This window comes from Paroedura picta, chromosome 9 (assembly GCF_049243985.1).
Source record: "Paroedura picta isolate Pp20150507F chromosome 9, Ppicta_v3.0, whole genome shotgun sequence".
NCBI classification, from domain to species: Eukaryota; Metazoa; Chordata; class Lepidosauria; order Squamata; family Gekkonidae; genus Paroedura; species Paroedura picta.
Window position 1 is genome coordinate 27,788,086 of NC_135377.1, and position 72,089 is coordinate 27,860,174.

Below are 72,089 nucleotides of genomic sequence, written 5' to 3' on the forward strand. Positions count from 1 at the left end.
GGGCCCATAACATATGTTATATGTGCTACATGAATAAATCAGCCCTGATTGGGCCCAAATTTTTGTTATTGACAACAGCTTGCTGTCTTATTGTATACTGGGTTACCCATTGTATTTGATGACATAAACAGCAATAGTTTGATTCCGCATACACTTTGGTCCTTACCAAAGTTTATTTAAAAACAGGATTTAGATGGAAAGATGGGAAGCAGTAATAAGGGCTTATGGCTCTCTTGGACACTGCTCCTTTCCTTTTGCAGGCCTTGGGGGTGTTCTTGAATCTGAAGCCCTCTCTCCTTGAATCTGAAGCATTCAGCAGCAACAACAGACCACCAAACAGGTATACACAACTTGGGGCTGGTCTCTGCAACACACCCTGGTGCAAACACTTCTTGCTGTACCTACTCTACCATGGGACCCAATACTACCAACCGTATTGTCAAGAATAACGTAACCAACCTCCTGGGGGGGGGGGGGGGGCTAGAATTTTTCCAGAGTTAGAACTGATCTCTGGAGTACAGCAATTAGTTCTCTTGGAGAAAGTGGCTGCTTCAGAGGGCCGTCTTTATAGAATGACATCTGTGTTTGAGATCCCTTCCCATGCTCTGTCCTTCCTGGTTTCTGTCTACAAATCTGTAAGAACTTCCTAACCCAGAGCTGGCAATCCCAGTTAAGGACTTGTTTGCCTGCATGTTTTTCTGTGAAATAGGCTATCATGTGCCGGTAATGCTGCCTTCCTTTTACATTGACAATTTCAAGCCGGGCTGCCTGCATGCCAGAGAAGAAATGGAAATAAATTAGACATTAAAATGGAATCATTCAGGAAGCAGCAGGGAAGCAATTCAAGCTCCTTTGACATTCACCAACAGCTTCAAAGCTGCCATATTTCAACAACGTACTTAAAAAAGGATATTTAAATGTGCTACTGCAGAGTTTAAATTCATTATGCACATTTGACACTATCAAACTGAGCCTCAACAGGGACAAGGAGTGGTTACCTAAGGACCGAAAGTAATTTTCCCCCCTTACAAGTTTATGGACATGACCCATCTTAATTTGTCAGTTTTATGTGCTGTTGGGAGTAGGGTTGGCAGGAAACCAGCAGGAGGGTCCTATCTGGAGACATACCAGGGGTATAATCATTAGTATGATGATGTCACTTCTTGGGAAAACTTGGAGGTTACAGTGGTAGCTCTAGGGAATTGCTGGAAGCACTACGTTTATAAACATCAAGCATGTTTTTCATAAGGAGTCTCTTTTCTAAACTGAAAAGTCCCTGACTCTTCAGCCTTTTCTCATATAGTAGGCATGCCAAGCCCCCTAATTATCCTGATTGTTCCTTTCTGTACTATTTCCAGCTCTACAATTTTCTTTTAGAGACACAATAGCCAGAGCTGTACACAGTATTCCAAACCCTGGGGTTTCTTGATGACTATGGAAGGGTATCCCAAATGGATGGGAATTAGTGTGTGTATGTATGTATTTAAGGATGTATGTTAAACATTTATCAGGTGATATAATCATATATGGTCATGTCAACCCCCCCCCCCCATTGGCCAATGATGGGCCTGGAGTGGATGGGAAGGGGAAGGGTCCCAGTTGGGCGTGTACACAGCTATGTTTTCCAACCATATTCTGCATAATCATGCCACTTGTGGGGGTTTTTGAAGCCAGTGGTTTCTTAATGGTAAAAAAGTTGAGAGAGGCTGCCATAGATCTATACAGAGGTATTCTAATATTGGCTGTTTTATTATCAATCCCTTTTCTTAAGAATCCATAACATTGAGTTGACCTTTGTCACTTGCAACATACTGTGTTGACACTTTCATTGAGCTATCTTCTATGACCCCCAAGATTCCCCTCTTAGTCTCAGCAAATTTAGATCCATTAGTCTATTATTTTGTCCCAATGTGTATCACCTTATATCACCTCAGAAGCTAAGTAAAGTTGGCTGTAGTTAATCCTTGGACCACCATGGAAGTCCAGCGTCACAACACAGAGGCTGGCAATGGCATGCCATCTCTGAACTTTCTTGTCTTGAAACCCCGATGACCTGTCCGTGTCTTGACTGCATTTTCTACTATTACAGCTGTTATAATTGGTACTATAGCACTTCAGAAGAGTTGGTTTTTTTAATACTCTACTTTTCACTACCTGAAAGCAGCTTACAAATACTTTCCCCTTTCCCTCTGCATAACAAACACCCTGTAAGGTAGGTAGAGCTGAAAGAGCTCTAAGCAAACTGCTCTGCAAGAACAGCTCTAAGAGAAATGTGACTGGTCCACTGTCACCCAGCTGGCTGCATGTGGAGGAGTGGGGAATCAGATTCAGTTTTCCAGATCAGAGTCCATCACTCTTTAACCACAGCACCATGCTGGCTATAAAGTTTATGGTCCTTAAAGTGAGATTAACGTTCTTTAGTTTATGTAAATTATTTTATACATTGATGGTGCTGCCATGTAAATGAAATCCAGGGCCATGCTGCTTACTGATTCCCTGTTTGCTGTTCACCGTTTACCATTTTGGTATCAAAAGACGATGAGAATGCAGAGAATTGCCAGACATGCAGCTCAGCCATTCCGAGATAGCCACAGGGTGCTCATTCATCAAGTGCTTTTAGGGCACCCTTGTTCTTCCATCGAGGCACATGCCAGTCCTATGTTTACTTGGAAGTAAATTCTACTATGTGGAATTTACTCCTTTGTGAATACAGAACTGTATTGCAGGTCATCGTTTCCTAGATCATGCTCATACGCAGTGTGACGGAGGGGTGGGAGAGGGTAGCATACTAAGAACTCAGTGACATGTTAAAAATAGCTTTTCTCTGTATTACTTTGTAAGGAAAACATCAATTAAATTGAACAATGTCCCCTGCTTGGTATTGATGCCTTGCTGTCTGTGTTTCCCCTTTTGAATTTTCCTCAGGCATTATTGCCTCGTCTTTTTAGAGGAAACTATCAACAACAAGAGGAAATCCCGTACTCGTTCTGAATAGTCCTTATTCAGAAGGCACTTCCCTTCTGGTGGGATGTGTATGTAGTTAGCATAACACTCCATGAAACGGATGAATCACTTTACCAACAAGATGGTTAGACTTTGATTTAGAAAGAGAGAGAGAGAAAAAAAATTGATCTCATTGTACATGAGAAATAAACAATCCTTCAGCTATGAGTTGTTCTTCCCACATAGGCTTCTACTTCACAAATGTGGGACAAAATTTAAGGATTTGGAACAGGAAGTTGCTGAGTTCCATGAGGATGTTTGTTGATTCTTTTGAGACTACATAATCAATCAATGTTACCCTTGTATTAAAAAGATCAGAATCTTGTTAAGATGGAGCCTCACTACAGTTGTATCCTACTAGTACTTCCAGTGTCCCACTTTGTTCCGAGGGAGGACACGGATTAATGCTAAAATGGGCTCATAGTAATGCCAAACAGGTGCAGGGGCTGAAAGGCCACCCAGTTAGTGAGCTTGCTATCATTATGAGAATGCATGCTTGGTTGTCTGCAAGCTGTCAAGATGATGGTGGCATACAGGTTTTGCAATGGATTTTGGCACCTCGGTAATGTTCAGCAGTCACCTCCTGGGCTATGCAGCCACTGAGCATGGTCAGAGATGGTACAGACCCAGGAGGGGATGACAGTCACTTTCCATGCTCTTGCAGCCAGGGGCAAGTGAAACCTCTGTGGTGTGTCATCAGCATCCTTTGAGAAATCCCTTGAGTGGTATAGTTAGAGAACCAGCCCTGCGTGCATGGAGCATTCCAACAAGAAGCAAAAGTAGAATCGGTCAACTGATATTTGGGTGAAACTTCCCCTTCTCCTTCCCAGTCCAGTTTTATCCCAATAGCCACTAGTGACCTCTGGCCACAGGTTGGAGCTTCAAGTAGTATATTGCCAGCTGCCGATAGGTCAGAATACACCAGGGGTGCGGCTTGCCCTCTTCTTCACAGGTCAGTCCTATTGTATTAGTCTGAGGGATGGGTTCCAAAAGGAGTACCTTGGTATGGACCTTCGTAGCAGTGGTGTATGGGGTAGGGTCTGTGGGGTGTGTGTGTATGTGGGTTGTGCCAGTTATGCTTTTGTGTTTGAACAGACAATAGGTAAGCATTCTATTTGCCTTCTCCCCCACATCCCTTCTCTTCTTCTCTCCCATATCTCCCATAGTTATGTTTCTTTCTTTGTTCATGCCTCTACATAGCATAGTTCATGCTGTCCCATGACATGTTCTGGCATAATTTTGGAAAGAGGTCTAACAAATGTAATATGATACACAGTTTCTCTCATCAGTGGGTTTGAAAGGGGGTAAATAATCATAGGAACACACAAACCATTAAACTGGCTATATTCAGGGCTACATGAAGTTGGTATAATAGAATACTGGACTACCATATGGGAATTGAGAATGAGAAAGATAGACATGAATAATGGTAACAGTCTAGGCCAGGGGTAGTCGACCTGTGGTCCTCCAGATGTCCATGGACTACAATTCCCACGAACCCTTGCCAGCAAACATTGCCAGGGGTTCATGGGAATTGTAGTCCATGGACATCTGGAGGACCACAGGTTGACTACCCCTGTTCTAGAATATGCCAATTCAATTTCTAGAGGCCTTGAAAACCATGGGGCGGCTGACTCTTGCCCTGTGCATAGTCAGGCTTTGTGGGTCCTTTCAATACTGGTATAACATTTTCTCTGTTTAGGATAGATTCAGGTGAGTAGCTGTGTTGATCTGAAGCAGCAGAACAAATTTAGAGTCCAATGGCACCTTTAAGACCAACAAAGATTTATTCAAGAGCCAGTTTGGTGTAGTGTTTAGGAGTTCAGACTACTAATCTGGCAAACCTGGTTTGATTCTTCGCTCCCCCGCATGCAACCATGTGACCTTGGGCTTGCCGTAGCATTACCTGTGGCATCTTCTTTAATTAAATATAGAATAATATGTTTAGCCAAGATCTCGCAAGTTTGGAGGAAGCATTAATTTGGGGATACATCTGAGATACAATGTGGGTATACAACATGGGAAATAGGACTGAAAGGGCAGCAAGCAGGACTACTAAGAGGAGACAGTTTTGGTTGAGTGATGGAGCATCTGCATGACAAGCAGAAAGTCCCAGCCAGATCTGACCCCTGGAAACCCCAGTTAAAAGTATCAGGAAATAAGTGATGTGAAATCCTTATAATAGAAACCACAGAAAGCTGCTGTCAGACTGAGTAGGCAGTACTGACAGGCTAATATTTGGACTTGGTATAAAGGAAGCTTCTTGTGTCCATCTGGCAGCAAGAATGGCTGCCCGGATGCCTCTCCTTCCAGGGTATGGTCGCAATCTATGTAAGAGACCTAGCTTAGCTTGACAATAAATCTGGACAGGGAAGAACTTGCTACCCAGCAGTCCATCCAATTAACTTATAGGCGATTATTCCGATTGGATTTGAATGTGGACTGAGCTGTCACTTGGCTTCCAGTAACTCAACAAGGTCCAGCATGTCAAACTGGCTTCATTTAACAAGAGAAGCTTTCCAAAGTAGTTCCATTCCTGTGTGGCAGAATGATGCAGGGCCTCAGCAGGCTGCCACTAGGTAGGTCAGCAAGCATGCGCTACACACAACAAGCTTAATGAACTGGAGCGCAGTGTCTCATTGTTATCCTGGTCTCTGAGGAGTCTGTGAATGGCAGGTTTATTCTGTCCTCCGCTGGGCCTTTTATTACACTACTGCCAGAGCTTCATGCCTTAACTGCACGAATGATATAGTAGCGCAGGCAGGGTAGAATGGCAAGTCTCTTTTGAACATGTCTGTGAAAAGAGCAGAAGAGCCAACTTTGTGTAGTGATTAGGAGCGGCAGCTTCTAATCTGGCAATCTGTGTTTGATTCCCCACTCCTCCACATGCAGTCAATTGAGTGACCTTGGGCTCATCACAGCCCTGATAGTGCTGTTCTCACAGAGCAGTATTATCAAGGGCTCTCTCAGCCTCACCTACCTCACAGGGTGCCTATTGTAGGGAGAGGAGGGGAAGGAGATTGTAAGCTGCATTGAAAGTCCTGGTAGAGAAAACCAACACTTCTTCTTTAGATGAACTGGGATGAGCGATACCTCCATCTTCTATGTTAAACTGTGTATATCTGCATTGTTGTGAGTTTGTTGTTTGATTACTGGGAAAGGACTTGGTTTGTCTTTGGGGAGCTGGGGCCCATGGCAATGGTAATAGTCCTTAGTGGGCATTAATTGTTACCAGGATGGTCCCCATAAGAGTTTCAAGAAGGCAACTTTCTCCCAAATGAGAGCAAAAAGCAGGTTGGGGTTTGGAAAAGACACAACCCCTTTCATCCCCCCCGCCCGCCCCCACGTCAAGTTGCAGCAGTCTTAGGGTGGCCCCTGTAGGGCTTTGAAGGCCATTCATTCATTCATTCATTCATTCATTCATTCATTCATTCATTCATTCATTCATTCATTCATTCATTCATTATTTGTATTTATATACCGCCCTCCCCTGAGGCAAGAGACGTTCTGAGGTGGTGTCTACCTCTGTCTCCTTAACCCCCACTGGTGACTTTTGCCAGCACATCCAGGCAGGTTTGTAATGTCTGGACAAGTGCAGAAGTTACTGGGGGCCACAGTCAGATCCACAACAGATCTGGGTGGCAGAGGGTAGGATCTGGTGTGGGCATCTATTCCTTTCCCAAACACTGTGAAACTAATATTGTTTTTTTTTTCCCACAACAGTCTCTAAGGTGTTACTAGACTCAAAATCCTAAGTATTTCTAGAGGAAGCACTACGCTTGGGTAGCACTACCCTTGGATCTTTTTGCTGTAGGAAATCACATGACCACATGTAGATGAATAGCCAGTCCTATTTTGGAAGAAGAAGAAGAATGAGTTGGTTCTTTTCTCTACCTGAAGGAGGCTCAAAGCAGCTTACAGTCGCCTTCCCTTTCCTCTCCCCATAACAGACACCCTGTGGGGTGGGTGAGGCTGAGAGAGCCCTGATATCACTGCTCGGTCAGAACAATTTTATCAGTGCCGTGGCGAGCCCAAGGTCACCCAGCTGGCTGCATGTGGGGGAGTGCAGAATCGAACCCGGCATGCCAGATTAGAAGTCCACACTCCTAACCACTGCACCAAACTGGCTCTCCCTGGTTAACATTACTCCCCCTTCTTTTCAGTCTCTGAGGCTGCCACTACTATTGGAAACCGTATAAGGATTTGTCTGAGGCCATTCACGTGAGACTCTGAACACTGATGTTAACACAGTTCAACTCAGTAGGTGCTCTAAGACCCCTCAGGCCACAAATGGCTGGGGGGGGGGTGCTCGTGATACATTGGGCTCTTGTGGGCATGAAGTAATTGGGAGGGATCTCAGTGCACTCTAGGCCTGGATGCAGATGGCTGTCAGTGTTATTGTTACTTGCTTCTTGCTGCCAAGGGACAGGAAGTTTCAGGGACGGGAGCAGTGCAGCTGAATTTAGTTTCCTTTGGACACGAGAGTGCTGGAGACATACTGTGTCTTTGTTATATTTATTTGATTCACAAACGCACTGGTGAGGCGTAGTGAAGGTAAATGTAGCAGACAGCATAGTTTCTAATCTTGCACCAGGTCCCCCAAAAGAGCAACTGCATTTTAAGAACTTTTCAGCTTCACCCTTCTTATTGCTTTATTTTTCTTTGCTAAATTCACTTCACTGCCTGCAGGGTGTCATTTATTTAAAGTTGCATCCAGCAACTGCTGTCTAAAAGATGTAATAATATCCTCAGTAATTAGAAGGACAGTTCTCATTCACTGCCACTAACGAGACATCCATCATTCACCCAGAGCTGGGCTACAGGGAATGGGTGGTGAGTCGCCAGTGTGTTGAAAAACAGCTCTCTGTGCGATGCCTCCTGACTTGTGGGGCTGTAAGCAGGAACTCTCTTTACCATAGAGTTGGTGAGATAGACAGGGACACTGACCGCTCACCTTTGATCTCACTGACCTGTCCCTAGAGGGAAATTTCCTCTTTCCCCAGTCGCCTTCTTTTTTCTCCTCCATCTCTCAAGCCTGCAAAATGATGGCAGGGAGATGCCTCAAGCATCTCTCTCCATCCAGCTATTTAGATTAGAATAGGAACCTTATCTTTACCTCTAAGTATCTAATATTAAGTTCTTTATTAAATAGTTCTTATATTAGTTAAGTTGAGCTAATTGCCATACTAAGGCAGTCAGCTAACTTTCAGGATATTAATACTTTATCAATGCTTAATATCCTTCACAGTGGTCACTGCCAAACCTTTGACTAATATAACAACAACAACAACAACAACAACAACAATAATAATGTACCCATTCTTTCTTCACAAGTTCAGGGCAGGTTACATCACACAACATATGACAACATAAAAATATAATCTACAATAAATACTTAAAATCTTAATAGCTAAAACAGTTCTGCCCTTCACTGCATATTTCTAACCTTTCAGAAGCAGGAGGGGAAGACAGCAGAGTTTTAAAAATCATCCCCAGATGGAATGACAAGGTCACAAGTAATACTGATAGTTTTAACCAAAGAAAATATATAATTTTTCTTAGTGGAATAATTGGATATTTCAGTTCTTTTAAAAAATAAACCTGTATTGCCCTCTGGTGTTGACCCAAGATGTTGCAGGTTTAAACTAATCTGATATGAAATTAAATTGTCTCTTTGGAAATAGTTTTATCAAATGGCTATTAATCAGTCTAATCCTTATAACAGAAGGAGTTTGGATGGTATATTTTGTATGTTGAATCTGCTTTCATTGTTTCACTAAAGATGCTTAGACTGAAGAACTGGGGAGTGATGGGAGGAAGACAGATTCACTATTGTAGATAGATCTGTATTTGTGGAGCAACCAAGACAAATTCTGCATTACCTAAGCTTGATTTCATACTTTGGTGTATAACAGACAGCACTGAAAACTTTTCTGTCAGTCCAGGTGACAACCAAATGACTTTGGAGAAGAAGAGAGAGGTTGGAGAAGAAGATAAATGTTTCAAATATGCCATTCTCTTCTAGCCTGGTACGGGATGGCTTTTGCTTTTTTTTTGTTTTGTATAACTATGACTCAAAGAACTGAGGCTTTTGAGCTCTGGTGCAGGAGAAGACTTTTGCGGGTCCCTTGGACTGCAAGGTGAACAAAGCGGTCAGTCCTAGAGGAGATCAGCCCTGACTGCTGCTTAGAAGGCCAGATCCTGAAAATGAAACTCAAATACTTTGGCTACCTCATGAGAAGGAAGAACTCCCTGGAGAAGAGCCTAATGCTGGGAGTGATTGAGGGCAAAAGAAGAAGGGGACCTCAGAGAATGAGGTGACTGGATAAAGTCACTGAAGCAGTCGGTGCAAACTTAAATGGACTCCAGGGAATGGTCGAGGACAGGAAGGCCTGGAGGATCATTGTCCATGGGGTCGCGATGTGTCGGACATGACTTCGCACATAACAACAACATAACTATGACTGCTGTACTGATGTCCTTTAATGTTAGAACTGCCCCTGAATTCAAATGAGAATGAAGATTCATCAGTGATTATATCCAGGTCAGGATGTGAGAGGGGTGTTATGAAGAAGGGTCAGTTAGCATTAGCATGCTGAAGTAAAATTATAAGCATAATCAACTTGGTGAGAAGGATGGAGGTGGGAAATGCAGAAGTCTGTAACAGAATAAAAATCCTGTGACCCTGCTCTTCTTAATTATATTTATATACCGCCCTCACCTAAGGCTCAATCTGAGTAAAAAAGATAAACAGCACAGACAGCAAATATATTCCTGGCATTTAGGGTAGTAAGTGGAAGTAATAGCCAGTTTGGTGTAGTGGTTAGGAGTGCGGACTTCTAATCTGGCATGCCAGGTTCGATTCTGCGCTCCCCCACATGCAGCCAGCTGGGTGACCTTGGGCTCGCCACGGCACTGATAAAACTGTTCTGACCGGGCAGTGATATCAGGGCTCTCTCTCAGCCTCACCCACCCCACAGGATGTCTGTTGTGAGGAGAGGAATGGGAAGGCGACTGTAAGCCGCTTTGAGCCTCCTTCGGGTAGGGAAAAGCGGCATATAAGAACCAACTCTTCTTCTTCTTCTTCTTCTAATAAGAATTAACTGAAAAGGCAATAAATGATGAATGTCTGTCCTTGGGATCTTACTTTTGAATGTATAGAATAATTATACAAATGAATTTCTTTAAAAATATCAATTGCTTGAATAGATTATTTGAATTTAGGATTATGCCATTTTTTCTTGTCATTTCACTTTTTCTTAGTACACTTAAATCCCACCCACCCCTATTCACAAAATCCCACCAGAAAGATTTGGTTTGTTAACTTTTGTAAGGCCTGGTCTCCTCTGTTGAAAGGAAGGGGTAAGGACAGCACAGATATTCTCAAGGAGAGACTGAAGGGGTTTGAATGTTTTGGTTTCTGGACTAGGGATGGGCATGAACTGAACCACAAATCAAAATTCATCTCAAATTTTGCCCTGTTTGTGGTTCATGAACTGAAGCTCATGCCAGGTGTCATGAACTTCCACAAACCTTTAAAGCAGCTCCTAGCAGTTCATGAATAGAGGAGAAAGCAGAAGTTTAAAGGGAATCTGAGCTGCTCCCTGCTGCTCAGCTGTTTTTCAGGTTTTGAGCAAATCCCATTGAAAGGGGATTGCAGGGCCACAAACTAGTTCAGTTTGTGAATGAATCTCCTCATTTGATTTGGTTCATGGTTTAGCTATGAACGGACACAAATTGCTTTTGTCCAGTTTGTGCCCATCCCTATTCTGGACTGAAGTAAATTTGTCCAGGGACAATAGAAAAGATAAAGACTGGCACATAAGCAACAGGTATATCTCACCGTGAATGGCCAAAAAGGATAGTTCAACTAGGACTTGTTTTAAAACTATGCTGGTTGGCATAGCTGGACAAATCTATTCAAATGCTGCTCTAGTAGCTGAATCTTGGTTTGTTTTGAATAATTTTTGGACTCTTTAAAAACAATGTTGCCAAGGCTACAAATAATAGGAGAAAAAAATTCTTGTGAGAGTCTAACTATGTAGAACACATACTTGCTGTGGGAATCCATGATCCTGGCCCCTCCCCCTCTGACACACTCTCTCTCTCTCTCCCCCCTCCCCTGTTGCCTCTCCCACTGACCTATACTTCCAAATCCCTCCGCCCCATAATCCCCCCTCCCCTCCCCTTCCCCCCACTCCCCCCTTGCCTCTCCCACCTACCTGTCCTTCTTGGTCCCTCCCCCACAATCGCTCCCCCCACACCTTTTCCCCCACCTTCCCTCTCCCACCTACATCTCCTTCCTGGTCCAGCCCACCCCCCCACCCTTACCTGTTGCAGCAGCAGTTCTGCAGCCCTCCGCTGGTGACAATGGCGTCTCCCCACTTCCCAGGCCTGCCCTGCTCTGCAGAGGGTGAGACAGGCCTGGGAGGTCAGGCACCACTGCGGTGGAGCTTTCCTGACCTGCTCCACACTGTGGAGGGTGGGACAGGCCAGATATCACAGCAGCAGAGCAGCCCTGGCCTGCTTCAGGGGCAGCGCTGCAGCTCCAGCTGGCTTTAGGGGCTCCACATCTTGTTGGCTTTGCAGCCAGCACTTGAGCTGCAGACTCCTCTGCTGGTGGCCTCACCACATTTTCTGGCATGCTCCCTGGGGCAAGGCTACAGACGTCACGTCCATACCCATTTCTGTCCCAGGGGGCATGCCAGAAGATGTGTTCAATGTCAAAAATAGAAAAAAATGCAGATATGTGAGGAATCCCACCTAACTGATAGTGTACATTGAGTGCCCCCAATGTAATAAATGTTGCCAGCAGCTAACTACTATAGCCCTTCAGAGGGTATGAAAGGGGAATCTTGCCCTTGTTTGCAAAAAATCTCAGAAGCAAGTACTTGAGAGAGGTTACTATTTGGTCTCCTCATTTCTAATGCCGATTAGTTGTATCACCAGTGGGAGAAACTATCATGGTCATAAATATCCCTACATTACAGAGTTAAAATATGAAGTAATCACATGCAGAAAAGGACCAGGTTGGAAGAGGCCAGAATATTCTGGGTGAAGGTGGTGAGCCTTTCCATCCATATACACAAGTATAATGCAATATGGAGAGAGGGTGATTAAGGAGGAGTATCTATTGGAAAGAGCTTCTTGTGGCACAGAGTGGTAAGGCAGCCGTCTGAAAGCTCTGCACATGAGGCTGGGAGTTCGATCCCAGCAGCCGGCTGAAGGTTGACTCAGCCTTCCATCCTTCCAAGGTCAGTAAAATGATTACCCAGTTTGCTGGGGGGTAAACGGTAATGACTGGGGAACGCACTGGCAAACCACCCCGTATTGAGTCTGCCAAGAAAACGCTAGAGGGCATCACCCCAAGGGTCAGACATGACCCAGTGCTTGCACAGGGGATACCTTTACCTTTACCTTGTAGCCTTATTTAAGGCACTGATTTTCTATCAGTAAGTCTGGACTTCAGGTGATCATGGAGCCCCCCAGTAGGTTTTGAGCCTCTAGCATCCATTTTGTTCCCATTTGGAAGGATCTGCTGCCAGCATGCAGGACTAGAGAATATGGTGTCATTCCTCCATCCATTCTTTGAGTGGAATGGCAATGTGGCATGGTAAGGTCACTCAGTGATGGTGAGACTTCTTTCTTTGGTCTCATCTTTGGCTTCTTCTTCACTATGGTACCTCTCCTAGTGGTTGGCTTATGTTTCCTGTTTCTAGTTCTTTTGCTATTACCCAAAATTCTAGCCTTAAGACAAGCAAAATCATAACTCTGGCTCACCCCTCTTCTCAGCACATGTCTTCCTGTCACTTTTATTGCAGCACAGTGGGTCCCATGTGTTCTAGGTCTGGAAAGATTGATGATTAATGCCCTAAAGAGTAAGGTGATACAGCCTGTGAGCCTCAGATACTTCCCACCTGATACAGTGGTCAAGGCTCTGCAGCCTCTTCCCATTTTGGGGTGGGCAATGACATTGTCATTATGAGAATACAAACATATGATTCACACAAGCAGAGCTAGCCAGCGAGAGCCACTGCATGCCTGGGAAGTGCTAATATGCATCTGGATGCAGATCTATTATTAAAATTCTCATCTAAGCTCTATTGACTTAACTGAATGTACTTTTTATGCAAATAGCTTTACATTCAGGTCCACTAGATTGAAACATTTGACTAGTTGTCCATAAAGTTTAATACATTTTCACTCCCAGTCTCTCCTCTCTTGATTGGTGTGTTCATTCTAAATCTGAAAAGTTACTAACAGTGAGCTGCTTGAAAAGGCAGAAAAAATTAAACTGGAGGATCAGCTTGAAACAGAAATACCCCATCCAACAGCATTTGCTCCTTTTACGTTGTCACTCCATTGTTGGAAGAAGGGGTAGAATGAAACTACAGACTAGTCCTTCTTTCAGTTCACAGAACCCCAATTCTTTATTAATCACAGCTTGCACACAATGACATACAAGAAAAATAGCACTAATGAAGAATAGAATAGGCAGGCAGCAATTTCCAAGAGGGTCAGGGACAATTTTAAACTGGCAGCTCTCTGGAGAGGAGGAGTTATGTATGTGGGCTGAGTGAAGCTATGTTTGGTGTGAATGCCTGAGCTGGTCACCTCTGCCACATCAGCCCTTTTCCTTCCAGCGGACGTCTTTTAAAAATAGGCAGGACCATCTGATGCTGAAGCACAAAGATGGCTGGATTAACAACTAGCTTACTGAATCTGGTGAACTACACTCCACAGAGCATCTTGTCCTGTGGCAAAACAAGAGTGGCTGAACACTGAGATCCCACCTGTAAATATGCACCCATTGTCCCAATGATTCCAGCAACCATAGGCAGGATTGTGGCTGAAGATAAAACAGAAAGAAGCATCTAAGCCTAAGAGTTCCTTGCTTCCCATTAAGAAATGTATTAGTGGTGCGATTTAAATGAAAAAGATGCAGTTTGGAATTCAGCCTATTAAAACTGCTTTCCCCACCCCCTGTACCAGATTCACCCACTCACTCTCCGCTGCATTTAATATCCTTTTTTGTTTAAAAAAAAGGCCCAGTATTGCTTCCACTCGTTTTCTCATTGATGTCATTTGCCTTCCAGAATCGGAAGATGTTTTCTTCTGAAGGCAGAGTTAACAACTACAGTGAATATCATTTTTGTTTCTGAATTGTTATATAGCAGATTGCGGTGACAGTAACTATGGTATGAATGCGCAATGTTCGTGGAGCATGTTACCAGGCCCGCTATATCACTTCGCAGTGCCTCCTTACGGTCTTAATGAAGGCTACTGATTGCACAGCATTCTAGGTAATTAGGCAATTACTGGGCTCTAGCACCATAGACGTTCTGTTGACTTGGTTGTTCCATTGGAATGGGGACAGGGAGGGAGGGAGGGAGGGATTTTGCTGCAGAGACCTTCAGAGGAACTGATCTAACAAATTCAACTGAATGGAAATAGACAACATCAAAAGCCTGTTACAGGACATGTAAAGATTATGAAATAACTTGCATAATGCAATACTTGTATTTTTTAACAAAAATGTAAGTATTTACAAAATAAGATCCAAGTTTTATTTTTAAACATCAAGCAAACCATTCTGCAAAGACTGCATTGTTTTTATTGAGTTCTTGATTCTTTTTTTTTTTTAAACCATGTCATACATTTCCCATACTAATATCTCATGATCTGTAATAATATAGGCAGGGGAGGTTTGGGAGTGGTGGGGAGCAATCCCATCCTCTCCACTGCTGGCCTCAGCCAGACAGTTCCACCTGGAGCTCCTTGTTTCTGCGGACCTCAGCAGCATGCCTTTCCTGGGGAAGGAAAAAAGGACGGCAAATAATAAACTTTTGAGTCCTCTCCCCAAAGAACTTTTTACTGTCAACCACTTTGGCTGCCTTGGAAGGTAGACCCCGCTCAAGTCCCCTCCTCCCCCAACAACACCCACCTGCTCACATTTCCAGCTATTTCTCAAACCACAGCTGGCAACCTCATCTGCTGGACCAGGGGTAGTCAAACTGCGGCCCTCCAGATGTCCATGGACTACAATTCTCCTGGGAATTGTAGTCCATGGACATCTGGAGGGCCGCAGTTTGACTACCCCTGTGCTGGACTGTCATATGTTGGATGTAATGGGTGGCAAAGAATTACGCAGGTGTGCACACAATGTGTGTAAGCCTGAATTTTGCAGTCATGCCCACATTTGTGTCTGCATTCAGCAGAATCACATGAAGAACATGAACTCTAGATGAGGAATGACTAGAGGGGAATGATCCTGCTTTTGTATTGCCCTTCATCTCCACACCTTTAGAATTTGATGTAATGTATGAGCTATTAGGAGTTGCCTGAACAGGAGCATGGCTGCTGCCTCTGGATTCTATTCTATTCCTTTTTCAGAAAGTGGCGGTAGATGTTATTTTCCCAAGCTTGTTATGCCTAGAAGTGCTGTTACCTTGGGATGACCCTCACTGTGTCTTGTGTATGCATGCTATAGTTCAGACTATCCCCATATTCTGGTAATTACAGGCCAGTTACCTTCTCCTGCAGACGTTCAATAAGAGCAGCTAGGTTAGCTTCACGGTTTTCTTTGATCTGTTCCATTTTCTGTATCAGTTTTTCCTCTGCCATTTTGCTGAAATTATTGTTCTCCTCCAAAGCCTTCTGAAGGACCTCTCGCTCATGTTCTCTCTTTTCTGCCAGCTGTTTCAGCACCTGAGCCTCCTGGGACTGGGGAGAAAATCAAAGACAATCCAGTGGTGCAATCAGCTTCAAAAACATTTAGACAATTTTGAAAGATCTGTAATAAGAGAGTTTCAGTGACGGTGCCAAAAGTTAACAGATTTCTTTTGCATCTGGTTGCTATAGTCGTATCTTCCTTGCAAAATTTGTCAGTGGGTGGCATAAAAATTCAAAAAGTTTGGCTTTATTTGGAATTATATTGATTAGTGTTTAAAAGCACGGTTGAATCTAAAGGGCCAGACCTCTGTTCAAGGAACTTATCTTTTCTGCTACTCCCTTCCTGCTGGAGATATTTATGCTCCCCCAAAATAGCATCTATGGGTCAAAGGACCTTAAAGAAATGTGGAGAATTATATGGTAGTGGTAGCAAGTAGAAAATAGGGCTTCTTATACAAGCTTCTTATACAAGCTGAGATGTTTTTCTGCAGTACAGAAAGGATGTTGGACTCAGTTTAATAAATATGTACAACCACTATGTGGTAGTAGAAACCAGATGAGCTCTCAATAATTGTTATATTTTCAAAGACAGTATTACAAACAAAACCAGTTCCAGTAATAGAAATTTTCACGTGCTCTTATATGATATAAGAAAAATTGATACCTGAATAATGTTCTCATTGCTGAAACATCCTCCAAATATTTATGCTGTTTGATTTTTGGGTTAAAAAAAAAGCCTTTGAAAATTCATTTGACAGTGATTTTTCTTAACATTTAATGATTGTGGTTAATGGTTACTGGCTCTTTTTGAATGACATCTGGTTAAAACCATGTATTCATACTAAGTCCAAATTTCTTTTTCAAGCATGCTTCTTTATGTCTTTATAAATTATCTTGAAAATTAACATTAGCTTAAAGTGACAAAGGAAGTTCAAGGTTTCAGAAAGCTGCAATGTTACATTTTGGGTTTAACAAGTCTCATTTTTCAAAATAGATTTATTCAAAATTCTTTTTCTAAGCTTAAGAATAGGGAGGTGTGATCTGTCTCAGATGATCTCCAAAATAAATCAGTGCCCAGTCTGGTATTTTTCGGAAGTATCTGAGCTGAATTGCACATCCCATTAGTTTAAATGAGCCAAATCAGAGAAGCCCAAATCAATTTAATCTTGAGTTGGCTAATTTATGATTCCGCAGATTGAGAAAGACCCCACCAAACAGCCAATCCTGAGAAGCTGCTGTTTGTTGGGGTCTTTAAATGCCTCCCTAGCAGACCCCTCTGAAGGTCTCTAGTTCCCTTGCTGTATCAGTTGTGGGGGGGGGGGAGGTCATGGTGGAGCAATGAGAGTTTGTCTGCAAAATGGCCTCACGAATGCCTCACAGCCTAAGTCCAATTGACTAAAATTTTGATGCCCTTCCTTGAGGGTGGTAAGTGACCGAACTATCCTAAATAATTGGGCTGGGTGATAATTGGGCTCGCTGACACCATAGAGGATGCATAGAATTCATGTTTATCAAGCTTTCACCACCATCTCATATGCCCTCATAAGCATGCGATAGGATATTCTCGTTACCTCATTGTGAGTTTTCCTCCACACTCACTCAAGTTATTTCTCCTCCTTCTTCCTCACTTGAAGCTCTGTGGTACACTGCAGTATACCTTGGAGCCTGTTTGAGGTGAGGGCGGAGAGGACATTGAGGAGTGATCTTGTCAATAGTGACTGACAGGCGGGAATACCAATCCCCCACCAAGGCTGCCAATAAGTCACTGGGAGGCATCAGGTCCCACCGAGCATTCAGGAACCTCACAGGATCCATAAGTCTCCAGAGGCAGGCTAAAATACGCCCATCACCTACCCAGGGTGGAGGTGGCTGTGCACTTTTAAATGCCCCAAACAACTGATCCATGGAGAGAGGCATATCTCCATGAATCAGTGTCGGGCTGTGGCCAAATTGATTTGGCTGTGCTTGAATCGCACGAATACAAATCCTTATGTAATAATGGGATTCGGTTGATTTGAGTATACCCGAATCAATTTGGTCTGAATCAAAACAGTACTGATTTCTTTTTTCTTGGTGCACATCCCTACTAAAGACCCAGAGCTTGTTTGTTAACTTGATCTGGATATAGATGGACCTCCTATTGGCTGATTTCACTGGTGGCTTGGGGCTAAGTGGATCAAACGGGGGAACAGGGAACAAGGTTATATCAGGACTTTAAAATGTACATTTTTGCAGAAAATAAAAGGCTTTGGAGAAAGCAATAGGCCCCTCCCAACAAGCCAATAAATATATTCCCCTGCAAAGCATAGGGAGGCCCCATCACTAAGTCAAAATGAGTCTGGCCATAGCTATCTGTGTTATTGAATATAATCAATAATGTGGGCACCTGGCAAATTGTACTTATGTTGCAAGTAAAAATATATATATTACAATACTATTTTTGCATTCTGTGCATTCTATGAAAATTTTTGTTGCTCCATATAGACCAAATTTTTAATCAAGAACCCCCCCCCCCCCCGGTCAATGGTGTCCCACTTTACCAATTTTAAAATCTGGTCACCTTAGACTATATTCAATTTAAAACAAACTGAGAGGAGAGGTATGACCTCTGCAACAATGCCTGGTTTACAAAGGGAACCAACAAGAAGAAAGAGCAATGATCATTACAAAAGTCTTTAGGGGAGAGGGTGTGGCTTAGGGGCAGAACAGGTGCTCTGTATGAAGATGCTCATTTCCTGGGATTGCTGGTCAAAGGGTCTCTCATCAGCAGGTGCTAAGGAGAAACCATTCTTTGTCTGAGACTTAGGAGTACCCTAGCCAGGCTGAGAAGAACAAACGGAGGTAAAAGAATTCACAGGTTACTCCATATAGGGCAGCTTCACTGGTCTTCTAGAGGGGCCAACTTCCTGACCACCCTTTTTAACATATTGATTTATTTAGATTACGCATTTGTGGATCAGAGGGAATGGGAGAATGGTGAAGAAGTCAGCCCATCTCATGTGAGAAGAATTTACTTATGACTGGATAAAAACCCCTTTTGTGGTGCAATCATTATGGTAAATGACATTAATCAGTAAAAGACACATGGCTTCCACTGAATAGCTGTGACAGCACAACTGTTTAAGCGGGTGATCGTTATCCTCCATTCAATGTGGTTTTAAACAGCAGGTACTTGTCCAATTACATTTCACACAAAGGCGAATCCAGTAATAGGATCACATGTGATTTCTGTGCTGTAATTCAAAAACCAGTAGGAATACACATCCCTCTGGAATACAATTTTCATATCAGTATTCTGATTTAAGGGAGATCCCACTGAGCAATTCAGCCTATGATTATGAGCCTTTTGCAAGCTGCTGTGATGGGTAACCATTTTGCTTAACTGTCCATTCAGTCTGTTTCCTGTTACCATCGAGATACGTTTTCATGCAGCACTGAGAACCTTTTTTTATTTGGAAGCGATACTTTGCGTGGAAACAGTAAAACACCATTTCCGTGCATAATGCCTCTGCAGGCAGCTACTTCACTGGCTAAAAGAGAAGGGAGCGTCCCTGCAAAATACTACCCAAAGTATCACGGTACCCTAGAAATAGATTTATTGTTGTTCTTGTCACTGCAGCTGCCTGCTGCAAATTTCCTATAGTTCTTCAGTTTCCAGACAAATTTCCACCATCACTGGCTTTAATGGGGCAGATATATGAGGAACAAGCAGCAGCATCCTAAACAGGGTCACACACGGTTGAAGCCAAAGGTTTACAAGGGTCTAACTCCATTTAGGATTGCACTTTGAATGCGAGATTGATATCTGTTCATGAAAACCAAAGTGATTTTTTCAGTCTGCTGAAGAGGTGGAGCAGTGGCACTCATCACTTGGTGGCTCACAGATGACCCCATTCACAATTACAGTCAACCCAAAGAGCCACATGACCATTGCGTTCCCTGCATGGCATTCCACTGTTTTCTCAGCATCAGACACAGCAACTCAGACTGGAGTGAGACAGCCAAGGTGCACAGAGGAGAGCAAGCTGGCTGTGGAATCAGGAGAGCGGGTGGCCAGCTTGCTCTTTTCCTGGGAGGCACCTGGTGGTGGGTGAGAGTGCAGAGGCTGCAGAGAAGGGGTGTGTGATGTTATGTGGCTCACACCACAGCTTACCTGTCCTCCAGTTCCTCTGAAAATGGCTGTTTCAAAGATCTGTACTACCTGCCAACCACAACCCTACCAGGAAATTGCCTTGAGCACTTTCTTAGAATGTGATCAGAGTACTACATTTGAGAGCCACTCTGGGATATGCTACAGAGGGCATGTTAATGAGCAAGTTGTGGCTCATCACCGAGCATCACTAGAGTAGAGTGTTCATCTGAAGCAGCGCAACAAAAATTGTGTCCAATGGCACCTTTAAAGACCAACAAAGATTTATGTAGGGTGTAAGCTTTCAAGTGCATGCACGCTTTCTCAGACAATGGAACAAGGTTCCATGCTTGGCTGGAGATGGATGGGGCAAGCAACTAGTCTCTAGTTATTTCTTTTCACAACTGGGAAAGTGTCTGCCATTAATTACTAAACTTGACATTTTTTATTTCTCCAATGTTTTTGTGAACTACAACTGAATCCAAAAGACTGACTACCTTTTAAAGCAAAGGATTATCATACTGCACAATTTGAATGTTATGACACAGTTTACTGATTTGCTCCTAATTAACTTTCACATTATACTCTTATGATCCTTGTTCCATTGTCTGAGTAAGAGTGCTTGCACTCGAAAGCTCATGCCTTGAATAAATCTTTGTTGATCTTAAAGGTGTTTTTGGACTCAATTTTTGCTAGGGTATAGAATGTAATCTGATGTTTACCCAGACCTTACTTGCGTACAGAAATTCTCTGTTCACTCTGTTTAGCACAGGGATGGCTCTATGTGTATGTTGAAATGAATGTACATATAGGATTTACCCCTCAGAGCATTTGTCTCTACAAATGGAGTTGCATTTTTTAAAATCTGTTTCTTTGCCCTATCCAGAAAACCTTCTATTTCTTGTGGAGTACAAAACAAGTAGCTCAAAGGGCAGCATGAGTGATAAAATCAAAACAAAACACAGAGAACTGTTTGCCCATATTCATGTATGAGCCACAGGCATTCATACTTTCCATCCCGTGCATATTTTGAAGTACAAGCCTTAGAAACTATTTCTAATTTTGGTATGTTTGAGGTCAGGATGATCCTCAGTCTCTGCTCCATCAAACTCAAGAGAAGGGCAGACAAATTTTCTGTGTGATGCTATGCTTGAGATGCCTCTCAAGGACTGTTTACGCACTGGGCACTTCACTGCCCCAGCCCCCATGCAGGAGCATAAATCGGGGGCAGATGAGGCACACTGGGCTAAATGCTCCCCCTTGCAGGAAGAGGTGGGGCAACCTGCCAGGACAACTCCAGCCTGCAGCCCGACATGAAACCTCCAGTGCGTAAAAGGTCAAGGACAGATTTCTGAGAGTATTCTCCATCTACCTTCCTGGATTCAGCAGATGGCATATGATGATGAGCAGAGGCAAAAAAGGTGGCTCTGAACAATGCAGTGGGTGAACATGTGGCCCTGTCCTTATTTGAGAATCCTGGCCTTCTGGAATCCTGGCCAGAATCAAATTACGGATCCATCATAAACACTGCATTCTGCACAGCACTCTTGCAAGCTAATTATTATTCAATTCCCAGGGAGCTGCAATAGTTAACTTCTAATATTTCCATGAGTGATTATAAAGGAAATAAATCAGGGAGTGAGGGAGAAAGGGTTGCTGAAGTATTTAACTAGGAGACTGATAAATGGCATCTAAAACCAGCATCTGAAAATTGGGCTCTAATTTGTGCAATCTTCTGTTGACACTTACACAAGAGTCTGGCAATTTCTAATAAATGTTAATCTAATTAACAGAGGATGGTTTCATTCAAAGACACTGTGATATCAATTAACGTTTTAAAGGCAATTTTCTTCGATAAGCTGTGATTGCTTCTGATTAAAATTTTATTTGAAGAGGCATTCAAGTTCTGGAATGTATCTGCATGAAGGTTGTTTGCAAAAGCAAAAAGAAAGAGGCCTTTCTGCACAACAAAGGATCTTTCCCATCATACAAATGGTTGGAGCAGTGAACATTGATGACCAGTACGAAGTGGGGAAAACTGGAATAAGGCCAGACAATGCATTCAAAGCTGAGCTGAACTTAACTGAGTATGGGACACCTTCAAGCCTCAAAACATGCTCTTAATTGGCACATTACATAACTTAGGGATGTCAGGTGGGACTTGGAGAGCCCCTGGAATTACATTTTCTGACTGTAAGAGACTGGTTCCCCTGGAGAAAACCAATGCTTTGGTGGGTGAACTCTATGGTGTTATGCCTTATTGAGGTCCCTGCCCTCTCTGTCCTTCATCTCCAAATCTCCAGGCGTTTCCCAACCGATTTGACAACTCTGATTACATTAACTCTCCTTATGTGCTAATGTTGTTACCTACCCTAGCCTTTTTGGGCAGTGTGTTAGAAATTTAAACAACATCCTGGTGGCTTAAAGACTAGGCCTTAGATTTAGTGATGAATGAGCAGAAATCTCGACAAACTTTGTGCAGCTCTGCTTGCACAATGTCTTCTGTAGCACCTAGTGCTTTCCTAGGCCTATTCTGCACACAATAGATAATGCACTTTCAATGCACTTTAGAAGTAGATTTTCCCGTTCTGCACAGGAAAATCCAGCTGCCAAAGCACACTGAAACCACATTATCCTATGTGTGCAGACTACGCCCTAGTACCCAGAAATTCCCTGCACAAGGTCTTGCAAAGTGGGAATGCAGCTCAGGATATGCTGTATTTAATTTAGCATAAAGAGACAATGTCAGATTTTTAAAAATATATTTCTACTTGCACCAAGGACCTGAGTGCATGCAGAAATCCCCCAGTGGATCCAAGCCTAACAGATATGGGGAATATTTTTAAATGGTGTAGACCCCATCCATGAAAGCTGCAATAAATCTCTTAGTAATTTTCAATACTGTTCAGAAAGTTATTACGTTGAAACATTGTTCTTTTACACACCTGCCGTAGCGACTACGTACCTTTCTCCTTTCCTCTGCAGCTTCCAGTTTTTTCTGGATCTCATCAAGTGACACATCTTTCTTCTTTGGAGAAGCTAAAGTTCGTGGTGCTTCTGAGACTGGAGACGGTGGCTTTAAGATCAGTTCAAAAGCTTGGCCGGAAGCACGTTTATTGATTTGCTTAACTTCCATATCTGTAAAGGTAAAGGTAAACTTTATATAGCAAAAGTACCAATCATGGATTTTTGGGAAGGGGTCATGGAAACAGGCTATTAAAGTTGACTGCGATGAAACTGTAATGTGCATGGTACTCTGTTCTCATTCCACTGTGTTTCTGTGTTAGAAAAACTTGCATTAATTCTGCATTTTAGGGTTTGTATTCATTTGAAAAGTCATAATTAAAATGTTATTTCTTGGTGTGTGTGTGTGTGGGGGGGGGGTGAGTTGGCTATTGCCATCCATATAAATTTTCTGATAAAAATGAACTGCATGAAAACTTGGTTGACACAATAAATTACAATAATATTTTTAAAAAACCCTATACCATGTGAACTAAGTTAGGCTGAACACCAGCATAGCTATGTTTTTTTTTTAATTTGTGTCTATTTTATAGCTTGAATTTGTGGTGAATCAGCTTGTACTAGGAGTGATAATATGTATTTATTGTTTCCAAGAGTGGCAGGCTATAAATGAATGAATGAACGAACGAACGAATAAATAAATTTAGGCAGTCAGTAAAATCTAATAGATTTATGGAGAGGTGGCAAATAGCTTTTCTAAAGTTTGGTGTAGTGGTTTGGTGTAGTGGTTAGGAGTGCGGACTTCTAATCTGGCATGCCAGGTTCGATTCTGCGTTCCCCCACATGCAACCAGCTGGGTGACCTTGGGCTCGCCACGGCACTGATAAAACTGTTTTGACCGGGCAGTGATATCAGGGCTCTCTCAGCCTCACCCACCCCACAGGGTGTCTGTTGTGGGGAGAGGAATGGGAAGGCGACTGTAAGCCGCTTTGAGCCTCCTTCGGGTAGGGAAAAGCGGCATATAAGAACCAACTCTTCTTCTTATTCTTCTTCTAAATATAAAAAATAAATACTAGCAAAAATGGCTAAATAATCTAATCATTGACTAAACAACAACTACTGACTAAGTGAACAGAGGGAGTGTCATTTTCCAAGATGGCCCAAGCAATCCTTTGGCTATCAAAATGGTTCCAGTAAAAATTACTCACCATCATATGTATATATATTGATGTTGCGAGGCTCCGGGTAAAAACAGGAGCAGATCAAAGAAAGCATTGAGAGCTCCTTCATCTTCTCCTTGTAGGCTGAAATAAAAGAATACTTCATTAGAATCTTTCACCTTTCAAGTTTCTTGTCTTGCTGAGTGTTTAATTTAGATGGTAATTAGTGCTGCTGGCACATCCGCAAAATTAATGGCTTTCATAAATTCGGCAGGGGGATATCTCACAATGTGAAAGGCTTCTCCTAAATTTTCTTTTTATCATTTCTTGTTATATTCCATAGACCACAGGCTAAACGGTACTACAGAATTTCCCTCCACTACTCCAACAACCTTGTGAGACAGTCTTCTATTTTTTTCTTACAATCTTGTCACCTTTCATTTCTAACATATTCTTAAGAACATAAGAACAGACCACTGGCCCATCAGACCACTGGCCCATCAATCCCAGTATCCTTTCTCACACAGAGGCTAATCAGTTTCTCTGGAGCAGAGGTAGCCAACCTGTGGTCCTCCAGATGTTAATGGACTACAATTCCCATGAGCCCCTGCCAGAAAAGTCCATGGACATCTGGAGGACCACAGGTTGACTACCCCTGCTCTGGAGGTCCAACAACAGAGAATAGAGGCTGAGGCCCTTTCTTGATGTTGCCTCACAGCAGTGTCTTCAGAAGTTTATTGCCTCTGAATATGGAGGTTCCCTTTAGTCACCATAGCTAGTAGCCACTGATACGCCTATCTTCCATGAATCCTCATAATCTCCTTTTAAAACCTTTCATTTCTAACACATTTTTATTTCCTTTTCAACCGGAGTCCTATAAAAGCTGAGGCTGCCCAGAAGCAGAGACAGATCAATGATATTTCCAGTGAGAAGAGGGAGAAAATAGTTGCCTTGGTTTCCTCTCTAAGGCATTGGTGACCTCCACCCTCTTAAAACAAGCAGAATGAAGTCCCCCTTCATCCTCTGTCCTTATATTCACTGGCAGCAGCAGGGATTGTCTCTCATTTAGGATCCTCTGACAGTCACATAAGTTCATACAGAACTTTGAAGATGGGTGTCATCAACATTTGGATGAGAGGGTGTGAAAAAGATGACTGCACCCAATCTGTATTTCTTTAGCTAAGTCTCCAGATGCAGCGGTCTCTGTTCTGAGCAAATGTCCAGATGTAATGGTCAATATGATGAGGGGGAACAAGTTGAAATTAACTCCAGACAAGAATGAAGTAATACTGGTTTAGTATCAAATACGATTAATTAGATGGTATAAAGTTATCACTACCAAACAAAGCTAAAAGTCTGGGAGTTCTTTGTGTGTGGAAGATCAGATTGATGTAGTTGCCAGGAGAAATTTTTATCATCCATGTCTGGTTTGTAAGTTATCCAATCAGATGCTTCTCTGTAGCCTCTGTGTGGGATGGAGCCAAGCTCCACATTTCCATTCTTTCTAGCCCTTCAAAGAGCTTCTTTCCTATTTCCTGTTGAGGTAAATTGTAACATTACAATGTGACTCAATAAAGAAGAAAGTAAAGGGGGAAAAAGGGTTTCCAAGTTAAGAAAGGGTCCCGGTGAAAACTTCTAGGGATGAGCACTTCAAAAATAATTGTTTTAATACCATATTGGAAAGTCGGGAATGGCATGTTTATAATTTGTATTAAATATCTGGAGAATTGTTATATTTTGGAAAGCTGTGTTGGGGGAAATGTTGGCTTTAATAAACATTGGAACAATATTCCCAGCTTATTGAAAACTATACTCATGCCCTTCCTCAAGTAAAAGGAAATTAAAACAATAATTTTTAAGTGCTCCCCTTTAAAGGACCATTATTTCCTATGGGTGAAAGACATGGAATCTGGAGGCCAGATCTACCAACCATAGAAAACAAGGTCCCTTTAAGCCAGGGGTAGTCAAACTGCGGCCCTCCAGATGTCCATGGACTACAATTCCCAGGAGCCCCCTGCCAGCGAATGCTGGCAGGGGGGCTCCTGGGAATTGTAGTCCATGGACATCTGGAGGGCCGCAGTTTGACTACCCCTGCTTTAAGCAGTAGGAACAAGGAGGGAAGAAGAGAGAGGAAGCCTGCCCAAGAGTCCAGCGGGTAAATGGGGCCACTGTATCAATGAGTAGTAGACCTTGTCCTTTAAAGCAGGGGTAGTCAACCTGTGGTCCTCCAGATATCCATGGACTACAATTCCCATGAACCCCTGCCAGAAAATGTTGGGGCTCATGGGAATTGTAGTCCATGGGCATCTCGAGGACCACAAGTTGACTACCCCTGCTTTAAAGCCTCTCATGTCCTGGGACCTGCATAACTGAAGGAACACACATACGCTCCCTGCATCAAGTCCTCCAGCACACATTGCTTAAATACTATCACTCTGTCAGGTTCAGACTTCCATGGCAAGGTTGTGCTTCTGTTTGGTTGTGGTGCCCATTCTCTGGAACAGCCTTCTAATGGATAGCAAAGAGGTCCCTTTGCTGCCCAGGTTTAGAACATTATGAGAGGCAGTAGTATTTCAAAGGTCATTTCTAGGCTTAAACGATTGTTGGCAATGGCAATCTGTTTTGCTTTTACATTGGGTGGTACTCCACTTTGATGATTCCTAAATGTGTTCTGATTGCATATTTCATTGTATTTTAATCAAGCTGCATCAAAACACTGAATAGACAAGTTATACAGAAACAAATAATTGTCTAAGCTGCTGCTGGCACAATTAAACGGAAGATGGGAATGCACACATGTTTCTAGCAGTGTCGGAAGCTCTTTCATTTTTTAAAATGCCAACCTCTTTCATTTTTTAAAAGAGAACAATATATGGACATGGTGCTTTCTTCAGAAATACTTTATTATATGATGAAGTTGTTTAAAGTCTTTAGTTCCTCAATAGGTCATCTCCATGCAACACAGGAAGGCCACTGTTTTAGGGTTGCCAGCTCCAGCCTGAGAAAAATGTGGAAATAACCCACAAAGAGCAGGGTTTGGGGAGGGGAGAGACTTCAGTGGGGTTTAATGCCATAAAGCCCACCTTCAAAGCAGCGATCTTCTCCAGAGGAACTGATCTCTGTTGCATGGAGAAGAGCTATAATTTCGGGGGAGCCTGGCATCCTTGGAGGCTGGCATCCCTATACTGTTTAGATCTATTTTGGACAGGAGCCAAAGGGATAGTTTAGCTCTGTGACAATCTTGTGTGTAATCACTGGAAATTGCAACTTTTCCATTTTGAGTTGCTGACCCCCAGGGCCATTTCACAATTGGCTTGTTAAATTCCCAACAATTCAAAATAATTTATCAGTAGGATGGGAAGGATGGGACTGTTGTTCAATAAAAAGGCCAAGTCCAAAGTTCTCTTGTGTGTGTAGTACTAATTATGTGGTTCTTTAGATTCAATTTGAATGCGGTAAACTTTGAAGAATACACAGGGCACCTGAGAACATATCTTCAGAGTTGACAGTTTCATGATCATAGACCAATGCAAGACAAAAGTAAAATGAAACATAATACCAGAAAAACAATGCAAATGTATAGACTAAATACAAGGTTAAGAGACACACCATAAAAGCTACTAGCCTAAATAGCATAAATAATTATGAATGCTCTACAAACCTATTGGTATACTTAGAATAGCTATAACCTGATGTTTCCTAATTCTTGCTAGCCAAGCAAATCTAGCTACTTTGTTTGTTAGATGACTGTTCGAATCTGATAGTAATAGTTGCAGGCGATGTTTTCTCAGGCCACGGGGGCATTCTATAAACATTAGTACTAATGGACCTGTGTGAATATGATTATGTATTGTCTTGACCCTCATTGCAAATACAGACCCATTCCTTGACTGGGAATCCATCAAATTTTCCACTCAAGTATGCAGAGGATAGGGTGTTGTAAGTAAGGAGGGTGAAGGATCTCCTGTGCACAGGGTTTACAACCTTAATTAGGTATTACATCAAGGGGTTCTTGATTAAAAGATCTTTCCTCAAAAGAGGATCTTGGATATCGTTGAGGTCATGTTGCCTCTCTACTTCTATCACCATTGTCCTAACATGATCTGTAGCCTTGTCGTAACCCATAGTCAGAATTAGTTGAAGTGAGAGACCATAGTAGCACAGCTTTTTAGTGAGTGCAGTTTGCCAAGGTGCAACGTAAGAGTCTGTCATAATTAAATGTAGCAGCCTCCTTTCTGCCACAATTTTTTTTAGAAATTGCACCTGTACTTTTCTGTGTGTTTAAAGAGATGTCATTGATATGGGCAGGTCATGCATAGGGTGCCTGGAAAATAACATGTATGTAGATAAATTATCAGTTTATGTGGGATTTATATAGAACTGACCAGTACATGCCACCATGTTTTCTTGCTATGCTTGTTATGTGTTTATCCTGTCAGAGCATAGGACAACATAGATTTTTCTTCTTCCATTTATTTTACAAGAATCCTGTGAAATATGTCTGAAGTGGAGAGAAACTCGCCAAGGATCAACCCTTGTGAGATGAATAATGATTTGATCCTGAGTCTCCACAGCTTCATGTCTGACACTCTAACCACTGCACCATGCTGGCATTGAATGTTGTAATTACACAGTCCTTCAAACAGTTCCACTACAAGGGACTTCAGTAGTAAGAATGATGCAAGTCAGTTTTAGGAATACAAGATATACTAAATTATACTAGAATGTACACTGGAGTAATTATACCTAGGATTATACTGTTCATGTCATCTAGTCCAGGGGTAGTCAACCTGTGGTCCTCCAGATGTCCAGCAAACGCTGGCAGAGGCTCATGGGAATTGTAGTCCATAGACATCTGGAGAACCACAGGTTGACTATCCCTGATCTAGACCAGTGGTCCCCAACCTTTTTATCACCAGGGACCGGTTAACGCTTGACAATTTTACTGAGGCCCAGGGGGGAGTAGTCTTATGCCAAGGGACGTTGCCGCTGCCTGAACCCTGGCGCCCCTGACTTCCCCCTGCCCACTGGGGGGCGCTGCCAGCAGCAGCTGCGCAGTGCCATGCCGAGAGGGAACCCCAGCCATGTTGGCCGTTGGAGAGTACCAAAGGTGAGCTGACAGCAGAGTGGCAGGGCAGCCCCCAAGGCAGCAGCCAGGAAGGAAGATGAGGACGAGCTGCAGCTTAGTACCAACTGATCCACGGACCGGTACCGGTCCCCAAACTGGGGGTTAGGGACCACTGATCTAGACTAGCTATGTTTCATCAGTAAATATAGCCTATCTCAAGTCTATGTCCAAATTTTCCTTTGGGGTAGGAGAAAACCAGTCTACTTTTCCATCCTCCTGCTCCTCAGAGGTCATATGAAGGATAATTCAAATGTGGTTTGATCTGATAATTTATTTTCCATTGTCCGGGTCTCTTTTGTTGGCTGGACAACCAGTATAGCAACTATAATAATAATAATAATAATAATAATAATAATAATAATAATAATAATAATAATAATAATAATAATAATAATAATAATAATAATAATAAAGTTTCTCAGAAGTCTGGCATTTTGTCAGCATGGTGAATTTGAGCTATTTTAGGTGCCTTTCCTACCACAGCTTTTTCACAGGTGGTACTCCATTTTAGGGAATCCCTTCCCTCTGTCTGTAGTTTTATTCTCACATTTTTATTTGAAGCCAGGACTCATGTGGTTAATGCCAACTGCTATTGATGAACAGAAATTAGAGGTCTTTGAATAGTTAATTTCCATTTTAGTTACATTGTTTGGTTCTTTAAATTGTTTTAATTTAATTTAATGTTTAGCATAAAACAAACTGCCTAGGGAGGTCTGTTGTTTGTAAAGGTGAAGTATAAATAAATAACAATTATACCTCAACAACTGAAATCTGAAAGTGTGATAAAATGTCATTATAAGTGCTCACACTGATGAGAGGGATCTGAGACTGAAACTTTCATTTCCCCTCTTTATGTCTGTAACAATTCACGCCCCTTCCCTGTTATGCAGCTCCCTACGGTGGTGTGTGAATGATGCAACCATGGGGGCAGGTCTGCTCCACACACGATCAGCATCTTCCCTTCAATGTAATTGCACAGTACATAGACAACTGTGTGGAACTACACTCATCAAGGGAATCACTGCCTTGTTGCTTTGGCTACATGATTTGGCCATGCCCTTTTTTATTCCTGGCTTTTTTGGGAAAGCACTTGGCTTCAAATCCATGACAACTGAGCCTTCAGTAAAAAGAAAGTCAAGTACTATGGATCCTTTCTGAATATGTTGCAATTAGTTGTTTCAGACATTTAGTTCCCTACAGGCATAAGAACATAAGATCAGCTGCGCAGGATCTGAGCAATGGTCTGTCTAATCCAACATCCTGGTATACAAGAAGCTTGCATTTGCTCACTCAAAGCTGGTATTCAGGGGAACATCCATTTATCATGGCTGAGCTATACTCCATGGAATTGTCTTTTCTCCTTAAAACCACAGAAATCAGTGCTCCTCACTGTATCATGTGATAGTGAGTCCCACAAGTTAATTTCATATAATGTCAGGAAATGATTCCCTTTCTCTGTCTTAAATCTCCTACCTCTCAAGTCAATAGGGTGATCTTGAGTTCAAGTATTATGGCAGAAGGAGACCACAAACAGCAGTCTTTTTATCTACTTCCTGCATAGTAAGCACAATTTTCTAAACCATTACCATACACTCCCTCCGGTCATAGTACAAGTATTCATGACTACAAGGATCTTTCCTATGAGCTGATAGAAGCTCTTTTACAGCAAACTAAATCATGATAATGGTCATGATACAATTGCATCCTTTCTTGCATTTAATACATAAACAAACTTCCATTATTGGGTTTGCCTATACTTCAGATCAATTTGTTCACTGGCTATTTCTGTAGCTTCCCTAGATGCAGACAGGCAGGCACCTAATTCTTTAGTAGCGCATCTTAGCGCAACCAAAGTGACAGCTAACCTGGCCCGCTTCATCTTTCATATTCACTGTAAAAGTTTTTATTGTTTAATCAGGCTTTCAATATGAATTTGAGTTCCTGACCCTGAATCCAATTTCATTTTCGACTGCGAGAAATAAACTGCAGGAACTGAAGGTAAGAGATTCAAATGAGATGGAGCGTGAAATACAGGCCAGACAAAGGTGATATTTCTTTAGAACATGAAAATGGTATTCACATTGATCTCTCAATGACCTTATTGGTGAAAGCCATCTCTTGAATGTTGAAAGCTAACCGGTATGGATATGCTGGGTGTTCACAGGTCTATATTAAATATTCTGCTAGCCCACAAAACTTTTATTTTTCTTTCAGTGTCACAGACACACATTGGATCAGACCATTGGTCCATCCTTCTAACTGGAGATGCTGGGAGTTGAACCAGGGATGTTCCTCATGCAAAGCATTAAGTAACAGGGAAGAACAATTTTATATTGACAAGTGCACTGTAATGATTACTGTTAAAAAATACAAATGGCTTCTGTGGGCATCTCATTTAACCTACCTCAACATTTCCTCTTTCCCTTCCCTATATCCAAATAGCTCCTCCCTTACTCCTGTTTCTTTCTTTCTTTCTCAGCTTGATCAGCCAACCTATGTTTATCTTCTCCATCACTCCCTCTTCTTTTCAGCCTCTGCCTGGGCAAACAATGGTACCATTGCACAGTAGTGGCTGTGTGGCAGGGAATTGTGTGGTGGGGAACCCAAAAGGACTTTCAGAGGGCACCACATTTTTCTCTATATGCCCCTCACCACATTATTTCTTGCTTCTCTTCTGGTAAATTCCATATTCTCACATTCCTCTACTTCTTTCTCTTCTTTCTTATCTACCAATCAACCTGCCATTTATCTGTACTTCTATCCCTGACTACACTGAGGTTCATTTATTTCATTTACTGTATACTTTGTGTTTCTCCGTAATGTAGACCTAAGCAGTTTACATCATTTGCCTCTCCTCCATTTTAACCTCCCAACAATGCTTTGAGGTAGGTTAGGATGAGGACATGTGACTTACCCAATGTCCCGCAGGGGATCCAAACTTGGGTCTCCCAGATCTTAGCCTGTAACTTCAACCTAGGGTTGCCAGCCTTTGGATAGGTCCTGGAGATCTTCCAGTATTACGAGGGATTTCCAGACTACAGAGATCTGTTTTCCTGGAGTCATTGAGGTCGCATAATAGCAAGTCACCCAGTAGTTACTGCAGGGTACGGCCTCAGTGAGCTCTTCTGCAAAAGCCAAAACTCCTCTGGCAGGGCCCTGCCCCCACCCTTCAGTGACTTAAACCAAGATTCCTTAGCAGCTTCCACAAAGACCACTGCAGAGCACAGTCATTTCATACAGCAGCCAATAATACATATTACAATCCTATTTCCTCTATTGAAATGGCTTCCTGAATTTGCTTTGTTACAGTTCTGTGTTTATAGCTGTAGTTTTTCTACAATCCAAATCCCATTTAATTGTTTACTGAATGTTGCTTCCTGTTAATCCTGTGTAAACTGCCTTGAGCCTCAGTGAGAAAAGCTGACCATAAGTAATGCAAATAAATAAGTTGATCTTATTCCATCAAGATCTTACTATCAAATCTTTGAGTACTTTCCATGGATCTAAGCATGTTACTGGGCAGTAATTCCTGTGTAGTTTATCCCTCAGGTAGAGTTTAGGTAGAAGTTGGAATTTTAGACCAGCCTTCATATTGGTGCAGAGCAGAGCTGAGCTGAGTTGAGAAAACGGTGGCCAAAGACACCATTGCTAGACAAGCAGACGCTTCCTTCAGGGTTTTATATCCTGATTCAGTAAGATTTATGATGTACATAAAGCCCTAAAAATAAGCAGAAATTGATCTGCATTCTTTTTCTCTCTGCATGAGTATGCAAACACTGGACTGAGATCTGGCCAATATACAAAAGAACTGGCAAGTCTTTCAATGAGTTCATTAGCTAAATTGAATTATATTGCATTTATATTGTTTGTTCTTGAGCTGCAAATTAACGTGCAAATAAGATTGATAGTTCCCTTATAGGTGCCAAAGGTCCAATTACCTAGAAGGCCTGAGATTACCATTTTACAGTATTTTCATTCATGGAATTCTGCTAAAACATACCACAAAAAGCCATTTATAGACTCGTAATTATTATGGTCACTTTGAACGTAAGTTAATAGGATAATTTTGTTGAGCTAATGGAAACACTTTGTTAAAATGAAATTTTAATGGTGGCTTTTAGTTTCCGTTAGAGGAAAGGAAAGCCTCAACTGTTGTGCTAGATATGACCAAGACTCATGATCTATAAACTGTTAATGAACTTCATCAAGATGAAAGCATAAGCGGCTCTGATTTTTTAAATAGCTAATTTCCCTATTTTATCCAACTCTACTCCAAGAATATGCTTCTGGGCTTTCTTTGGATTTCAGGATCCATTTTTTTATGCAGTTTGAACTGTAGCTTGCTCCATGGGCCACGAATCCCCTCTTTTGTACATAAGACCTTTGAAAAGTTTGGGTGGTCTAGCCAGTTACAATTCTTCCTTGAGGAAATTTTGGCCTTAGCGATTCCTCCTGAAATCACACCCTAGTTAGGTTTAGGACTACCAGAACTCCTGACGGAGGCAGAAGTCATCTGTTGCCAGGCCCTTCTCCCCACCACCGATCAGCTTAGTATGTCATGGAGGCTCACTGGGTGACCTTGGGCCAGCCACAATCTCTCACTTACCTCACAGATTAATTCCTGTGAGGACAGAACAGAGGAGAGGAGAATAATGTTGTAAGCCACTCTGGGTCCCCATTGGTTGGAAGAACTGAGCTATAAATATCCTTTAAAAATCTAAATAAATATCTAAAAACATAATTGTCCATTAAACCTCTCCTTAAAAGACAGGCCATTTTTCTCCAGGGATGTTGGCAACCCTAGGTTACTATGTTTATACCTATTTTGACTCAAGATAAAAATCTTATTAAGCATGCCTTCTGCTATTCTGCAGAGAAATATGTATGTTAGTTTTCTATACCTGGCATAGATTAAATATAACCATTGGTAGACCAAGTCCAAATATCTGGCATATCCTGTCTAGGGAATCTAAATTAAATCAAGAAACTGACTATAAGTGAGAATGTTATTTACATTGCAGTAGTGTGCCTAGCCAGCCCCTCTCCCTGTGTCAGTTTGACTTTACAAACTGTAATATCACTTTGAAGACAATTGGCATAGAACATTGTGGCTATTTTTGCATACACATGTGTTTCATAACATTGTAGCTTTTCTCAAAGAATTGTGGGAATTGAAATTTAATAAACACGCTCAGCGTTTTCAATTAGAAATTCCAGCTACTGTCAGAAGGGATTAGGAATTAGTATTAAACAAGTGTAAGCCTTTAATGTGATTTTTATGAGACGCCCAGAGTCAAATAAATGATAAAACAATTTCTAAACTGATGTTGAGGTCCAGAGAAGATGTTTGCTGAATTTATTTATTTAAAACATTTCTATCCCAACTTCAAACTTCAAACCACCTTTTCTAGGATTCTAATAATTGCTCTTACAGAAAATTCCTTTTCATCTTGCTTTTCATAATTTTTTCATGTTAACCTTAACCCAGGAATTGCATTATGAACTCTTGTAGGTGAGCCAGATACATTCTGAGTATTCAGGCAATGGAATCCTTATTACCAACCTGCTGCATTAGAAGAGCAAGTGAATTTTATTTCAGTGTTGTTTTATTGTATCGTAATTCACAGGCATGGCATGAAACAAAATTAATTTATGGAAATAATTGAATTTATTTCTGTGGATGCTAAAGCCACCCCTACCACAGAGCTGAAATTGCTCAATTGTGAACCTGGAATTAATTTGGTTTCCTGAATTCTCTACAGTTTGTTGATATTCATGTGATATTTTCTGAGTACTTAACTGAAAGGTTGGTTAGTATTTGTTAAGTGTATCTTACTTCATTATTTCATAATTGCTATGCTTCAGGATCTCACAAGTCGACCACTAAATCCTAAAGTGGACCACTATGTGGTAATGGTGATGAATGCCACTGAGGCACATGGTCTAAAATTTTGGACATACTCAAAAATGAGACCACCAGTAAGTGAAAGCATGTAGATAGAATCATAGAGTTGGAAGGGACCTCCAGGGTATTCTAGCCCAACCCCTGCACAATGCAGGAATTAAGAATGGTATTGTGTGTGAATGGCATGAGTTGATTTAGGTGTGTATAGTATGAAGAAACATAGCAACTGATTACTAAAGAAAATAATTACTGAATAGAACAGCAACATCAGTGGGAAGGAAAAGGAAGGAGAGATAGCTGCAGCATAGTGGAACTAAGAGATCTGATCCAGGGTTCTTCAGGATCAAGTCCTTGTATTTGGAAAACACAATTTCTTCACCTTCCCACTCCTGAAGCAATCCAATATGACCCAGGGATGGGGGTGGGAGATTTGGCCGTCATCAGGGTGGGGGGAAATCATGCTCTGGAAACACAAGTTCTTGATCCCTTGGAAACGCTAGAATGAATGCATGCCAATGTGCCTGACAGGATAGTTTCTGGTTTCATCTTGACAGCAAATATTTAGGTGCAATTGTAGTATGTGAGATATAGATTTATGCATTCTAGACAAAAGAAGTACTTATACTGTTCCCCATGGCACAAGGCAGAGCAAGGAGAGCTTTGTTATTTCTATTAACGGGTCACAGAAATGATTTCAGTACTTTCTGAGCTATTTGATGGAGTCCCTCCTTCTTGCTACTGTTCTTGCATTATAATTACCTCAAAAAATCAATTTTTGTTATAGATATTAAACTCCTAAAAGCAGTCTTTACTAGTGAAGCTATATAAATCAAATAAAAGTCATATTGTAAAGTGCCATTAAAACCCATATTATCCTGGAAGAGCTACTCATTCTTAGAAAATAATCTTTATAATTTGTAGCCCTAATAATACCTGGTTTATAATTAATTAATTAATTAATTACATTTATTTCCTGCCACTCCCAAGACTGGTTCAAGGCGGCTAACAATTTGTACATGCTAAACCCCCAATAAAATCCCATTAAAACAATCCAAGGACATGGAAATCATACAACAAACGAAACCACAACAAACATGGCAGTAGTACTCAATCTCCCATCCCCCCCAGTAAAACATCTAATAAAGGGAGTGGGAAGAGGGGGCTGTAGATAACAGATGGTCCTGACATTGCCTAGCACCTGGAGAGCTCCAATCTATGCTGTTTGTGTGTGGATGACTCCCCAAGTAAACCCCCCAAACTGGCCCTCACTGGGTGACATGCACACAATAGGGAGAGGGCACTTCCCTATTGAGAGCCAATCACAGGTCTTCCCTATCTTCCTCTTTGATAATATTTTCAGGCATTTGGCAGGGAGGTGGAAGATTTGTCAGAATGCTGGGGGGGGGGCGAGGAGAAGAGTGGCTATGCTCTGACACAGGCACAGCAGCTGCTCTGGTGGCCCAACTTGCCTGGGTGGGCCATAGTGCTCCCAGGCCTTCTGTCCACCAGGGAGTGAGGGAGATCAGCTGGCTATCACATTCTCAGGCCTCCTGTCCACTGAGGAGCAGGGGAAGCTGGCCGGCCATGCTCTGCAGTGCTGTGGGTGCAGGACCAACCCTGGCAGCGCAGCTCACCTGTTGAACCATCACGTTCCAAGGCCTCCTGCCCACCAGGGAGACAGGGAGGCTGGATGATTGTGCTCCACAGTGCTGCACTGTGTTGTCCTGGGCTGCCCTGCTCAGCAGGAGCCCTCCCACCTGCCACCCCATTCAAGAGACCATTTAAAAAATGGGCTTTCATATTAGCATGATATCACCTCTGAACATAATTTTTAGCATGCTGTATGAAAATAGCAAAGCAAGCCTCAAAATATCCGTCCCTAATACCACTTTTCTACTTTACAAATGCTTTGGTGTAGTTAAGAGCAGTGGTATCTAATCTGGCAAGCTGGGTTTGATTCCCTACTCCTCCACATGCAGCCAGCTGGGTGACTTTGGGCTAGTCCCAGTACTGATAGAGCTGTTCTCACAGAGCAGTCCTGTTATAGCCCTCTCAGCCCACCTACCCCACAGGGTGTCTGTTGCAGGAAGAGGAAGGAAAGGCAATCATAAGCTGCTTTTAGACTCCTTCTAAACAAAATGTAAGAAGAGTTGACGGGGTGATATTAACATTTTAAAACTACCCTTTTTGTTTTAGATTGTTTGTTTCCCCACAGATATCCTAAACATAGTTATATTAGAAATTATACATTTGATTTTGGCTGCCATGTAATGCATATTAATGTATTATAACAGTGAGGAATGCGGCTGCTCAAAAAAATTTCTGAAAGTCTAAGACAGTTTATACAGCCACTGAAATCTACTAGGTAACTTTGACTGAATCATTCCCTCTCAGACTAACACACTTCACAGCATTCCTGTGAGGATAACATGGATGAGGGGAGAAAGCTGCTCTCAGGTTCTTGGAAGAAGGGAAAGATAAATTATACATAATAATAATAGTAGTAGTTAAGTCTGTAACACAAGGTCATTCCAATTCTAGTTCTGAAAAGGAGACATCAAAGAATGCAGCAACTATCAGACCAATCAAACCTGAACTCTCCATTGAAGCTAATACTTTGATTACATTACCAGAAGACAAAACTAATTTGAAAAGGGAATAATGCTAGGCAAAGTTGAAGGTAGCAGGAAAACAGTAGCACCCAACATGAGATGGATTGACTCAATAAAAAAGTCATAGTCCTCAGTTTGCAAGACCTGAGCAAAGCCAGTTAATAATATGATGTTTTGGAGGTCATTCATTCATAGGCTTACCATAAGTCAGAAACAATTTGATGGCACTTAACATACACAAAGTCACACGGATCTAGGGCTTGTACCAAGGTGATAGTTTCCCAGAAAATTAAAATTAGTATGATAGAATCCTTGATTGTTGTTTGTGGTATGCTCATCCCAGCTTGGTATAGTGGTTAGGAGTGCAGACTTCTAATCTGGCAAGATGGGTTTGATTCTGTGCACCCCCACATTCAACCAGCTGGGTGACCTTGGGCTTGCCACAGCACTGATAAAGCTGTTCTGACCAAGCAGTAATATTAGGGCTCTCTCAGCCTCACCCACCTCACAGGGTGTCTGGTGTGGGGAGAGGAAAGGGAAGATGAATATAAGCCACTTTGAGACTCCTTCTGGCAGAGAAAAGCGGCATATAAGAACCAACTCTTCTTCTTCTAATGACTGCTTTGGCACCATGGCAGTCTGGTGTGGTAGAGACCACTTGTGTCAGCATCACTGACAACTGGTGTCATTTGACCAGGGTCTTCTTCCTGCACTACTGGCAGTTAAAGCCAATAGATACCCATCACCGGCATCCTGGCATCACTGGCACATGCTGAATGATCCCTGGGTCGCAGTATCATCATGGGCCATTTTAATTTCCCAATCAGAACCTGATTAGAAGGTACACTACCATATTGATCTGTAGACTGGGAGGGGGGAGTTTACCATTTACAGAACAATTCCTGTCCCCTTATCTCAAGGCTTCCTCATTAGCTGCTGCTTATACAAGTGAGATTAACAACCCCCTCCAAAACACATTTCATTGGAAGAAGGTTTCATTGATTTAAATAAGCCTCACTTCCATATCAGCGTGCTTAGGATCATAGGATCTTAAATGACTTCTAGTGCAAAAGATAATGTGATATGGTTCCTTATCTTGTACCTGTAACACAAACCAGGATTTCTTTCAATATGATTTGATAATGATTTGTTGCTGAAAACCTCAGGAATTTATTAATGTGCTGCAATCATGCAGTGCTCTCATCATTACTATATGCCAGGGGTAGTCAAACTGCGGCCTTCCAGATGTCCATGAACTACAATTCCCATGAGCCCCTGCCAGGATTCTGCTGCTATAGGCATTCTAACAGAAGATTCCTTAAATGGATCCCTGTAGAAATGAAAAGACAGCTGCATGGAGTCATTGCTAGTGAAAAACGTTGAATTGAGAACTCAAATATTTTTGGCTTAAGCAGCACACTTTGGACTTAAACATCAATAAAGCTTTCTCCTGTTTTCATTTGGTTCATTGAAACAGCCTTGTGATCTTCATGAATTTCCTGCCAATCACCTTTTGGTTACACCTTGATTTATAGGGCTCACTAGGCACCCTAATGTGAGGGAGACCCTATAACAGTAGCTAATATAGCTTTAAAATGTGGGCCTGCCCCAATCACATGTAAACTGGGGGTTCAGTCCGGTTTAAGAGAGAAAAAAAATCCTCTTCCTTCTTCTTCACCACCTAACAGTCCCTTCTCATTGGCACTTTCCTGACATCCGGGCTTACTACCTGCATTGAAACCTAGCTCATGGGAAAGTGGGCTTCCAACCACCAGGAGGAAAAATGTACTGTCCCCTTAATAAAGGCTATTCCAGCAGACCATATCCTCACATTTTTGTTTGTTATGACATCAAGTCACAGAGCTGACCCTGCTTAGCTTCCAAGTTCTGATAAGACTGGCCTACCCTGGCTATTCAGGCTAAGACATATGCAATCCCCTTGTATTCTATGGGACTTCTTTGAAAGGAATATAAAAGGGTACTTGATGGACTATCCGGGCTAATAAGCTTCTGTCTGATGCACAGGCATATTTCCCCCTTCTGGTTGTTGTATGGGAAAGTGATGTTTAGTAACAGAAGGTATGAAGAAGGTTCAGAACTTCTCATCCACAAGGCTATTCTACTTGTTAAGCTGGACCACACTCGTTGTGATTTGGGGCAGACCCACATTTTATGTCCCCAGATGTCTTCTTGCCTTATGTGGTTTGGGCAATTCTATGATTTAAGCAATGCCTGATTGAAGTATGAGTGCTAGGATAAAAATATGGTGGAAGTAACCAAACTATGGAAACACATAAAAAATCAGGCCCTTTTGAGTGGTGGATAGTATTAAAAAGCAACCAAGGTCTTAATGACTGATCATTTAAGTTTTTTAAATAGTTGTTAAAATGCTTTAAGATACTAGAGAGGAGAGATGGGGTAATTGCTTTCCAAAACTGTGGAAGCCGTGCCAGATGTATTCATATTCTTGTGCACAAGTGTAATCTATTTTCATAATGATTCCTGCTGCATTGTAATGATAATAGCGATGTAGATTTAGTTCGCAATATTGCTTCAGTTCCTTTGATTGTGTAGGGAAATGGGATACTTCAGTTGCATGTACCAGCACTAGTAATTACTTTTTCTTCTGTAACTGACTCTACAACAAAGACATCTGGGAATGATAGTCATGCTGGACGGTCAGAATGATGCAGAATTACTGTAGTCACGTAGATGGGATGTAGGGCTTAAACTGCCAGGACCAAAGTTCAGATCCCTGCAACGTGAAGGGCAGCAGATGACCTTGGGTTAATCACTGTGGCTCAAACAAGATAGGACTGCCCCAAGACATCATAGTGAGGGGCGGTATATAAATTAAATGAGTAATAAAATAAATATAAATAAGTGATAATAGAAGCATAGATTTGTTTATTTACTACATTTACTGCCCGGTATTCACGTTGACTTTCACCCACTCTTGTTGTTATTTTCTTTCAGAGGCCCTGAAGCAAATGGATTTAGAAGGGTGAAACTCTTATTTAGGACTGCACTGAGAGAGATCTGGCAGACTTAAACAGAACTATAAAAGGACCACAAAGGTGAGGAGAGATGATCGTCTCCCTACAGTGCTTGCTCCCAATCCCCATCTGAATTGATTTTCAATATCGCAGTTCAGATGAGGGTAAAAATACAGATGGAGGATGGAAATACTACAGGGAGGAAAACCAAGACAAGGGGTGCAGCTAGCAGCCTTTGCCCATTAGGTTTATGATCTCCCTACCCCCATGTAATGCTAGAGATCTCCTGGAATGACAACTGGTCTTCAGACTACATAAATTGCTTATTTGTGTGTGTGTTTTTTTAAAATTAAAACATTTTATTTATTTATCTATCTATCTATCTATCTATCTATCTATCTATCTATCTATCTATCTATCTATCTATCTATCTATCTATCTATCTATCTATCTATCTATCTATCTATCTATCTATCTATCTATCTATCTATCTATCTATCTATCTATCATACTTATATAATGCCCTCCCCGGAGGCTCACTCTTTTCCTGGAGAAAATGGCTGCTTTGGGAGGTGGACTGCATGGCTTCATACCCTACCAAGTTCCCTCTGTTCCCTCACTTTTCTTTTTACTGCTAAAACGGGCACTCTCACTGCAATATTCCCATGTGACAGAAGTAGATTAGATGTATACACATCTGATATTCCTGTGTATGCATCTGCTCTATTTCCATCACACTGTAGTGAGTGGTCTCATTTTACCAGTAAAGAGATATGGGTGAGTATTATAGAGCTGCCAGTTCCAGGTTTGGAAACCTCTTCAACATGGAGCCTTGAAGAGTGAGGTTTAGGGAGATTAGATGCATGCACAGGAATATGCAGGTTTCCCATTTAGTTTGGCCCCATCTCCCCATCTATTGGGTAAGGTAGAGATGTAATGAGTAAAGTAAATGCAGGTAAAAGGTAAAAGTTGGTGAAAGGTTAATAAAAGCAGACATAAAATATATCTGAATGTATCAGAGCTGGAAAATATGACTCAGTTTTTGGAGGCAACTGTGTATAAATTGGCCTAGACGCCAATTTTTTAATTTTTAAGAACTCTGACAACAGGGGTGCAACCTCACTGTGGAGCTGCTAGTCTGTAGGATAAGTACAGGCCGGAAAAGAGAGAATACACATTTGTTTTATTGATTGTTTTAAAACACGAAGTATTATATCGACGATGAGTCTGAGAACCTGGATTTTCTGAACTTGGATTATTATTTCAGGTGCCTATACCTGCAGAATCATGCTGTGCTTATTAATGGTATCTAAAGAAAGAGGTGCATTTATAAAACCAAGATAAATTAAATATGCTTGAGCACTCTGTGGGGAAAAAATTGTCGCCGTCCATTTTACTTGTAAATTTCGCTGTACTCAATAGGACTTGGTCCCACGTATATATTGTATACTACAGGACCGTGGACTAATTTTATACATGTTTGTTTAGTTTATATCCATTGACCTAACTTCCAAGCAAGTCTGCATATAATTGGATTATTATAGTGTCATGCTATACAGAGTAAAACCTTTCTACATCTGTTAACTTCAACAGAATTAGAATCATGTATCTCTTTAGGACTGTACAGTTAGTTTCCTTAGGGCAAATGAAGAAATCTTTTATCATGTAAGAATCAGATATGATAAAAAGGATGGTGATGCTATGGTATCAAAGGTTTGCCTACAATAGGCCTCATAGTTTCAAAGGCAGAAGCACAATTCACTAGTCCAGGAGGCTCATCTAATCTCTTTGTTATATGGTTATCTAAATCCTCTGTCCAGGTTTACTGAAGATTTCGTACTTGTGTAGCACACCACATGATCCAGCCAGAGTTAAAAGACACATTGATTTAATGGCAAGTATATGCTAACAATCTCTCTCATTTAAATAAACAGGAATTAACAGTGCTCTACATTGCTGCATCATGCTCCTTTGTATGCATATTAAATACATATGTTAGATGTACTCAGATTTCATTTAGAATAAAAGCGATGCATAGCCCGCAAGGAAAGTAAATAAAAATGCAATTGCATATGCACATAGAGTTTAACAAATCTGGAAAACTGCATTTATATCTGACTTAAACAACAGGAAAAACCTCGCGGGACAAGTATAAAAGCCATATCAAATGAACAAAATTTCTAGATGGCAAAGAGTTTATTTACTTAAGATGTTCTAATTCCACCATTTTTCATCAATATGGACAGTTTCCAATATAGTATACATGAAAATAAAATACACAGTGATGCTTTCATTACCACTCAGTCAACTTTGCATTGATTTGTGGCAAGACTTTCCAGTGCCTAGTATTTCCAGGTGTTTTTTACCCCCAAGCTTAGTCCTTGGAATGAACTTTCTGCTGAGCTGCAGGAACCAAATGCATGAACTGGTCATAGAGGTGGTCTGCTAACTTTGGGGTTCCATGAATGATGCAAAATGGGCCTTTATAACTTGAGAATATAATTGTGTCCCAACATCTTTGGCTTGAATTTATCTGTCCCTTCCCGCAGAGAGGGCCATCTTCCATTGGAGGAAAGCTCCCTCTGTTGGCTGAGGGAATCTCCCCCAGCTGAAGATTCCTCACTTGATGGAAGGGAACCCATTGGATCCACTTAGGTTCTAGTTCGTCATTAATTAATATCTTTCCTTTGAACTATGTTCCTGCAACACAATTATTTTGCTCAGAATTGCCAGCTCCTTGGTAAACTGAGAATCAAATTCCCATGCCCCTCCCGCCAAGGAGAACTGTGCAACTGGACTCCCCCTTGCACATGTCTTTCGGTTTCCACGGGCCATGTACCTTTAACAGCTGTGTGCTCAGGTGAACTGTATGCAGCCCCCCTCTCTCTTCCTGTAGGAAAAAGCGCACGTCCAGTAATAGGAAAAGAGGTGACAGCCATAGCCAGAGTGTTTTGAGTTACTGAAAATCCCTGAATTGAGTAAGAGATTTGTTCTTTCGGTGAGACATGACAATAATACAAGCATATTAACAAGAGAGGGGTAAAGCTGTTCTTCAGAATGTGCTGCAAGTGAATAAAGATGAACAGCTGCATTTCCTTCTGCCCCCAAACAAACAAAAAATAGGTTCCATAGTGAAAGCCGGAAAAAAAGGGAAAGCAGGGTTTGCCGTAATTCTTAGCAAGCCTCGGGTTGTACTTCATCACTGCTCTTGGCTTTGTGAACTGCACTGATCCCATTTGAGAGCTCTTTCCTAGGGTGACCAGGGGATTCTTCACCAAGGCCTTCTGCAGTGACCAGTCAGCTACAAATGATCAGTACTGAGTACCCGATTGCTGCAGTGGGGAGGGGAAGGGGGGGGTGAACCCAGCACTATAGGGCTGGCCGGACGCCCATGGTTCCTGGCTGGTGGCATTTGCATAAACAGCTGTCTGCTGCCCTCCCCTTATGACTAACAAAGCCCGCCTTGGCCACCAAGAGCTCCATGCCAGTCTGGCTTTTCTAAGCTGAAAAGAAAGCCGGATTTCACCAGCAAGGGTCGACATCCATGTTGCTTTTGAGAGAATAAGCAAGAATGGAACAAATGAGCACCATTGTTGCCGGCACTGATAACCAAGCATAGTTTGGACAGGAGGGGCGGGTGGGTATTGTCCAGTCTTTAATTCACAGTGGGCATGGGGGCAAAGGCACACCAAACCCTGATTTCTAAGGGTGCAATCCTAGAAGGGGCTACTCAGAGGATCCCTTTTTCTTAACAGATTTTTTTCTCCCAGGAAAGCATTTTTTTAGGGTTGCAGCCCAAGGGTCCTTGGCTGTTTTGAGCTGCGGATATCCTTTGGCCAAAGGAGAAGAAAGTGACTCGGTCTTTTGGGAGCCCCCAAGGACTGTGAACCGGCTGTCCATTTCCTCTTCCTGATTTCCCAGTTCTCTACGGCAGGGGTAGTCAACCTGTGGTCCTCCAGATGTCCATGGACTACAATTCCCAGGAGCCCTTGCCAGCGTTTACTGGCAGGGACTCATGGGAATTGTAGTCCATGGACATCTGAAGGACCACAGGTTGACTACCCCCTGCTCTACGGCACCCTTCGCCACTATATCGGGTGCCTCCAGCCGCTGACGCCATAAAAAGGTTACTCTCATCCTCATCCTTTTAAATCGCGGACTTGAAAAAAGTCAGTGGAATCGACAAGACTGGGAAGAAGGAGCGCGTGTTTGCTTCTTCGCCAGGGAAACTAAACCAGGGGATTTCTCTCATCGGGGCGGGGGGGGGGGTCCCTTTCTCGGCATAACCCTCCACAAATCTCGGGGTCTCAGACCCTCATCTCTCCGCTGCCGCCCCGGATCTGCAGCCCAGACTCCGGCGAGGGACCCCACCCCGCACTGCAATGGCCAGGCGCCGCCGCCGCCGCTTTCCCGGGGGCTGAAGGCGAACGGGGCGTGGCCGGGGTTTGTTGAGTCTGCACTAAAACAAAAAACAAAAACGGGGGGGGGGGAGGCTTTTGATCTAATGAGACAAAACAAAAACAAAGTGGCTGGAGGCGTCATGTGTGTGAGTGTGCGTGAGAGAGAGCAAGTCACTGCGTTATTTCGGGGTGTGTGTGTGTGTGTGCAAGGAAGAGATTTCCAATCGAGTGACCTACTTTTGGGCGCAGCTGAACTGCATAATTAATCTATCGATGGAGCTCCAGGCGAGCGACCAGGGAAGGGAAACGGGGACTGCGGGAGGCCGCCCGGGGGGGGAGGGGGCGAAAAAGCCTCCCCCCCCATTAGATTGCCCGGGGGCAAAGGCTCCGTCTTGGATCTGACGCCCCCAGCCCCTCCCGGGAAGGCTGGCGGGGGAGGCGGGGCGGCTTCCCCAGGGCGCCTGAGAGGAGACCGCGCCGGCGCCAGCGGCAGCGGCAGCAGCGGCGGCGGCGGCGACATGGGTGGGGCCGCTCTGCATTGTGCTGCTGGGCGGCTGGCGTGGGTGGCGCGGAAGCGCTCTGCAGGTGCGCTCTCGCCGGGAACGCCCGGAGCAGCGGCTGAAGGAGAGCCTCACACAAAGGAAGCCGGCGCGGCCCCGGCCCCACCCGCCCGCCCGCCAGCACTCCTTCCACCTTGAACGCCAGAGAAACCACACGCCCCCCCCCCCCGCCGCCCCGCTCCCCCCTGGCAGTCAGGATCAGACGCCGAATGTCGCCGAATGTCTCCCATTCACAGGGAGGGTGGGCAGGGGGGGGGGTCCCCTGGCCACGGAGAGTGCCCAGGCGCCCTGGGTGGGGGCCCTCTTATTCGCTCCCGTCGCTCCCGCGACCCGCACGACGTGATTCGAGGGCTGCTCGCCGTCCAGGATAGCAACCAGCACAACTTATTCCCCTTAAAAGAAAAACAAAACCCAAACCACCCATCAGCCTCCAACAGTCAGGTCGGCACTTCGGCACAGAAGCCGCTGAACCCGCTTTTTTTTGGGGGGGGGGGAGGCGTAGAAACCCACGAGACAACTACGGTTCCATTCCGATTCGTGCTCCGAGTGAACGGGCTCATGGAAAGCCAACCTCAGCCTAAGACTTCGAAGGACGCCTCCAGCTTCCCGATCCCCAATTTTCGACCCAAAAAAAATGAAGTGCCCAATCATCATCATCATCATCATCATCATCACCATCCCAAGAAATAACGTTTCGCCTTTGGGAACTGCGAGGGAAGCACCAAGGACAGCAGCGAGGGGAGGAAGGCAAAAGAGATGCTGTTTTCTTACCCATTGCGGTTTTAGCCATTGTGGGATGTGCAGATGCTCAGAGGTTGTGAAGGCAAAGAGGTCCAGCTACAGCAGTGAAGAGGGAGTGAGAGGAGACTAAGGCACTGAGTCAGCAGGCTGGGGCTGTGCAAAAGAAGGCGCCAGAGGCAGGAGCCCATGAATAATTATCACTCCTCTGCCCAAGCAGATTGGCTCCAGAGGCCCCCTGACACGACTCCTGTGGAGTTGGAATCTCCAAGCATTAAAGATTGACCTGCCAAGGGTGCTGGATTGCAAACTGCCAGCATACAGTTTGAATGGGAAAGCAGCTCTTGCATGCTCATTCCCCCCCTTGGCTCTTCCGTTGGTAGTACATTCCATGTCAAATGTTTAATGTCTTACATGAAAAAAGCCTATTGGTCTTGAAGTCTCTGGCTGTTGCTACCTGTAAAACATGCATAAATGCATTGGGCATGTTTTATGGCACTAATAGGAGAAGGCGGGAGAGGGGGCTTGAAAGATGTGGGGATATTTGCTCAACAACAACAGAAATCAATTTGGCATCACTTTTAGTTGAAATTTCATTGTATCTTCGTCTAGATTATGTATGTGCATTTAAACCAGCAGAACCTTGCCTTTTGGCTTGTGTTTTCATGATCATCCACGTATCTGTATCTAGGTGCGAGGCATGTCATGAAAAATGGTTGGCAGGCTAAAGAAGCGAGGGAACTGTTTCTGAGAAGGATTGCAGCAAAACGATACATTTCCATAATAAGAACAGAAATTTGAAATCTTGACGTCCTTATGATTAATGAATAGCAGAGAATAAACATGTACCATGTCAAAGGGGTTCATGTGCTCAACGCTGGTGGAAGAAAAGGAAACATTCTTTTGTGAAGCCCATGTGGATCAAAAATAAATGGATTGTTTTGTGCAGCATGGCAATGATGGGAGATAAAACTTTATTGTGATGTAAATGTGTAATTGGAAAAATCAGCAGCACCTTTAATTAACAGAGCCCTATTTCATTAGTGTGGAGACTTATTAGCCAGAAGGAATGTGTAGAAATCTTAGTTTTGAAAGGGAAATTGTCTGTGCTACATTGCCTTTCAGTAATTTGGCATCTTAGCAAAAGAAAATACAGAGTAACTGCTGCATTTCAGTTTTCAGACATGGCCCATCTAACCTGCAGAAGAAAATGGCAGTAGTCAACTGGAAACTGGAAAAGTAAATGTATGCAGCTGGGATGTTTTATTGTTATTATAGTATGATTTTCAGGAATAAAATATTTGGATTGGCCCAAGATTTCTCTCATTATTTCTGGTTACTGGCCATGTTCTCCATCCATCCATCCATCCATCCATCCATCCATCCATCCATCCATCCATCCATCCATCCATCCATCCATCCATCCATCCATCCATCCATTATCACAATTAACCATTGATTGAACCATCACATGGGTCAAGAGGGAATAGGAACCGCTTCAGCCCTTATTACTCTCTCATAAAGAACTAAACCATCATTTCATATTTTGACATTGCGCAGAACTTAACATTAAATGAAAACTGATGGACAGGGGCTTGCTTAAGAGGTCTGTTTGCTGTAAGGAGCCAGTAACTGAATTCTACTCTTTTTTGTATAGTCTGTGTTGCCCCCAAAAGTGGTAGGACATCCTGAAATACAGCCTGGTATATCATGCTTTATGAATGGAAAGGCCTAGGATACTGATAGAATTGATTGGAGATGAAAATGGATTCTCAGGTCTCTTTTGAAGTTTAAAGTACATTGGGAGATGTTTAGAGTTTTTAAAGATGCTTTTAAAAATAAAACCCATTCATGATTTTAAAATCCAACAGATAAGAAAGAGGAAACATATGGAGTATCAAATAATAAAACAAAACTAAAAGAAAAGAAAAAGGAAATTGAGAAGAGGCTTTCAATTTTCTGATGCTTATAAATCAGAAAGTCCATAAAAAGTTTCCAAATAACTACAAATACAGTATTTGTCTTTACCTTCATTAAAGCATTTCAGTCAATTCTACCATTTTTATTTATTATTCATTATTATTGCACTTCTAGTCCACCCTTTTGCAAAGACGAAGGGTGGATTACAACATATAAAACATCTACATTTAAAACAGTTTAAGACTAATTCCCAAGCACTGCATCCTTTAATAAGAAAGGAAAGGTGGAGGAACAATAAACAAAATATAGTCCCCAAGATGTAAATTGTTAAAGTAAACTTGAATAGACACACCAGCAAATTTTAGATGCTATACTGGACCCTCAACCCTATGCCCAACAACTGTTTTACATGCCCTGTGGAACTGTTTAAGGTTCTGCAGGGTCCTGATCTCATTAGGCAGTATTCTACCAGGCCAAGACTAGGGCTGAAAAGGCCCTGGCCCTGGCTGAGGCCAATTTATTTTCTTTGGGGCCAGGGATCCTGAGCAATTATGCTTGCTTGATCTTAAGTTCTTTGGCAGAGGTGGTCGACCATTATCAACCATTCTTCAACTGAGGGCTGTAATGGGATTTTCCATTTTTTAGCATATAATGGCCTCGCTGCTGTAATCATATGTAGGATTTGTTTCAAATTCTTTTCCCATTAATCCCAAAAGGAATGCCTCTGGTTTCATTTGTATATCAGTCTTTAGTATCATCAGGCTTGAAACATATATCCACTCAATTAAACCCCCCCCAGAGGACTATATCACTTGCTCCCCCTTCTTTCCCTCGAGGATGAGGTGGCTTAAGCACATTAGTTTTAATTTTAGTATTTTAATAATGTAAGATATTTTAAATCCCTAATTTTATATATTATTGTATGTTTTAATTGAAGTAATTGCTTTGAGCCTCTGGGAAAGGATGGGATAGAAATAAGTAAATAAATATTTTGCTTTCAAACATGTCCACCAAAGATGAAAAATGTCCCTTCAAGTTGTTTATATTTCCAAATATTAGACATATTTTTCTACATTTTTATAACCTTTTGGATGACAAGTACCAATGATACCTCATTTTATATAAGTTCTCCTTAAAACTCAATGTAAATGGAAGACCATTTGTCCATATATTTTTCCATTGTTACATTTATATATCATGCCCAACATTTTTAGCCCATTTTACCATACATTTGTTCATAGATTCTTTTTCTGTCTCAAATTTCAATACAGTTTTATACATCTTAGCAATAATATGCTCATCATTTGTACATAACTGTATTTAAAAAAGAGTCTTAACTTGGTCCAAACCCTGCACGTAGAGATTTTTAAAGGTGCTTTGATTTTCCTTAGAACAAAAGTCTCTGCAGCTCAAATTCTGTAGAGACCACATCTTCTCACCTCTCCATGTCATGCTTTTAGCCCTGTTGTCAAGTCACATCTGACTTATGACAACCCTGTGGGGTTCTCAAGGTAAGAGATGTTCAGAGGTGGTTTGCCATTTCCTGTCTCTGCTTCACAACCCTGGTTGTCCTTGGTAGTCCCCATTCAAATACTGTCCAGTTTGGTGCAGTGGTTAGGAGTGCGAATGCAGACTTCGAATCTGGCAAGCCAGGTTCGATTCTGCACTTAGAATCATAGAATCATAGAATCATAGAGTTGGAAGGGGCCATACAGGCCATCTAGTCCAACCCCCTGCTCAACGCAGGATTAGCCCTAAGCATCCTAAAGCACTTCCCCACATGCAGCCAGCTGGGTGACCTTGGGCTCGCCATGGTGCTAATAAAGCTGTTCTGACTGAACAGTGATATCGGGGCTCTCTCAGCCTCACCCACCTCACAGGGTGTCTGTTGTGGAGAGAGGAAAAGGAAGGTGATTGTAAGCCGCTTTAAGACTCCTACAGGTAGGGAAAAGTGGCATATAAGTAGAATCATAGAAACATAGAATCATAGAATCATAGAGTTGGAAGGGGCCATACAGGCCATCTAGTCCAACCCCCTGCTCAACACAAGTACCAACTCTTCTTCTTCTTCTTCTAGCAACCCAGATCTACCTATCTTGGGATATGTAATGTTTTGGAGCCTGCTTTGGGTTGGGACTTGCTGATTCCAGGGGTGCTGACTTTTATGCACCTCTTTGCATTTAATGATGGTAAACTAAATTACAGTGGTTGTGTATTTCTAGGTTAACCAGATTTTTTAAAATAAAGGTGGCTTATATTGATTAGATGGAGGGAGAGGTTTCTTTTTGGTTTGCACTGTGTCCTGTTTGGCTTTAACTACGACTACTACTATTACTACAGTACTGAAGTAGGGGGCTCCTAGTAACCGTGCAAGCAGCAAAACCAGGCCCCACCCAAAGATGAGCTATGGGTTTTTGAATAATCAAGAGACTCCCTTGGACAGATGGAAAAATAAAACTTTATGACTTGAATGTAAGAAAAAGGTGGTCTGATTAATATGGGCCACACTGTAGAAAAACAGTGCATTGTGGTCAATTAAAGCTAAGCACTGGTAAGTGGTGAAAGGGAAAATTTGATGGTGTATGCAACTGTAGAAATGCTCAGGTTTTTTAAGAAGCCAGCAATCATCATGGATTTCTATTGCTAGTGTAATTACTACATTGCGTGTGGTCTATGTCTGAAAAGTCGATGCTCAGCAAGCCTGTAGTGCTAGAGCTGTCTCTGGTGCTGAAAATCTCTGCAGGTTTTTCTGCTTTTGCAAAGCAGATCAGAACACTTTGCTGGTATTCCTCATAAAAAGCTTGCCTCACCACAGTAACGACAGCAGCTTGGAAGGAACTGATGAATCACAGCATATGTTTTTGTGTTACTTCATTTTACCATTACCAATCCTTGTCCAAATAAGCAAATGCTACCTTCCCTTGATACCCCAATGCCTGGATCAGAAGCTAGTTCCACTCCATTTGTACAGCATTAAGACTGGTTTATTCATCAACCTTAATTGTATGGGAACTTGAGACAAATTCCACAGTGAGGGGATACACTCCAAGCATGGCCGCATCCTTTTGACTTTAGTTAAATTCTCAGATACCAGTTTATGACTATAAACCAATGTGTGACCCTTTGTCAACTTTTTTACTATTGAGAAACACCTGAAATATTCTTCGGACTTTGAGAAACTGTAGAAGTGGGACAATCATGCAGAATATGGTTGGGAAGCATAGCTGTGTATATGCTCACCCAGGGCCCCTCCCCACCCTCTCCATGTCCATCACTGGCCATTTTGGGGAGGGTTAAAATATATAAAAAATTAACTCTCACCCATCCAGGAAGCCCTTCCAGGGCCATCAAGAAACACCAGGGTTTCAAGAAACCTTGGTTGAGAAAGTTTGGTCTATTTTCTTACTTCCCAAATTTTTGAAAGAAAAGCCAAGCTTAGTGGGGTGGGGAAAAGTGGTTACATAATGTGAAGCTGTAATATACTGAATCATACCACAGATCCATCAAGATCATATTGCCCACTCAGGCTGGCAGCAGCTCTTCAGGGCCTCAGGCAGAGATCTCCTGCTTGGTCCTTTCAAAATGCTGGGAACTGAGCAAGGGACTTTCTGCCTGCCAAGCAGATATTCTACCACTGAGCCATAGACACTCCTGAATCAAATTCACGTGAGAGATGGAAAGCCACACTCAGTGCTATGGTATATTGGTTAGGAGTGTGGACTTCTGTTCTGGCAAACCAGGTTTGATTCTGTGCTCTCTCACATGCAACCAGCTGGGTAACCTTGGGATCACCACAGCACTGAGAAAGTTTTTTTGAGCAGTAATATCAGGGCTCTCTCAGCCTCACCTCCCTCACAGGGTGTCTGTTGTGGGGAAAAGAAATGGAAGGTCAATGTAAACCACTTTGAGACTCCTTCTGGTAGAAAAGAGTGCATATAAGAACCAATTCTTCTTCTTCTTCTTCTTCTTCTTCTTCTTCTTCTTCTTCTTCTTCTTCTTCTTCTTCTTCTTCTTCTTCTCCTCCTCCTCCTCCTCCTCCTCCTCCTCCTCCTCCTCCTCCTCCTCCTCCTCCTCATGAAGGTTCTGTTAGAAAGCTTTCTGCAGGATTTTGGCCTGTACAAATCAGTGTGTATGTGTTTTGGGAGTGTATCAATGGGATTTTCTGCACAGGACTCCGAAGTATTTTGATTAGCCTTGCTGCCAGTCTGGAATTTGGTTCATTTCCACCTCAGTAGGTTTCTTCCTCCAGTGCAGCCATCTATCAGGCCATCAAGGCTGAAATGTACACACTAGTTGAAATGCTTATAACAGGGGTAGTCAAACTGCGGCCCTCCAGATGTCCGTGGACTACAATTCCCAGGAGCCCCTGCCAGCCAATGCTGGCAGGGGCTCCTGGGAATTGTAGTCCACGGACATCTGGAGGGCCGCAGTTTGACTACCCCTGGCTTATAATAACTCTGTTTCTCATTCACACTTCCTTTTGCCTTCTCTCTACAGGCTTATCTGATGGACCCAGGGCATCCTGCATGAGTGAGAAGTCTCCTTAGTGAGTTCACAAGGCATGTATTATTTCTGTGGCAGAAACTAACCACTTGGTTTATGATCTCATAGAATCATAGAGTTGGAAGGGGCCCTACAGGCCATTTAATCCAACCCTCTGCTCAATGCAGGATCAGCCTAAAGCACCCAGCCTAAAGATCAGTATCTATCCAGCCACTCCTTGAAGACTGTCAGTGCAGGGAAGCTCACCAGCCCCTTAGGGTGGTGAATTCCACTGCTGAACTACTCTGACTATGAATATTTTTTCCTGATATCTAGCTGATATCATTCTCCATGTAGTTTAAACCCATCCGCCAACAGGAAACTTTCACTGCCCTCCTCTAAGTCAGGGGCAGTCAACCTGTGGTCTTCCAGATGTTCATGAACTACATTTCCCATGAGCCCCTGCAAATGCTGGCAGGGGCTCATGGGACTTGTAGTCCATGAACATCTGGAGGACTACAGGTTGACTACCCCTGCTCTAAGTGACAACCTTTCAAATACGTAAAGACAGCAAATACTTAAAGACTCTCCACCTCCTCTTCTCCAGGCTGAACATTTCCAAGGCCCTCAACTTTTCCTCATAGGGCTTGGTCCCCAGACCCCAGATCTCTTCCATTTTATTTTCAAAGGAGAAGGAAGAACAAGCATTAGTAGCAGGAAACAACAACTTCAAAATTGCATTGTCTCCGGGCTTCCCATTTAGAGCCAGTTTGGTGTAGTGGTTAGGAGCGTGGACTTCTAATCTGGCATGCCAGGTTTGATTCTGCGCTCCCCCACATGCAACCAGCTGGGTGACCTTGGGCTCGCCACGGCACTGATAAAACTGTCCTGACTGGGCAGTGATATCAGCGCTCTCTCAGCCTCACCCACCTCACAGGGTGTCTGTTGTGGGGAGAGGAATGGGAAGGCGACTGTAAGCCGCTTTGAGCCTCCTTCGGGTAGGGAAAAGCAGCGTATAAGAACCAACTCTTCTTCTTCTTCTTCTTCTTCTTCTTCTTCTTCTTCTTCTTCTTCTTCTTCTTCTTCTTCTTCTTCTTCTTCTTCTTCTTCTTCTTCTTCTTCTTCTAGAAGGCAGCACTTCAAGTTTTTCCTAGTTAGGGATATCAGTCACTTCCAAATCCATTTCTCTAGTTACAAAGTATAAAACTAGTTTCTGGGGAAAAAAATATGGCTATCCGATTAAGATGACCATTCATTACAGAAACCCACACCTTTTCTTCTGAGGCTAGCTGAATTTTCTCTGTCTGAACATTGCCCAGCAAATAAGGACAGAAGTGTGTGGAGCTGAAGATATGCAACAGAAGACATTCATCCAAGGTCCAGGAACTCTCCACGGTTCTTTTCTGCATCCTGTAACTTGTGTTTGCACTGAAATGAAAGGGCAGTGTGCTGACTTCACATTTTTCATACATTCATACATACATTTAAGGTGACCCTGGAGGGTTTTCAAGGCCAGAGAATTCCAGAGGTGGTATGCCATTGCCTTCCTCTGTGTGGTGGCCCTGGTATTCCTTACTGGTTTCCCATCCAAATACTAGCCAGAGCCAACCCTGCTTAGCTTCTGAGATCAGATGAGACTGGACTATTCTGGTCATGGCATATGCATTTTATACCATGCCCTTTTTTTCTGTGGGATTTTTTTGCAAGGAATAGAAAGGGAATCTTGAGTTTTAAAAGTGAGGATTACTTTCCTGATGGGTTGCTGCACAGATCTTGAATTTCTGTATTTGACATAAAAATGCAGCAGAATTTCAGAGCACCTCATTAAGTTGTCAGGCACATAAGATGCTGCCTGTCCCTAGAGAGAGCATGGAAGAAGTAGCCTGAGTGCCACAGAGATTTCCATCACCCAAAACTGGGCTCCAAGAAATTACATGACAATCAATGTCATGCCATTTATTTACAGGAAGCAGTTATCAGGTCCTCTACAGAGCACTCAGGGTCACATATACTGTGCAGTGAATTTGCACACAAAAAAGAGATTTTACTTCAGAATGCAATATTACCCTTGCTTCTTTTATCCTGTTCCCTGCCAGTGATTCCCAAGAGGTGAGGGCTGTACTAATCTGGTTTTCGTGTTAAAGTACATGTATGAACGTTGCTGATTGTGTGAACATTGCTGAAGTTTATAGAAATCTACCTTTAAAAAATAATTTTCAAACGGAGCCTTTAACCCACCAAATACCTCTCAGGGATCTCCTGAAAATTATAAAATGGTTGCAACTCTCTTTTTGTTGTTAGATTTTAACTTGACTTTGATTGTGTATAGTTGGTTATGGCAGTCCTTTGAATTTCATTTTCTATGGATGTTTAACATACACAGCTTGAATGAAACTAAATACATGTTTGCCACCCCTTTACATATATTCTTTATTTCTGACATTTTTGTTTAAAAAATCATAACCATGGTTTCTATGCAAGGAAGGAGGGGGAAATCCTCTTTCAGCTTCTGGAGAATTGAAACATTTTGGACCTAATTCTCCTTTAAGCACTTCCATTATGTCAAAATGCCTGTCTTAAAGTGTGATTTCTTATGCAAAATATGCAATTTTTTCCTATATGTCTAAGTACATTAGTGAGTCTTCTGTTGGTGGTTTCCCCCTCCTTCAGAGTTACAGAAGGGACTGAAATAACCTTTGAAATGCTATTAATTAAATATTTGACCCTACCTTTCCTTTTGGCTCAAACCTCCTGCAATCCAGTGCATTGGAGGAAGACTTCTGGAAAAAGACTGCTTTAAGGGTGGTTTGATCCACCCCACTGAATCTAGCTTGTCTGCACTACAATTCAGGGAACCGGCAATTCAAGCTTCGATCCTAGAGATGCACATAGATAAATTTATGGCAATTATGTAGATAAATTAATTGATGAATGGACAAAGAACAATGATAATGAATTCCTTTTTTTAATTGACAGGCCTAATGTAGGCTATTGCTTCTCTTTGTTTATGATCTGTACAATATATAATTTTACAAAAATGAATAATAAAAATGAAATAGTAGTGAGTAGCAGAGGAAAGGCTACAATGAAAGGAGTCCCCTGCACAGCATGACTGATATGATGATACCCATGGATGTACTTAGGAAGGTAGGTATTAATAAATGAATGGACTTGGGTTTTAGCAGGATAGTGACTGTCCGAGTACTTCCATGCAAAAGGGATGTTTTCAGCTAAATATGAACAGAATAACATCATGTCTGCAGCTGGTCCTTAGGCAAAGTGCTTTTGACTTAGAAGGCCTCTGATAATACAATTCTCATTACTGCACAGGAATATAGAATGTGCACATCTGAATATTCGGGCTCTTACAATATATGAGCTTGTAGGTGAACCAAGCAAAGTGTTTTTGTGAAACAACTAGCATGACATCGTTTTATTCATTTTGTTTTCATAGGTTGCTTCGGAAACAAATGTATTCAGATGAGGGGAAGCAAGCATTTCAGTGCTGTGATCATGGCTTGCCTTTACTTATTTCATGGAGTGCATCCACCGCTATTGCCTGGGTCCATATTGGTCCCATTTTGCCATTTAATACCAGGGCTGACCTAGACACACATCCTTGTCTTGCAGCCCTGTTCACAAGCTAAAAAAAGTGGGAACTGTGATTAGGAATTAAAACATCTGCTCATTGTGTAGGTGAGGTTATGACCTGAAAGGCAGGGGTGGGGGACAAAGAAGAAAGAGATTTGGGCAGATGCCCTGTAATAGACAAACTCCTTCTCCAACACCTCTTCATTCTTCAGGTACCCTGTCCCACCAGTTCAGAGTGTTAGCCTCACTGTGAATTGACTTTGTTTTTGCTTCAGTGACATCAGCTGATGCTTCCCATATGAATGATTCAGTAGGGCGCATCAGGATTGTACTCTGTCTTGATGTTATTTTTACATTGTTGCTTTCTTTAAATGATCTGTGATTGGTTGTTCACTTCAGAGGAGGGGAAAGGAACTGAAGCAAACTGAACAGGCATCAAAAAAGCAAATAGTTGTGCAAGTAGGAGGATTCTAAAGAACAGAGGCCCCTCCTCCCAAAACACACTCGTTGCACCAACATTTGCCTTTAAACATCTGGCATTTTCTCACTTCATAGCAGTGTATGCCGCACATTCACACCTTCAGTTGTGCCCTTCACAAACTGGTAAACGCAGGTGAGATTCGAGCTGCCGTGACTCCCTTAAAAGATTCCTTTGCCCTCCCCCCATGTGGAAAAAAATCATATCGCTTGCTGTTAACATGAGTATGGTAGCAATGATCTCTCCCTGCACCAGACTTCCCCCCTCTGTTACGGTCCTCACTGATGGCTTAAATGATGGCTTAGCCGTCCTCACCATTTCCCCTCCACACAAGGACCTTGTATCCTTCTGCCCATTGTGTGTATAAAGTGCTGTCAAGTCACAGCCAAATTGTGGTGGCCTTGTCAGATTTTCAAGGGAAGCGATTAAGCGGAGGTGCTTTGTCACGGCCTTCCTCTGCAGAGTCTCCCATCCACATACCAACCCTATTTAGCTTCTTAGATCTGATGAGGCTGGACTATTCTAAGCCCGTTCCACATTCCCCAGTATATATTACAAAGCCCTCCTGTTATTTGGGGAAGAACATGAGGTCTTTGCATCAGATATGCACTGGGAGTCTTCTGCCTCTAGTACAGACACACTGGCTCTTTTCTGCTTGTGATCAAAGCAGGCAGGGAGAAGGAACTTTAGCCTCTGCAGCTCTGTTGCTTTCACATTTGCAAACCACCTGGTGGTGCAGCCACTGTTGGCTCTGTTGCTAAGCTCCCGTCGATTACGTGGCTGCACATAAAGGCACAATGGAGCACAATGGGGCCAGCGGCAGCTCCGTCGGGCGGCCTGCAGCTTTGGCGATGGTATATGCACTACTTATGAAATTGTACATTTCTATAAATTCCTAGTGCTAGATGGAGGATGAATAATTGTGTTGGTTGGCAAGATGTACAAGTGGATTCAGTGTTTGAACAACAATAACAAATTAAAGTATGTCAAAACAAAAAGGGATGAGTGGTGTCCTTAGATATTACATATGCTCCCTGGATGTGCTGTTGCGGTTGATTTTCTGATGGTAATTCCTTGAAGGCACCACAGTGCTGATAGTGCTCCGCAGTTGCTGAGGATGTGGTGTGGTGTGATTTTCCTTCCTGCATCATCACCGTGGTCACAGCCAGAAGCAGCTTATCCTGTAGCACATGTAGCATGTGGTACAGACCCCAAGATTTCAGAGATTCTCATGATTCTGTGTGGTTAGGGGGGCCTTCTCACTGTGATTCCTAGTCTTCGTACTTATGCAGCTCATGGACTGCAATAATGAAAAAAGAGGAAGAAGACTTGTTTTTTATACCCTGCTTTGAGGCCCACAGGAGTCTCAAAGCAGCTTACAATTGTCTTCCTCTCCCCTTGATACCCTGTGCGGTAGGTGAGGCTTAGAGAGCCAGTTTGGTGTAGTGGTTAGGAGTGCAGACTTCTAATCTAGCATGCCGGGTCTGATTCTGCACTCCCCCACATGCAGGCAGCTGGGTGATCTTGGGTTCGCCACGTCACTGATAAAACTGTTTTGACCGAGCAGTGATATCAGGGTTCTCTCAGCCTCACCCAGCTCACAGGGTGTCTGTTGTGGGGAGAGGAAAGGGAAGGCCACTGTAAGCTGCTTTGAGCCTCCTTTAGGTAGAGAAAAGCAGCATATAAGAACCAACTCTTCTTCTTCTTCTTCTTCTTCTTCTTGTTCTTCTTCTTCTTCTTCTTCTTCTTCTTCTTCTTCTTCTTCTTCTTCTTCTTCTCTGAGAGAAACTGCTCTGGGAGAATGGCTCTAACACCAGTGTGACTAGCCAAAGGTCACCCAGCTGGCTGCATGTGGGGGAGTGGGGAATCAAAGCCAGCTCTCCAGATTATATGCTGCTGCTCTTAACCACTATACCAAGCTTGCAATATGAGCACTCTGTTGGTAACTGAGCATGTGTATCACTCATTGAGCATGTGTGCAGACCACAAGCTGCCTAAGTGTGAAGCACTGCTTAGATATTGGGGTACTGCAGTTGTATGTCCCACCAAGGCCCTACAAATCCATAAAATGGCACTAGTGCTATGGGCCCTACAAATCCTTAAGCCGTGTCTAGTCACAGTTGTCATGGTTAACAACGTCATATCTTCATTCTGTAGCACAGTTGTCTGTACAATTCAGGAGACAAGTTTAGGGTAGTTCTGTTTTATAGTACCAGGATCATATCTAGCTTACATTGATGTTGAGGCAATACTAATTTGCCGGCAACAGGAAGCTTATGTTGGGGTCTCCAGACTTTTTATGGTAATATCAACAGAAGAATAATTGTGGGTTTGTATGAAGAAAAAAGGAAGTCTCAGGACACTTGGTTTGAATAGAGAATATATTTTATTAGTAAGATGACTTAATGTACTCTTTCTTAACAAATGCCGTTCAGAGGCATTTGTAGCAGCTTCATTTGATTTGGTGCATTTGGTGAAACTATAATGATATCTCTAGCTATTGACTATCAGTGCATTTGGGATTTAGGGTGCAAAGGTTCATTTTTCATCAAATAAAATGATCAGTAATCCAATAGGAGTTTGATTTGAAAAATATGATTGCCTCTTATTGGGGATGTAGCCGTACGTGGTCAAGAGATAGAGAAGAACAGCAATTATTATATAAGGTTAACGATTTTGTTCCCCCCCCCCCCATGGAAACTTTTCAGTAACCTCATGAGAATACTAGCATCAACCTGTGCTGATTTCTCATTTCCCTTGTTTCTTCAGTTGTAATTCCAGACAAGTAAATAGACACACTGAAGGAAGGTTCAGGGCAACTGACCCTGAATTTATTAGGTCTCTTTCCAAAAAGTATGAAGTAGGGGTACTTCCCACCCCCCAATCATGTGTAATGTAGAAATGGAAGAAAGGCTGTATTACTAGCTAGACTATGGTGGGAAGTGCTGTTAAGTCACAGCTGATTTATGATGACCTCATAGGGTTTTGAAGACAAGCAATGTTCAAAGGTGGCTTGCCATTGCTTGCCTTTGTCACAACCCTGGTATTTCCTGGAGGTCTCCCATCCAGATACTAGCCAGGGCCGACCCTGCTTAACTTCTGATGAGACTGAGGTAGCCTGGCTTATCCAGGTCAGGTAGCTAGACTATATAATCATTCAAAATGCTGATCTGAAAGCAGGAGAAATCCTCATGCAGAAACACCCTTAGAAAAAGGTAATGACTATACTGCAGGCAATCAGCACTGATTTAAGAGTGGTGTAATCAGTGTAGTAGAAGGCACAATCCCATTCAGACCTGAATGTAACAATACAGGGGAAACTATGCAGAAATAAACTCAGATGCTCACCTGTTTCAGATCTTAAGAAAGAAATGGCTGAAATAGATCCATTTTCATACTTTTCTAAGAGGTGCACAAACTTAATTTTTGTTTTAAAAAAAGAGGGAATGTATCAGATTTAAAATAAATGGGATTCTAATTGGTTACTAGCATTGCCCTGCAGAGAACCAAGCTTCCTCTGTTGCATCTGTAGGCTCTGAAGACTTAAATCGGAATGTAATAATAATGGCCAAGAGGAATGACACTACTGCTGCTATAAATTGTGAGGAAAAAAGGATTCCTATTAAACCCCAGAACTTGAAAAAGATTGCAAGCTGTTATTAATATGAACTAGTTCAAAAAAGCCAATTAAGACAGTAACTCACTTCTGCTGAAAAGAAAAAACAACAACAACAACCTGTCTCACATCAGATTTTATATGCAGCAAAAACAATTATATTACAATCCTGTTAAGATTCTCATTTTGGGTTGAAAATAAAGAATGTCAAAAAGCTGTCTTACTTAATTATTTACTCCCTCTTGTTTAATTATTGCAGTGACAGAACTTAAGAGTCCTGTATAATTTGTTGGTTGTACATTGCTGGGGAAGGATTGATGTGCTGTTTCTCCTTTATTGGTATTCTAGAGGTGTGGGGGAAGTACTTAAAACTAGGATGGTGCCTTTTTTTCAGGGGCCTTGAAGGCCCTGACTTTGACTAGCCTTGTAGCCCAACAAGCAGAAAACTGTACTGCCCTTTTGACCAAGCAAAACTGAATGCTAGGATCCTAATATTTATAGCAAGCCTGGCCAATTCAAAAGTTTCATGCTACTTTCTATTCTCATCAGTTCATGTTATATCCCCTGTTCCTTTTTGTGCTGATTTGGGACCTAAGAACATAAAATCCACGGGAGTTCACGAGACTAAGCCATAGCATCCAATCCTCCAAATCCTGGTCCAAGCCTTGACTGAATCTGAAGACATTAGGGCAAGAAAATTAAAAGGTAGCAACTCAACACCTGTGACATGTCCTGTGAGTTACTTTTCATTTTAATCAATATATTCTAGCATTATAACCAACTGGCTATTTTCAATAGGTCAGTATTGCTTGATTTCGTAACCCTAGTTAAGAATGCATTTCATATCACAGTATTCTTTCCTGATGTCCTCTTCTCTTGGTTTGGTCACAGATTGCCATTAACCTTGCCACATCACATCGGTGCTGATCTTCATCATGGCTAAAGCTAAGCAGGGTTCCCTCTTGCGCAGGATTTGAAACCAGTTTCACATGGTTAGTGTTTTATGATTGATTCTAACAGCAAGTTGTTACGATTGAGTCATCAGTTTACCAATAAAAAACAAATCTTGCGAGGCAGCTTAATCACCTCATTAATTTCTCCAATCAATTTTTTTTATTTTACTATATGGCATTCCTGGGATTTTCAAATTAACACTTGATAAAGAGCGTGTGTAATAAAACACATCATACACTTACCAAATGTCAAAACCCAAGGCACTACTTAAATCTATAATTTTTATGGTGAAATCCTATTTGAATAATAGACACTTGCAAAATTACAACAATTATAGAAGGCTAATAGAGATCTACATTTTAACGATCATTTTTCTCATGTTAGCATTTAGTTGTTTGCCCTTCTTCCTTTTTAATATTAGCACTTGTCCATTTTCTTTAAAAAAGAAAGAGCATTCCACACACTGATACCCTTAAAGATTCTTCCTTTCATTGTGCAGATTGGAACTTCTTTCATAATGGATGCAGTGGCAGAATAGATTATTGCACAGATTTTGTATCTAATGCTACTATCCAATTTTGGATTCAGTTAGGTAGTTTGTACTGGTACATTCTTCTGTTCTGGCTGCAAAATCTGCCTACAAAAAAAAAGTGGCCTGAGGTACATAAAATATATATAAAAATTAGCCAGTTTTAGCAGATTTATAGTGGAGAGGAATTCCTGTAATTGGAGTATTCAGTGGGCTTGGGCTGCGAAGTCAGGACTTTACTCATTGCAATGCCACTCGAGTCACACTCCATTTGGAAATACCTTGTCCTTGAAATCTCAACCCAATATTCGAGAACATTCAAGAGTTGGCAGGATCCTTTGGATCATTCTAGAACCATGTGGATTGATTCAATGTCCCAAGGAGTGGGTGGTAGGAGGGGCTGAGGCCTTGAGGAAAAGCGGTGACTCAGATTCATCAGGGACGTGATCTCACTGGAAAATTTCCCTGCAGAACAGTCATCTCCATTGCTCTTTTGTGCTCAGCAGTGCCACTAACTATTGTATCCCAACAGTGGCTATGACAGGGCTTCCTGATTCTATATAGTGATGTATTTTTAATCTGAGGCTCTACAAGAGCTAAGCAGGGGAGGGGGGAAGGTTTGTCATGTTGATTGTTATTGATTAAAACACTGAGGCACAGAGACTATGTCTTGAAGCCCCCCTTGTTATAGGTAAGCAGATTAGTCTGCCTCCTCCAAAGCGCAGAAGGAAGTTACTAGAATCAGGGGCCACTCAGACCATCTATTTGAACCCCCTGTTCAATGCTGGATCAGCCTAAAACTTCTATCCAGCTGCTGTCTGAAGTCATGGGGAGCTCCCTACCTCCTTAGGCAGCCTGTTCTACTGCTGAAGTATTTTTACTATGATTTCCCCCCTGATATCTAGCTTGTACTGTTCTATAAAGGTAAAGGTAAAGGTATCCCCTGTGCAAGCACCGGGTCATGTCTGACCCTTGGGGTGATGCCCTCCAGCGTTTTCTTGGCAGACAATATGGGATGGTTTGCCAGTGCCTTCCCCAGTCATTACTGTTTACCCCCCAGCAAGCTGGGTACTCATTTTACCGACCTCGGAAGGATGGAAGGCTGAGTCAACCTTGATCCGGCTGCTGGGATCGAACTCCCAGCCTCATGGCCAGAGCTTCAGATAGCATGTTGCTGCCTTACCACTCTGCGCCACAAGAAGCTCATACTGTTCTATACCTTGCTTAAATCCACTAGTGTGAGTCTATCCTCTGCTGTCAACAGGAACTATTCTTTACCCTCCTCCCAGTGAGAACTTTTGAGATACTTGAAGAGAGCAATCTCAACCTCTCAACCTCAGAGACCCCCCCCCAAAAAAACCAGTTCATATGATTGTGTGGGTCTTGAATTTATTATTATTTTTAATATGGCAGTTCTTATATACCACATGACATGCCACTGAAAAGGAGATGGCTTTCTAAAGCTGGTTGTGGTATGCCACAAGAGTTTTCTAATCAAGAAAAAAGCCAGAAGTCACAATGGCTTTGGCAAAGCCCCTGAACAAATCTAAAGTAGCTCTTTGGATTATTGCCAAAATGAATTTCAGTGTTCACTTAGTATAATTCTTGGCCTGTTTTCTACAAGATGATGAGCAAACCTTTTCAAGGTGATAAGCAAACAAGAATTCAAGGAGTCCAAATTCTGGCTATGGATATTCCTGTACTTCTAGAAACACCTCTGGCACATTTATCCTAAATGTAGTCCTGTCAACAGTGATACACCTGTGGTTACAAAAAGTGTGGTGAATTACCTTCTGCAAAAGAGGGTTGTAATACAAAGGAATGCAGGGCTTGGAGTCCACTTGTATTGCTCCTGTACCACAGTTCATTGACATTGTGAGAAAAGGAAACACAAAAGGCAACAACTAGGATCAGTCCAAGCCCCTCTTCCATCTTTTCCTGGCTGGTAAGTGATCCATGTTGAACGGAGCAGTGGTTCAGCAGCACCTGCTGCTCTTAATAAACTGGAGTCATTCCATGACAATAAATTGGCATCACCGTTTGTGAAACAGTATTACTAATCTGCTTTGCAACAGAGATGTGAGGCTTAGGTAATGAGATCATGCACAAATTACATTTCAAGTATTCAAAGCACTTCAAGTAGATTTTATTAGAAACTGTTATAACTTTTTGTGTCAAGTAAACTGGTATTATGAACCCTGTGGGAAGCGAAAGCTGAGAAAATGATGGCTAGTTTAAAGGCCTTTAATGAATTCATGGCTGAAGGAAGCTTAAACTGGAACCCTCACTCCCACATCTAGCTACTAGGCCATATCATCTGGTGGCAGAAAACCAACCATCTTCATCCATTACAGCCCCTGCTTTTTGACTAGTCTTCAAAGCTGCTCACAACATTCTATTGCAATTACATGAATTCCATTACAATTTTTACAAATGGGTCCATGAAGGTGGCAACGAGGGAACCAGGTTGAGTGAGGGGGGGGGGACAGCAGGCTGAAAACAGAAATCTAAAACATTGAACTCAAAACTAAATCAAACCAGATAAGCACAAATGAAAGAGAGCAGCAGAACTCTAAACTGACTCAGAATACCAAGCATGGGGTGGAGTTGCTTTTCAAGTGCTACTTGGGCTCCAAGGCTTCTGCTGCTGAAGCAGAGATGGGGATGGGTCAGTCCAGCTGCATAAACGTGCTATGCCTTCTCTCGGAAACACATTCTGAAAATACAACAGTCATATTGTTTTGCGCTTGAACTCACATTCTCAGACTTCACATTCTCTTGCCTCACTAGGTTGTTGTGAGCGTGAAATTCCTAGTACTAGATGGAGGTTGAAGAATTATTGTGTTGGCTATAAAGATGTTTAAGTAGATTCGGAACAGCATAAGAAGCATCTATCTGTCAGGATGCCATGCTCCTGCTATGTTTTATATTGGTTTATTTAGCCTGTTAGCCATGTTTTATTGCTTCAGTGTTTTGGTCAGTTCTTCCTGCATTCACACCTCTCCCCCATCCATCTCCATTCTCCTCCAGAAAGCAACCTTGGTTCACCCTGTCTGGTTGTTGGGACTGTTTGAAGTCTTCCCAAGTTACACGGGTTCTCACCGGGGGAGGGGGGGGGGGTGTTCCAGAGCGAGTGGTTACCTGTTATGCTGCTTTGCCTGTGCCTCAGTTTCAACAAAGTTCTTGTAGAGTGTGCTTGCTTGCTCTGAATAAAGAAATCTTTTGCATTGATCAATTGTTTGCTTTTCTGAGTAACCAAAGATCCTTACACCATTCTCATTTGATTTTATTCTGCTAATCTATTCTGACGGGTTAATATTCTTCCACCCCAATGCTATATTCCATAAATTCTCATACCACATGCCAACTGTAATTTTTGTTGTGGATTTCCAGTGTTGAGATATGATGGCTCTTGCTGCTATTTTAAATATGTATTCATTATTTATAAGCCAATTTGTTATTTTCGTCTCCAAATGAGTTTAATAAATCCTGTTTTGGATCAGCTATTAAATTTCAAATTTTATCATAGACCAGATTCTAAAAAGTAATTATTTTGCAGTTTCAACAAATATGGAAGCCTGCACCTATATTGTTATGACATCTCCAGGAACATGAACCACCTCTGTTTGTCTCTTGCCTTGCAAACCTCCATGAGGTCACCGTAAATCAGCTCTCACCTGATGGTGCTTTCCACCACCATGTTTTATTAGTGCAAAATACCATCTTCAGTGTTTCTTTATGATTACAGATGTTCTTCGATGAGCTTTGCATGTTACAAAACAGTTCTCTCTGAGTACTCAGCTGGGCTTGAGGGAAGTGATTCTCCACCCTAGCTAAGTGAAAAGAAAGCACAGCTTAGATTCAGGAAGAGACAGAAGTAGAAACACACTGCTATGAACTGGCTTAAGCACCTGGGAGGGGCGCAGTCCCTCTTTCCCTGGGGACTAGATGCAGGATAGGAGAACTGTTCACCCAGAGGACAGCTTCTTTGAATTGAATTATTTATTATTATCTAAAATGCACACCAAACACCTTCAATACACAAAAGTTCATATAAATTGTATTAAAACAATCAGTAACATCCACTGACTTAATATAGAACAACAATGAGCTCTAGCAGCTGCACAGGATCTGGCCCCTTTATCTGTGACTGCAAGATCATGGACCAAGAGAAGAAAGGCTGTGTATGAATCCTCAGATCAGCCTGGCATTTTTGAAGAATATTTTTATGAGAGCACAGTAAAAAGAACAATACAACAGAATAAGACAACAGGTTCAACTTGCCCATCTTCAAAGGAAAGCTTCTTTGCCTCTGGCTGTGTTCCACCTATACAAAAAACGACAAAATGCTGTAAATTTCAGCACTTTTTCCTCCAAAGGATACTGCTCCAAGTAAAGACAGAGTTTAGTTGCAAAGCTTTATAAATCTGAAAACTGGCCAGGGTCCAGAAAAGGTATCAAAATGGACTTTGAAAAGGCTATCTTGAACTTGCCACTGCTCAAGAAAGTTCAGTAATATAATTGGAATTAACCTAATTTGTCGGTGTCATTGATAGTTTTATGTGACATACTCCATCATGAAATACAAAATGCATTAGAAAGTAAAGGAATCCTTAATAATTTATCATTCCTATTCTTCCAGTCTGCTACAATATTAACTGAAGTAAGATGATTCTGAGTGATTGCTTTACATTATGATTTTTAACGATTTAGAACTAAAATTGTATTATAGCACTAACCCTGCTTTCCATCCCTCCTGGAACTGAATTCAGATGTAAGTAATCTCATTACAGATAATCCGTTTTTAGAAGGATCAACTTTGCTGGATAATCTTGTCTGTTTTTTTCTCTGCATTAACTGACTGGATTCATTTCCTAAATATTTGTGCTGTCTTTTTTTGTTTAAGGATTCCTTGGGACATCTTAACCTACATTCAACAGCTCTGATGGTGAGCTCCTCCTCACTGGCAGTCTTCAAGCCAAGGTTGGATACACACTTTTCTTGGATGCTTTAGGATGTTTTGGGCTGATCCTGTGTTGAGCAGGGGGTTGGACTAGATGGCCTGTATGGCCCCTTCCAACTCTATGATTCTATGATTCTATGATGGATACAAAAAAATATGTGGAAAGGGGCATTCCTATTATGTGGTCAACCTGATAAGGTTTGAGATCCTTCTGGCTCCTAGCTCAGAGAGGGGAGGGATGGAGCTCTATTGATATGATCATCTCAGCAGCTGATGTATTCATCTGGTCTTCAGCTGGCTTTTACAGATGTTCCAGTTGAAGGTTCAGGCATGCCTTGCCTATCAGGTTGACTTTGGGAGTAGTGATTGCCAAAAAATTATGATCTAGGGAAGCCATAATTAAACCATAGATCACCTTACCACTTATTACAGAAGGCTCTGAGAAACAATGCTAAGACTCTTTCCATTTTACTTCAGCACTTGTTTGGCATAGAAGTGATTCGAATGACTTTTCAGTGTGACTTCTCTATATGCACATGCACATTATAATAACTAAACAAGGCACATCTAAATGATGAATATATAACTGTGGAAGAGTGAGACTAAAATTCCAGAAAGGATTATGAATTTTGAAAAAAAGAGAGGTAAAACTGTGATAAAAAGCCCCGCCAGCTTATAAATTGTTCTTTCAAATATCAAGTGTACTGATGGCATCATAATAATGTTCCATTATTCATTGTGTAACTTCATGAAAATGAATGCAAATCTCTCATTGTGCAGTTGTTGGATCTTTAGTCTGTCTCCACTGACGTTTGCCATCTACCTGATCTTTCAAGGCGATTTTTACTATTACCATAATATCAGAATAGTGATGGTTTAGCTAGCATAACACGAGAAGAAAAGGGTCACTTGTCAACAGAGATGTCTTTCTGAAAGTGTGCTCATTGATAGGCAGAGAAACCCTAAAACATATCAATATGAAGAAACTGCAAGGTAAGGTAAAAGGAAAGGTAAATGAAGTGAAGAGTGAAGCGAAGAGTTCTGCTCTGGAAAAAAAAAATTAAACGTTCAACATGCTGATTTCTGCCCTCCACCCCTCTTCTGGTACTCATTTTAAGATCCAGAAGACCCAGTATAACTGACTCGCTTAATGGGCTTTGGAATGAGCAAATGTGGAAAAATAGGGAGGGTGTGGCTCAGTGGAAGAACCTCTGCTTTGCATACAGAAGGTCCCAGGTTCAATTCCTGGCATCTCCAGTTAAAAGGACCAGGCAGTATGTGACATAAAACACCTCTGACCTTGGAGAACCACTACCAGTCTGGTCTAAATAGACAGTATTGACTTCAATGGACCTAAGGCCACCAGGAAGAGGTTACTGGGGGTCCGGGTGCTGTTACCCCCTTGCTGTCTTCTGGAGCCCTAATAACAGAACCCTGGAGGAAGAAGCAGCCCTGAACTCCAGCCTGGTGCCAGAGTCTGACAACATGCATACATATTGTAATGAAAACAAGCCTGCCAGATTCCTTCCTATAAGTTAACTCCTTTGACCTGCTAAAGTATTTAGAAACCTGGATGCTGCACAAGAAGAATTCACGTACTTATCAAGTGCTTAATGTGATAATTGTTTCTCATGCATTTCTTTCCATGCGTAGAAATGAACATTCAGCGGTACTTCCATGTTTCCTTGCAAGTGCTCTCCTCCTACAGACCAGCTGGAAGGAAAAGATGACAGTGCTACAGGCTGGCTAGGCAGGTTCCAAACTTCAGAGGTTCTGCCTCAGGCTAGTGGTAGCATCCAAAATGTCAGCAAGGGACCTCTTGGCAGTCGTCCAGGAAGCAATAGGATTTCAGCACGCCTTGCAGTGCAATCCTAATCAAAGTTATGTCCTTGTAAACCCACTGAAGTCACTGGAGTTAAAAGGATATAACTCTGCTGAAGATTGCACTGTAAGTTTCTGAGGATCTCCTTATGGGATGCCATATGGTATAAATCATGTGTATCCAAATGTCATTATGAAGTTTACTGTTTACTGATTCTAGAGAACTTTGTAATAATATGTGCAAAATACTTTCTATATCTTAAACAGCTATCATGGCATCGTAGTATAGAATATGAGCCATGTGCTCAGGTGCTTGCTTTTAATCTCAACTCAGCTATTAAATCATAGGCTACAAACTATTTTATTATGGGCGCAACAGTTGAGACTATGAATGACTAATCTTGCATGGATGTGAAATTGGACTGGTTAGTCTTGCATTAATGGAATTTGTTTTCATTAGAAGAAGAAGAAGAAGAGTTGGTTCTTATATGCCGCTTTTCCCTACCCGAAGGAGGCTCAAAGCGGCTTACAGTTGCCTTCCCATTCCTCTCCCCACAACAGACACCCTGTGGGGTGGGTGAGGCTGAGAGAGCCCTGATATCACTGCCCGGTCAGAACAGTTTTATCAGTGACGTGGCGAGCCCAAGGTCACCCAGCTGGTTGCATGTGGGGGAGTGCAGAATCGAACCTGGCATGCCAGATTAGAAGTCTGCACTCCTAACCACTACACCAAACTGGCTTATGTGTATTCTATATTTTTAATGTCTCACTGAATATTAGAAATACAAATTGTGTGTTCAAAAGTCTTATTAGGCTATGATGAAGTAAAATATTTTAGATTTTGCATATAATAAAATTGTCAGTCAATGGTGCATTAGGAATTTGAGGATACACAATGTAAGTGCTTTATTGGTAAGAAGAGCCCTGTTGGATCAGACCATCTAGGCCCAGCATCTTGTCTCACACAGTGGCCAACCAGTTCTTCTGGAGGGCCAAGAACAGGTCACAAAGACCGAGGCCTTCCCCTGATGTTGCCTCCTGATTCTGAGATTCAGAGGCTTAGTGCCTCTGAATGTGGAAGTTCATCTCAGTCACCATGGCTAGTAGTCATTGTTAGATTCATCCTCCATGAATCTCGCTAATCCTTTTTTAACACTGTTTATCACTGTGGCCATCGCTATATCCTCTGGCAGCAAATTCCACATTTTAATCACTCTTGGTGTAAGTAGCATTTCAGGGCCTCAAATGGCCTGCAGCAAGGGAACGCGGATTCTTCCACATTCTCTGTCTTGCCATGGTGGCCAGCAGAGCCCCAGCTGGGGCAGGCTCCTCCCACACACCTATGGTGTTCCTGCAGGGACACGAAATACCCCATTCAGCTGTGTGGTGCTGCAGAGCCAAATGCATGCACAACTCTAGGGCAGACCGTGTGCGCCATGGGATTTCTTCGCCCATTCATACTTGGGATGTGGCAGGGTATGCTGCCCTGGCACTAGGAATCGGTGGTAGCCTGGTGTGGGGACCACCTTAGATAATAATCAGTCTATGCTGGACTAGATAGGCCACCAGCCTGATCCAGCAGGGCTCTTCTTATGTTCCAATGTTCTAGAGTTAATGTTGCTCCATGAATATTAGCAGGCACTCTTTACAGACCACTGTGCTTCAGGCCTTGCATAATGTATTAGCACAGATTGGTCTACCCTGCATGATTTGCACACAGCTGCACATGTAAAATGGCACGTTGGTCTGGAAAGCGTCCCAAAGCTCCGTCTTCCCAACAATGACGTTTCCTCCTTTTCTTTCACTCCATTTCAGCAGTCATTCTCTCCAGGAGGGCAGTTTAGCATGGAGATAAAGTAAATCCTGCCAATGTTAACTGCTGGTGATTCACCCAGGAGTGTGATTACAGCTGTCTAGTTCTTTCCTTTGCATCACAATGGCCTTTGGCCATTGAAAAATGCCACTTGCCACATGCCATTGTTTTGAAGCAATGTCCTATGCATTAATTGATAGATTAATTAGCCATAAAATGATGTTGCTCCAACACGGCAATCTGGCTTGTTAAACTGTACAGAACGGGCAGAGACTCGCAAGAGCCCTTATTAACCTCAACCTCATCCACCTCCTTTTATACTCAGAGTTCCATAGTGCTCCTGGATTCCTTTTCTGAAATCTGTTTTCCCAATTTATCTTCCAGTTTTATCTTTCTGTTCTACATAAACACAGGCAAGCAGCTTTAAAAATAAATACATGAATAATTATAATAATAATAGTTTCCATTTACAGGATTAAACTCCCTAAAACATTACAGAATAATTGTAAATCATGCTGTGAGGCCGTGTCAAAATAAAAACACAGCAAATCTCTCTCTGTTCACAACGCCCTCTTCACAGGCAAGCATGCTTCAAACTTAAAATTACTTTTTGTTCTGGAATGGCCTGGATTAATCCATCTGTCACAGAAAGATACAGTCCTCAGCCACAAATCTTACCTGTTGAACTCTGACAATGAGTGGGCATTAAGCCAATATTCCCAAGTTTTCCCTACACCCAAATGAGCCCCTAACACTTTAAAATCTTACATGGAAGTATGATAAAAGTATCTTAAAAAGCATATTAAATGCTTGTCTGTAGAGCAACCCATTTAATAAATGCTGCCACTGCACTCAACAAGCGGGAGCCATTGCTGGGCGGAGGTCGTGGCAGCAAAAAGAACACAGCAGCCCCGGAAATGGGAGTATGCGGTCGGTGCACTCCTGTGAGTGTGAGCCAAAGGCTGTGGGGAGTGTGGGGCACCGAGGGGCGGCGGAGTTAAAGGGAGGCCGGGTTTCCATGTGGCCTCTTTGCTGCCTGCCACCTCAGCCGCCTGCTGCTTCCCACCCTCCTACCTTGTTAATAGGCTTTGTTTAGCATGCTAGTGCTGTTCCATGTTATTTTGTCACAGCTGGGCAGTTGGGCAGTTGGTAAGGGAGAGGATCCTATGGGTGCACAACCTGCATCTGCGAGTCAGGTTTTGCCAGATTTGGGAGCTTTCTTAAGAAGCAGCTCAAGTGATAAGGGAGGCGATCTCCCAGCTGGAAGGTTGTGAACATCACATGAGAGGGTAGCCAGAAGAATTCCAACAGAGGTTTTTTTCTTGCTTACCTTTCCATGGAGCAGCAGGCTTGATGGTTAGGGGAGCTTGACCAGATGGTTATCCATCCCCATGGGCAGGCCTGCTGATGGTTCACTTCCCCATAGGGCTGTGGTCTGCAGGGGAAGAGTGGTTGGTGCCCCTGTTGCTGAGAAGTGTGCATATAAAATTGCCAATGAAGTGGTGGCCCTGTTCATGCCAAAATACCAGTTGAGTGTTCTTGAAGTGCCGGAACTGTCCTCCTACCTAACAAGTTTAAAATATTCACAGTGACACTCCTAGCAGAGTTATATTATTCTACATCCATTGCTTTCAAGGGTATGATTGCACCTGAAT

The 72,089-nt window shown here is 42.4% G+C and overlaps 1 protein-coding gene and 1 non-coding gene across 3 annotated transcripts; one reads left to right on the forward strand and one right to left on the reverse strand.

Annotated features, from left to right (window-relative positions):
• Positions 1-13,405: 13,405 nt before the first annotated feature.
• Positions 13,406-46,537, reverse strand: STMN2 (stathmin 2). 2 transcript variants are annotated; one of them, XM_077352073.1, is made up of 5 exons: positions 46,301-46,537; positions 23,977-24,072; positions 22,770-22,942; positions 15,535-15,726; positions 13,406-14,813 (listed from the first exon to the last, which is right to left on the reverse strand). In XM_077352073.1, the coding sequence occupies exons 1-5, from the start codon at positions 46,317-46,319 to the stop codon at positions 14,754-14,756; spliced, it is 540 nt and encodes a 179-aa protein (XP_077208188.1). In that variant the 5' UTR covers positions 46,320-46,537; the 3' UTR covers positions 13,406-14,753. The 2 variants fall into 2 exon arrangements, with proteins under 2 accessions (XP_077208188.1, XP_077208187.1); XM_077352072.1 differs by lacking the exon at positions 46,301-46,537 and having other exon boundaries at positions 23,977-24,109.
• Positions 46,538-67,984: 21,447 nt separating this feature from the next.
• TRNAA-UGC (transfer RNA alanine (anticodon UGC)) lies at positions 67,985-68,057 on the forward strand. Its single transcript has one exon. It is a non-coding gene; the product is annotated as a tRNA-Ala (tRNA).
• The last annotated feature ends 4,032 nt before the right edge of the window (positions 68,058-72,089 follow it).

Coding starts and splice junctions, on each gene's coding strand:
- STMN2 (XM_077352072.1), bottom strand. CDS start 24,094: ATGAAGTATTCTTTTATTTCAGCCTACAAGGAGAAGATGAAGGAGCTC. Junction 22,943..23,976: donor CAATATATATACATATGATG/GTGAGTAATTTT, acceptor TTACCTTTACAG/ATATGGAAGTTAAGCAAATC. Junction 14,814..15,534: donor TTGAACGTCTGCAGGAGAAG/GTAACTGGCCTG, acceptor TTCCTTCCCCAG/GAAAGGCATGCTGCTGAGGT.